The sequence below is a fragment of the Ranitomeya imitator genome, chromosome 1 (genome assembly GCF_032444005.1).
Source record: "Ranitomeya imitator isolate aRanImi1 chromosome 1, aRanImi1.pri, whole genome shotgun sequence".
Classification (NCBI taxonomy): domain Eukaryota; kingdom Metazoa; phylum Chordata; class Amphibia; order Anura; family Dendrobatidae; genus Ranitomeya; species Ranitomeya imitator.
The window spans coordinates 126783705-126844652 of NC_091282.1; the positions used below are offsets into that span (position 1 = coordinate 126783705).

Sequence of the window (60948 nt, forward strand, 5' to 3'; positions counted from 1 at the left end):
GTCAGGCACGGTGGGGCTGAGGAGATGCAGCAGCAGATGGAGGCGGAGATGGAGCCGGCAGCAGCAGCAGGGGGGTGATCACTAGGGCAGGGGGAGGGAGCGGAGGTCGGGAGGCATGGAATGGGATGGCTGAGGAACGGAGGAGGGCAGCAGAGGGAAATACTGGATGGCAGCGGCAGTGGTGATCGCGGTCAGTCGATGATCGTGGTCATTCGGTGGCAGGGCAGCAAGCAGGCATGTCACTTTTCAGCTTCCAGGGAAGGGAAGAAGCTGGAGAGCGAGGCAGGCATAGTTGTCTCTGCCCCTCCTCATCTGATTGGAAAGATAGCATCACATGGACACTAGCTCCAATAAGATCTGGGGGGGTGACAAAGAAGTCACTGGAAGCGATCGTAGCCACGAGGGGGCAAAATTGTATAGAGTGCATCAGGTTGGCATACAGTGGGGCAAAAAAGTATTTAGTCAGTCAGCAATAGTGCAAGTTCCACCACTTAAAAAGATGAGAGGCGTCTGTAATTTACATGATAGGTAGACCTCAACTATGGGATACAAACTGAGAAAAAAAAAATCCAGAAAATCACATTGTCTGTTTTTCTTAACATTTTATTTGCATATTATGGTGGAAAATAAGTATTTGGTCAGAAACAAAATTTCATCTCAATACTTTGTAATATATCCTTTGTTGGCAATGACAGAGGTCAAACGTTTTCTGTAAGTCTTCACAAGGTTGCCACACACTGTTGTTGGTATGTTGGCCCATTCCTCCATGCAGATCTCCTCTAGAGCAGTGATGTTTTTGGCTTTTCGCTTGGCAACACGGACTTTCAACTCCCTCCAAAGGTTTTCTATAGGGTTGAGATCTGGAGACTGGCTAGGCCACTCCAGGACCTTGAAATGCTTCTTACGAAGCCACTCCTTCGTTGCCCTGGCGGTGTGCTTTGGATCATTGTCATGTTGAAAGACCCATCCACGTTTCATCTTCAATGCCCTTGCTGATGGAAGGAGGTTTGCACTCAAAATTTCACGATACATGGCCCCATTCATTCTTTCATGTACCCGGATCAGTCGTCCTGGCCCCTTTGCAGAGAAACAGCCCCAAAGCATGATGTTTCCACCACCATGCTTTACAGTAGGTATGGTGTTTGATGGATGCAACTCAGTATTCTTTTTCCTTCAAACACGACAAGTTGTGTTTCTACCAAACAGTTCCAGTTTGGTTTCATCAGACCATAGGACATTCTCCCAAAACTCCTCTGGATCATCCAAATGCTCTTTAGCAAACTTCAGACGGGTCCGGACATGTACTGGCTTAAGCAGTGGGACACGTCTGGCACTGCAGGATCTGAGTCCATGGTGGCATAGTGTGTTACTTATGGTAGGCCTTGTTACATTGGTCCCAGCTCTCTGCAGTTCATTCACTAGGTCCCCCCGCATGGTTCTGGGATTTTTGCTCACCGTTCTTATGATCATTCTGACCCCACGGGGTGGGATTTTGCGTGGAGCCCCAGATCGAGGGAGATTATCAGTGGTCTTGTATGTCTTCCATTTTCTAATTATTGCTCCCACTGTTGATTTCTTCACTCCAAGCTGGTTGGCTATTGCAGATTCAGTCTTCCCAGCCTGGTGCAGGGCTACAATTTTGTTTCTGGTGTCCTTTGACAGCTCTTTGGTCTTCACCATAGTGGAGTTTGGAGTCAGACTGTTTGAGGGTGTGCACAGGTGTCTTTTTATACTGATAACAAGTTTAAACAGGTGCCATTACTACAGGTAATGAGTGGAGGAAAGAGGAGACTCTTAAAGAAGAAGTTACAGGTCTGTGAGAGCCAGAAATCTTGATTGTTTGTTTCTGACCAAATACTTATTTTCCACCATGATATGCAAAAAAAAATGATAAAAAAAACAGACAATGTGATTTTCTGGATTTTTTTTTCTCAGTTTGTCTCCCATAGTTGAGGTCTACCTATGATGTAAATTACAGACGCCTCTCATCTTTTTAAGTGGTGGAACTTGCACTATTGCTGACTGACTAAATACTTTTTTGCCCCACTGTATGTGAGTTGTGTAGGGTGCATGAAGTTGGCATATGTGAGTTGTGTAGAGCACATCAGGTTCGCATATGTAAGTTATGTAGAGTACATCAGGTTGGTATATGTAAGTTATGTAGAGTACATCCCATCGTGCAATAAATTAGAATAAGTCAAAAATAAATGCAGCAGTCCATGGATGAGTAGTACACTTTGAAACCGTCTTTTATGCAGGTGTTACACTGAAAAATAGTGTCCTCTCTTATCCCCCTTCTGTAACACACTTTGCACCTTTTTTGTTTCCTTCCTTTCTTTCCTGAATGGGGGACCTCACCTGGGAAATGTAAGAAAGGATTTCCAATTTGGCGGTTACAAATATTGTTTATTCATGATTTCTTAATAAGTTGACCAGAAAAAATAAAAAGTCCAGTTGACAATCCTGCCACAAAATCAGGAATCCGAGGCTCATAATTTTCCAGAGGTGAGGTCCATAGAGTGTAACTAACGGTGGGCGCTGGCTCATTTACTGTCCTGGGATATCTGCGTGGGGTTTCATTATCACTGGAAAAAGAAGAGGAGGAGGAGGAAAAATAGAGGACATGGCATCCTCTCCCTCACCAGTGTGGAGGCAAGGATGATGTGTGTCTCGTCGGCTGAATACAGTCTATGGGACGAGTTGTGTTCTGTCTCCGCCATCAAATTTGTTACCTCCGATTATCTGTTTGCATAATTTGCAGGTCTCTCAGTTTTCTAGTATAGTTATTGATATATTCATACCTTTATTTATCTGTATTTCTTTGGCTCCCTCTACCGGTCAGAGTCATGTTGACAGTTTTATTTTTCTGTTTTTGTATTTTCCATGTCTGATTCTCCTCTCCCTTGCAATGCATTATGGTAGCTCAGCCTCCATCTCCCTACATTTTCTCTTCACTTCCTTCAGTCTGCTTTCAAGGAAAGACGCTTGTGCTTCATCCCCCTTGCGATTGCATTGCCGGTATGTCTTTATGTTTTCTCTAGATAATTCCTGTTCTATATTAGCCTAGCCTAGCCAGTTGTACTCCTAGTTCAGTTACTAGCTTTCTAAATGTTATGCATAATGTACATCATGTGTAGTATGTATTTCTTCTAGACCTTGCACTGATTCTATATACAGTATATCATTGTTTACAGTTTCACCGCATCAATATACCACCACGTTTAATAAAGCACAGACTCAACCACAGACTCTTTATTGGACTCCGGTATAGCGGTTTAGCTGCCTGTATAGCTACGTGAGCCTGCCTTATTTAGTGAGGACAGGACAGTGAAACGGCAGCCATCCAACTAGATGGGATTCAAATCACCAGATACACAGAAACTAAATACAGCTACAGCAATCTCTGCACAGCCAAGCACTTTCCCAAGACACCATTTCTCACAAATCACACAGGACAGGATCTGTTACTTCCGTCTCCTCAAAGACAAAATCTATCAGCAGCGCGGTCGCCATTGCCCGCGCAAATGCTGAAGCCGCCAAAATGCGAGCGAGCTTTGCTGACCAGGAGATGCAACTTAAATTAGAGAAGGCACGCGTCGATGCCGCCTTAGAAAGTCTAGCAATAAAAAAGGGAAGCTGCCGCAGCCCTCGCTGAAGCAGAATCGCTAGAAGCCGCGCAAAATCCCAAGCTGCATAGCCAAAGCAGTATGTCGAGTCTCTACTGCAAGACTCACCACAACGCACATCTCAGTATGTTAATGAACTTCCTGATCCAAACTATAACCCTGAACCAGTACTAAAACAAGAATATGATGTCTCCAGCGAAGTGAGCGAGAGTCGTCACGAGGCTCAGCTCCAGGACAGAAACAAACTCGAAAATGTGAGGCAAAACAACTCTGCTAATGACTACCTTGCCCCTCATCAGGTAACCAACGTGGATCACCCTGCTGACACACCATACATCAGGCCGAAGCAATACGACACTGGCTGCCGCCACCCTGAGGACACTAACAGGTACGAACGCACCTCACATCACTATCAGGGCGACCCATCACCAGTATACTCTGCCGACAACTGGTTCACAACAGAATTTGCCAAGTTCTTCACACGACGTGAAATGGTTGCCAAGAGCCTCATGAAATTCACTGACCAAGCTAAAGGTTACAGAGCTTGGAAAGTTTCCTTCCAAAATGTCATTAGAGACTTGGGGCTACAACACAGGGAAGAGATAGACCTGTTAGTCAAATACCTGGGAGAAGAGTCGGTCAAGCACGCAGTAAGGATCAGAGACATTAATATAAACCGCCCTGAGACTGGCCGCAAAGAGATCTGGAAGAGGCCAGATGAGTGTTATGGCTCAGCAGAGGTAATAGAGAGAGCCTTGTTCAAAAGAATCTATGACTTCCCTAAAATTTCTAACAAAGTTCTCCAGAAACTTAGAGAACTTAGCGACCTACTAAAGGAAATCCAAGTTGCCAAATACGAGGACGACCTACAGGGACTTGCATTTCTCGACACAGACAGAGGTGTTAACCCTATAGTCCAGAAGTTGCCCTACAATCTACAGGAGAGGTGGCTTACACATGGTTCCATGTACAAATACAAACACAGTGCTCCATTACCTCCCTTCTCCGTTTTTGTAGACTTTATACACCAGCAAGCGAGAATTAGAAAAGATCCCAGCTTTGACTTTGCAATGCCATATGCCACACCATCACCACCTGCAAATCTACGCAGAACATCTGTAGCAGTACACAAGACTTATGTTTCTTTTCCAGATTCTAATTAAAGGTCTGCTGGCTGCTCCCAATCAGAGACAAAGGTGCAGGACCCTGACAAGCAGTGTCGACTTCATCAGAAGCCTCATCCTCTCCTGAAATGCAGAGCCGTCAGAGGAAAATCTATGCCAGATCGCAGAAGCTTCCTGAAAGAAAACGGTATCTGCTACAAGTGCTGCTCGTCCACAACTCATCTCGCCAAGGATTGCAAGGTCAGTGTAAAATGCACAGAATATGGCATCACAGACCATAACACTGCTCTACACCCTGGCCCAGCTCCATGGAGTACACAAAACACGCCAGCTGACAGTGAGCATGGCGGGGAGGAAAGGAACACTGATAAAGCTATGCCAGAGATCACTTCACAATGTACAGAAGTCTGCAAAGGGACAATAGACAGTAGGTCCTGTTCAAAAATATGCCTCGTCAGAGTATACCCAAAAGGCCATAGAGACCAAGCTGTAAGACTGTATGCTATCTTGGATGATCAAAGTAATCGATCCTTGGCAAGATCAACATTCTTTGACCTATTCAACATCAAAGGGCCAAGCACTCCATACTCCTTAAAGACGTGTGCAGGTACTGTGACAACAGCAGGCAGGAAAGCTACTGACTACCAAATCGAGTTTTTAGACGGACAATTCTGCCTACCGCTACCTACGATCATCAAATGTAACCAGATCCCAGACAACAGATCTGATATCCCTACTCCAGATGTAGCAGTCCATCATGCTCATGCATGCACGCCCCATCTTCTGTGACAAGCATGCTGACAAATACATTGAAGAAAGGACGACCATTTCTGTTTCAACCTTGTAACAATGAGTTCCATGTCAGGGAACTGCCACACAGCATCCAACTGCCCAACCATTGGATCAGTTAGGGTGCACAGTCTTCCAGAGAACTAAGCAGGACAACCAAGTGGCAATGTCGGTAGAGGACAAGTTGTTCTTCAAGATAATGGACAAGGGACTTGCTAAAGATGAGACCAACAGCTGGGTCACACCTCTTCCCTTCAAAACCCACAGACCACATCTACCGAACGACAGAAATCAGGCATTACAACGTTTCTCCTCTCTCAAACATAATCTACAAAAGAAACCAGAGATGAAAGATCAATTTTTCTCCTTCATGTCAAAGATTTTCTAAAACTGTCATGCAGAACTAGTTCCCACTCTCAAAGACTTTGAAGAATTCTGGTTCCTACCCCTGTTTGGAGTATATCACCCTAAGAAACCAGGCCAGATTAGAGTCGTGTTCCATTCCAGTGCTAAGTTTAATGATGTCTCCCTGAATGATGTTCTACTGACAGGACCAGACCTCAATAACAAAGTGCTGGGAGTACTTATGCGCTTCTGTAAGGATTCCATTGCCTTCATTGCTGACATCCAGCAAATGTTCTATTGTTTCCTTGTGAGAGAGACAGGAACTTCCTAAGATTCTTCTGGTACAAAGACAATGATCCTACTAAAGAAGTCACAGAGTATCGCATGAGAGTGCACATCTTTGGCAACAGTCCTTCACCTGCAGTCGCCATTTACAGACTCAAAAGGTCGGCTCAGGAAGGAGAAGCAGAATACGGAGCAGATGTCAGACAATTCATAGAAAAGGACTTTTATGTCGATGACTGTCTAAAAGCCATGCCTTCAAATGAGACTGCCATCAGTCTTCTCAGGAGAGCCCAGGACATGCTTGCCTACTTGAACCTTAGGCTTCATAAAATAGCCTCAAACAGCCAAGAACTCATGGAAGCATTGCCTTCTCAGGACTTATGCAACAGTCTCAGAGACCTGGACCCGGGGTCAGACCCCGCACCAATGCAACGCAGCCTTGGGCTTCTCTGGAATCTACAGTCAGACACTTTCACCTTTCAGGTCAGCCAGGAAGAAAGGCCCTTCACACGTAGAGGTGTCCTGTCTACCATCAACAGTCTGTACGATCCCTTGGGTTTTGCAGCTCCTGTTACTATACAAGGCAAGGTCCTACTAAGAGACTTAACTAGGGAAATATCTGACTGGGATACACCTCTGCCACCTAATAAGATGATCCAGTGGGAAGGGTGGAAGAACTCGTTAGCGGCACTCTCCAACCTGAATGTGCCAAGACCATACATCCCTGTGCCATCTACTGAAATACAAAGCCAAAGACTGTACGTATTTGCAGATGCTTCTGTCAAGGCAATTGTCGCTGTTGCCTATCTCAAAACTGTAGACTCCAAATGTCAGTGCCACATTGGTTTCATTATGGGAAAGGCCAAACTCGCACCACAACCAGAGCACACTATACTCAGGTTAGAGCTTTGTGCCGCAGTCCTAGCTGTTGAGTTAGCGGAGTTCATCACATCCGAAATGGATATCGACTTGACACAGACCAAGTTCTACTCAGACAGCAAAGTAGTCCTGGGATATATCCACAACGAAACCAGGCGATTCTACATTTATGTCAATAACAGAGCGCTACGTATCAGGAGATCAGTTCATCCAAAGCAGTGGCATTACATACCCACGGACCAGAATCCCGCAGATCATGCAACTAGAGCAGTTGACGCAAGTCGACTAGGAAGCACAACATGGCTCTCAGAACCAAAACTATTGTACATTTAGGAATGTTTTCCAGACACCTTTGAACTAGTAGGAGAGGACTCAGATGCCGAAATCCGCCCTCAGGTGTCTACACTTCATACAATGACCTCTGTTATCCAGCTTGGATCTTGTAGGTTCATCAGATTCTCAAGTTGGAAGTCACTTACTCGAGCCATTACCTGCCTGACTCACATAGCTCGCTCATTCAGGGCCACCAGAACTTGTGGCACAGAAAAATGTAAAGGTTGGTATCTTTGCAAGAATACCTATATTACTTCCGACTGAGAATTCTATAGAAATCACATCATCCTCACTGTTCAAAGACAAACCTACTTTGCAGAAATCCAATGTCTTATTAACAAAGCTCCAATACCAGTGAGCAGCGTATTGAGAAAACTCGACCCATTCATCGACAACAATAGCCTGCTGAGAGTAGGAGGCAGACACAAAGAAGCTGAAATGGAGTTTGTTGAGAAATTCCCTCTTATACTTCACAGAAAATGTCATGTTGCCTACCTAATTGTACAACACTACCACAATCTGGTCAAGCACCAAGGAAGACTATTTACAGAAGGAGCCATCGGAACTGCTGGCGTGTGGATTGTCGGTGTAAAGAAACTCATCAGTAGTGTCATCCACAAATGTATTACCTGTCGTAAGCTCCGTGGTTCGACTCAAACCCAAAAGATGGCTGACCTACCAGCAGATAGACTCAGCCCAGACCCTCCTTTTACCAACGTTGGTCTCGATGTGTTTGAGCCTTGGTCAGTTGTTACACGTCGTACTAGAGGCGGCCAAGCCAATAGTAAACGTTGGGCAGTCATGTTCACTTGTATGTCAATCAGAGCCGTCCACATAGAGGTCATCGAGTCCCTTGACACGTCAAGCTTCATCAATGCTTTAAGACGTTTTATTTCCATCCTTGGTCCTATCAAGCACATACGTTCAGACAGAGGTACTAACTTCGTCGGTGCAGCAAAGGACTTAGGAATACCTTCAAATCTAGACTATAAGACTCTCGAGAGGTTCCTCAGTGACCAAAGTTGCACATGGTCATTCAACCCACCTCACTCTTCACATATGGGAGGATCTTGGGAACGAATGATTGGTCTAGTATGGAGAATTCTTGACTCCACTCTTCTTCAAGAAGAAGCAGCGAAGCTTACCCATGAAAGCCTAATCACCTTCATGGCAGAAGCTGCAGCTATAATCAACGCAAGACCCTTGGTTCCAGTTCCTAACGACCCCGAGGAGCCCTTGTTATTGACTCCAGCTACTCTACTTACCCAGAAAAATGGGACTGTCCAGTGCCCCTCCAGGAGGATTCAACGCTAAAGACCTCTACAAGCACCAATGGAGACAGGTACAAAGTCTTGCAAATACTTTCTGGGACAGGTGGCGCAAACAATATTTGTCTACCCTGCAGCCACGGACGAAGTGGCAATCTACTAAGCCTAATCTGAGCATAGGTGACCTTGTTCTTGTGAAAGACTGTCAAATTAATCGGAACCAGTGGCCACTTGATCTAGTTACCGCAACATTCCCGAGCAAGGACGGCAACGTCCGCAAAGTTGAACTAAGGATGACCAAAGGGAATGAACCTAAGACATTTTTCAGACCGGTATCTGGTCCTATTGTTGTCTTCGGAAGAAAGGAGTAGTGACATCCGTTGATGCCAGACGGGGAGTGTTCTGTCTCCACCATCAAATTTGTTACCTCCGATTATCTGTTTGCATAATTTGCAGGTTTCTCAGTTTTATAGTATACAGTTATTGATATATTCATACCTTTATTTATCTGTAGTGCTTTGGCTCCCTCTACCGGTCAGAGTCATGTTGACAGTTCTATTTTTCTGTTTTTGTATTTTCCTTGTCTGATTCTCCTCCCCCTTGCCATGCATTATGGTAGCTCAGCCTCCATCTCCCTCCATTTACTCTTCACTTCCTTCAGTCTGCTTTCAAGGAAAGTCACTTGTACTTCATCCCCCTTGCGATTGCATTGCTGGTATGTCTTTATGTCTTCTCTAGATAATTCCTGCTCTATATTAGCCTAGCCTAGCCAGTTGTACTCCTAGTTCAGTTACTAGCTTTCTAAATGTTATGCATAATGTACATCATGTGTAGTATGTATTTCTTCTATACCATGCACTGATTCTATGTATATCATTGTTTACAGTTTCACCGCATCAATATACCACTACGTTTAATAAAGCACAGACTCAACCACAGTCTCCTTACTGGACTCCAGTATAGCGGTTTAGCTGCCTGTATAGCTACGTGAGCCTGCCTAATTTAGTGAGGACAGAAAAAGTTGGTAATTTTATTTTTCATGTGTGCGGTGTGTTTGCAAAATGACCAAATTCTATTCAGGTGTGTGTGTTTGGTGTAAACTTTTTTATTTATTATTTTTTTAGAACAGAAGAAAGAAGAAAAAATACAACAAAAGAATCTAGAAAGAAAAAGATACAAATAAAAAGAATATAAAAATTTGGTAAAATAAAAAAGAAAATTAACGGACAGAAGTAAAATTAGTTACTGAGCAACCGCAACTAAATTACGCTAACCATTATTCTATGTAGTAGAAAAAACTGTAGTATAAATGGTATAAGATATTTCCACTAAAATTCTGAAACTACATTTACTAAAAGGATGTCAGTAAAAAAAATTACTGAGCTTCCCCAACTACTGTGGGTACGGAAAGTATTCAGACCCATTTAAATTTTTCACTCTTTGTTTCATTGCAGCCATTTGGTAAATTCAAAAAAGTTCATTTTTTCTCATTAATGTACACTCTGCACCTCATCTTGACTGAAAAAATAACAGAAATGTAGAAATTTTTGCATATTTATTTTAAAAAAACTGAAATATCACATGGTCATAAGGTTTCAGACACTTTGCTCAGACACTCATATTTAAGTCACATGTCCATTTCCTTGTCATCCTCTTTGAGATGGTTCTACTCCTTCATTGGAGTCCAGCTGTGTTTAATTAAACTGATAGGACTTGATTTGGAAAGGCACACACCTGTCTATGTAAGAACTCACAGCTCACAGTGCATGTCAGACCAAATGGGAATCATGAGGTCAAAGGAACTGGCCAAGAATTGTGGCAAGGCAGAGATCAGGCCAAGGTTACAAAAGAAATTCTGCAGTACTCAAAGTTCCTAAGAGCACAGTGGCCTCCATAATCCTTAAATGGAAGACGTTTGGGACCACCGGAAGTCTTCCTAGACTTGGCCATCCAGCCAAACAGAAGGATCGTGGGAGAAGAGCCTTGGTGAGAGAGGTAAAGAAGAACCCCAAGATCACTGTGGCTGAACTCCAGAGATGCAGTAGGGAGATGGGAGAAAGATCTACAAAATCAACTATCACTGCAGCCCTCCACCAGTCGGGCATTTATGGCAGAGCGGCCCAACGGAAGCCGCTCCTCAGTGCAAGACATATGAAAGCCCGCATAGAGTTTGCTAAAAAACACAAGAAGGACTTCCAGACTATGAGAAATAAGATTTTCTGGTCTGATGAGGGGAAGATAGACCTTTTCTTTTATATCCACATATAAAGAGGACACTGCCGTCTGTTATGCTTCAACTTTTGGAAGAATAAAGAAATTGTTTTAGGAGCTGGAATGTCTACCTTCGTATTTTTCTGAATACTTATGACCATGTGATATTTCAGTTTTTCCATTTTAATAAATTTGCAAAAAATTCTACATTTGTTTTTTTTCAGTCAAGATGGGGTGTAGCGTGTACATTAATGAGGAAAAAAAATGAACTTTTTTGAATTTATCAAATGGCTGCAATGAAACAAAGAGTGAAAAATTTAAAGGGGTCTGAATACTTTCCGTACCCACTGTATCTGATGCTAGTTTTAACTCTATAAATTAGTAGAAAAAAACTGCAGTATAAGCGCTATAGTAGAAGAATTTTCCATTAAAATCCTGAAACTACAATTGCTAAATGGAGGTCAGTAAAAACAAATTGCTGAGCACCTTCAACTATATGAGGCTAATTGTGATTATATTTTAGAAATAAATATTGTAGTAGAAGCAAATTACTACAGTATATTTTTACTTTAGATTACACTGTCCCTAATCTAGCTCTATCAACTAATCTAAACTATTATTTTTATTTGATTCTTTTTACACTTTACTATCTGATGCTAATCCCGATTATATTTTATGTGTGGACAATTACAAGAAACAGACGACTTTTCGCCAGTGCTTCTATTTTTACTATGAACATCCATGATTTTTCTGAAGCTGGGACATAGCGGTGTAACAATAGTGGGTTCATAGGTTGTAGTCTCAAAATACCTCGAGAGGACAAAAATGTCCCTGTGCTTCATATAGGGTGTGTGAGTTGGTGCAAATTGATTAGTATGACCTGATCTGTCATATTGCCAAATAAATGAAATCCCAATAGGTCTACGGCATTTCATAGATTTAGGGTCAGATAAATTAGCCTTTCTTGAAATCAGGGTTGCCAACCATCCAGAAATTCCAGGACAGTCCGTAGAAAAGGGGCACTTTTTAACTCTGTCCATAAGATAAATTTAAGGTATTTGTGATTTTTTTTTGAGGCTGAAGAAATTTATACAGATTATTTTGACTGTAATTATCATCATTTTACAGGATACAGTGATTGCAATGTTGGGTAGTCTCAATGACAAGAAGTGCAATACTCCCTTATTATTCATTTTATTCTATATAACCCATATTTTTGCCATGTCTACGGAATAATCAAATATTCACTACCTACGGCTACTGTAATATAATTATCTAATAGGAAATGATTGACTCCAAAAGTCTGCACAGTCCACATACTCCATAAAACAATGATATGCTATATATACGGTATATATGCTATGAGAGGGAAAGCTATATACATAGGTCACAGCATTAGCACAAAATTCCAAGTAGGGGGTGTCCTGTATAATAAAAAAAAAATCTTTCATGTTAAAGAGGTCCACAGAGGGACACATTCATCTTGGCCCCAGCCTCATTAAACCCAAGCCGCCATCCTGCTGGTGTAAATAATATGACATCTCTAATTACCATAAAATATTGTAGCATTTAGATGGAGTTTAAACATTTATGAAAAGATAATTTATTATCTCCACTATCGGTCCATACCGCTGCTTGTTTTTCTTGTGTTTTTCATGTTATGGTCAGGATTTTTAATGTTTTCAAGGTTCTAGTTTATCATTTGTTTACTGATTCGGCCCCTATCTATCATCTTTAGTTCATTTTGCCAAATGTCACTTATTTTTAGCCCATTGATCATTTTTGTAAAATAAAATATAAGTTCAATTTGATAAAATAGCAGCATGTAAAATGGTGTAAAGCTCTGCTAATTTATGGGAGTGATGGTGGCCCTAAGGGCTCGTGCAGACGACCTTTTTAATTTGATGAGTGCTGTGTGCAGTTTTGACAGACGGCACTCCTACTCATGTTAAGGTACCATTACACTCAGCGACGCTGCAGCAATATAGACAACGAGCCGACGTAAACTAGATCGCTGGAGCGTCGCTGTTTAGGTCGCTGTAGAGACGTCAAACACAGCGACTCCAGAACGATGCAGGAGCGATCCAGTGACGTAACGGCGACTCACTTATCATTCTCGCTGGTTGTTAGCTCCATGTAAAACGTTGCTGGCGTCGTTGCTTTTGATGTCAAACATGACGATACACGCCGGCCTGGCGACGAAATAAAGTTCTGGACTTCTGGCTCCGACCAGCGATGGGACAGCGGGATCCAGATTGCTGCTGCGTGTCAAACACAACGAAATCGCTATCCAGGACGCTGCAACGTTGCTGAGTGTGACGGTACCTTTATTCTATGCGGACGTGCACATGTCTGATTTTTTTCAGACCAAGTGGTCCAAGGAAGCCAAAAAAAAAAAACATTGCAGCATCAATGATTTGCCTCTGAAAATTGGATGACATTTGCCCATTCATGGCTATGAGTCCATGAAAAAAAATTAAGACTTACATAATAGAGAAAATGGAGAAACTTTTTTCTCTCCATCGCTAAGACAATCAGATCCCACTCCAATCAAAAGCTGATCAGGGTGTAATTAGCATAATCGGACTGATTTTTCTCTGATGACAGAAAATTGTTGTCTGCACAAGCCAAAATATAGATGGAGGTATCAACACGGTTGTGGAAACTGTGAAAGTGAAGACTCCTGGAAAAATGGATACCGTGTTATGACAAGTTCAGGACATGACATGGAGGCACAACCCAATTGTATCTGTTTTTTCCGGGAAGTGTTCCTCTAGGACGTGGTCTGAGGATCTATTCACACACAGTATTTTAATCAGTATTTATATTTCAGAACCAGGAGGGTCTCCAAAACACTTTCAACTATAGTTTTTCGTTGTTCGTTCCACTCCTCGTTTTGGCATATAAACAGGGATACAAAACACTGACCAGATACTGATGAGTGTATGATCCCTGAAACTGTATTTCTCATAAATGTTTTATGTTATTTCTAGAATAGGCACTGTCCCTGAATAAAAACAAATTATACATACATCAGGGACCTCTTTACATGTAAGAAAACGATAAAAGCCCCATTTATTTATAGCAGCAACTTAAAGTGATCTGACGACCTCTAGATCTCCGAACAATTATTGTTTATGAGCGGCCTTCAAGGTTCATTTTCACAAGGTTTACACAGCAAACACTAGGCGGACATTAAAGATCAGAATGGAATTCTTATTTGTTTTATGCTCTATAAAACTTTATTATACAAACTTGTAAAGAGTGTGGAGCTTATTATAAGCCTTACCACAGTTTTTAGAGACATGGATTGGGAACGTTACCAGATGATATAAATATACCTAATTTATGCGTATCTGACTTTTCATTATTCAATATATAGTGAGGAAAAGAAGTATTTGACACACTGCCGATTTTGCAAATTTTCTCACCTATAAAAAATGGTTGTTGGCAGTACATGTTATGTAATCGGGGCTGTGCTGCAGACTATAGGCAAATTATATGGAGACCAAACAATATCGTGAAACTGTATGGGGATACAGTTCGCATCAGCCGTGTGAATGGACAGGCGCTGATCGACTTGCGATCATCATTGTTCATTGTGGCAACAAATATATAGCATTATACACTTTACACGATCAAATACAGCATTTTGTATACATTCATTAAGTCTGCTTTATTTTAATAGTTTTTTACATTATTTTACCATCTATTTGTTCAAGAAATAGCTGCACATTAATAAGAATATAGAATTGTTAAAATAAAATAAAAAAGGCACAAACATATTTCAAAAGGTGCTAAAGACACTTGATGTACTGACATAGCTGATAATGACGCTACATTGAGGAATCTAATATTATGAGCGGATCCTGCAGTGCTTTTCAGAGAACAGAGAAGACATTATTAAAGTTCTGAGTGAAACCAAAGCTTTTAATTAATTTACTTTCCACAAACGCAGCGTCCAGATACTGGACATAAAAATACACAGGAGACAAGGGGGGTTAATGTGGCCGCCTTCATCCAATTGCTCACATATGACACTGGACTTGAACAAGTTTATCTGATTGTTTGTAGAAACCAAAAGCGTATACATTGTGTTGGGGTCTATTCACACCAGGCAGTCTGATTGCTTCAATTCATCTTAATAAAGCAGTTAGGCAGGCAAGCACATGGAGACGAATATGCACAAATTCTGCAGTAAATCCACTATGCAGACATGCAATGTCGACTGGCTCAGGGCCTGAGCAGGCAGAGGATGACAACTTAATTCTCCTTCAGGATGAAGCAAGATGGGCTTTTAGACGATGTTCATGTTTTGTTTTTTTGTGTTTTTACACAGCATGTTTAGTGCTGAAAATACCAGCATAATAAGCAAGATTTCTGAAATCTAATGCACACGCTGTTCTTTTTTTTCTAATGAGTATTTTGAGCGCTGACGCATTTTTCCCAAGATGCAACATGTCAATTATTTTAGCGTTTTTGCAACGCTTTTCACCCAAATGAATGGGTTAAAAATGCAAGTGAAAAGTACAGATTAAAACATGCGTATTGTACACAGTGTCTTTCTTGACACAGCTTTGGTTTATCATGAACCTTCTTCAAAAGGAAAAAAAAACACCCATCCGCAGAAAGATGTGTTGTAATTTTTGCCCCTCATCAGTGCAGTGCAAGGCACTTTTTTCCTAGGCGAGTGGCTTTGATAGGGTCCCAGAGGTACTGTTTTTCCTTGTGGCGGCTGCCACATTGCGTATGTAGATTTTTTAGGCCAGGGAATACTCCGACGAATAAACCAGGCTCTCTAGTACCACCTAGCGAAGGTAGCTATTATATAGACTAAATTTCCAACTGTAAAATGATATTTGTCAAACCAGTATCTCTTCTGTACGGAAAAGGCATTCATCCATTAAATATTTTAAGTAATGTGGTAATGGTCGTTAAACGGTCATCCATATGGCAGTCTTTCCAATAGGTGGCACTAGAGAGGCCGATTTATTCCTCCTGGAGGAGAGCTGATATGAATGTATTTTCCCCAAAATTATTCCCTGGCCTTGAAGACTCCCTCAGCAAACTAGCAGCCTCCACATTCTAGACATACTTCAGTTATTCTATGATCATCAATGATTTGGCACTGGCGCCCAGACCCTATACTAGGCATAGCAAATTTATTTCATTTTTCCTAGCATATCTCTCTAATGCCTCATGAACCTGGAGACTCCATAATGGCACACAGCGTTCCCATTGAGCTTTTTGCACTCTGTGTGACACCATGTAATGCTTTATATAACACCATTTTACAGACTTCTCATTTAGAAGCAAATTTTCCTAATACTCTTCAAAAAGTTTCATGGATCGATAGGAGTTTTCCACTTCATGTAAAGCCAGACTAGCTGAAGCATATAGCCCATGATTTGCCACATTTCAGACTACTGAAGGCTATTAAACGGATGTGACCTCTACAATGGGGTCGTATACTGATGTTATTAACACATCGTGGTACTTATGTTTCTTCTGTTTTATCCTAGATGTCGTCTTGTGCTGGGTTGGATGAAGATTCTGTAGGGTCCGTCGGGGCAATGGGTGATGTGGAGGCTTCAGGTAAAGCAGAATCTTTCTCTTCATATTTTGGTGGAGGCTCAGAAGCAAAATACACATTGGAATAAGATTCATTGGAGTAACTTGGTAATGGAATTGTGTATACTGTACATTCTTGGCCTCCATCATTTGGATATGTCCTGCGGAAAGAAAAATTCAAGACTTTTAGCTCCTCTGCTAAACAAGAAAATGTATCAGTGTCAAATAAATGTATTTTAATCAACTAGGCATTAACGGGGTTGTCTCACACTATCTTCAAGAGCACAACATGCTCCCTCGCCTCTTGGTTTCCTGTTTGCCGAGGATGGTGCACCCCCTACAAATGACAGTTTGCACCTTGATTGTCCTAAACTATGCAGCATTGGAGCAATGCAGGACTTGGAAGTGCTACGGTCCTTATCTAGGAGACAAGCCACTTCTGATAGACTGAAGAGGTGGCCAATAACATAGGCAGCAAGCACTAAAGCATAGAGATAAAAAATATCTTTGTTCTTAAGAAAAAGGAGGATTTTTAATATATATACTGTATGTAAAACTTAAAATCTGTAGTAGCCCGCTCTATGCAAATCTACAGTTCTCGCCCGATTTGGGTGAAATTTGGCACACCCCCTCTCCACCCACAGGAGCAGAATACTGCACACGTTACATCTCGCTAGCATCCCCCCGTCATGAGATTGGGGCCCCTGAAGTTAGGCCCTATACATATAATGGAGAAATGTGAAGGTGAAAGTAAAAGTGCTGAGGGGAAATTAACAGTTGTGACTGACAGGGACAGATTATAGTGACGGCGAAAAGAGTCGCTGCTAAAGGGTCCGCACCACCACACACAAACACCATACAAACATCACACAGACAGCACACATATACCAACCCACAAGCACAACACCACACAAATGCCACAACACACCACACAAACACCAGACCACTCTAGACACACACAACACAAACACCACCCTACAAATACCACAACACCACCCCATAAATACCACATGCACACACACACACGCACGCACGCACACACGCATGCAAATACACTCAGATGGATGCACCCTGCGCACACGGACAAACATTACTGAGCAGCCATATCGGTCAGGTGAAAAATGCCTCATAGTAAGATTGTCATTATTGCTTACTATACAGGGAGCATTCATCACTGAAGCTGCTGAGGTAAAGTGAAAGCTGAGCTCTGATTGGTTGCTGTGGGCAGCTAGGCAAGTCTGTCTGTGAGGCGGTTTTCATTACAGAGATGTCAGCTCCTTCAGGTCATAGTAATACTGTGTGAGGGCTGCTCTGTATTTACTATTCATCCTATTACATCTCTTATCAGTGTCAGGTGAACACTAAAGGGTCATAAGGACTGTTTTTTTAAAATGTCGCCCAAAAAATGACCATCTATTGGGCAAGTTCATCCAAAAGCAAAGAAAGCAAAATTGTGTCAATTTAACATAGCGGAGCCGCGTGTATTCTACTAGTAAGGAATACATTGCAATTTTTCCAATTTTAAAATAGGAGACAACCCCTTTTAGTACAAGAAATGCATCAGGATACCCCTGCTGCTTCTTATTTTGGAACCAATATCATAGTTATCCTAATAACTATTATGCTGTTAAATGGCACATGGCTACCAATTTCTATGTTCTAGATTTTACTACAGCATTTATGTTCCCTAATCCTAAGCCACTGATGTGAGATGAAAAATGGAGACAAGGGACTGGGTGACACCATGTTCCAAAATATTATGCAAATTGGATTTAAGTGTCAAACATGTCATTTTTTGTTGTTCTAATAAACTCGTGGATGGTATTGGGTCTCACTGTTCTTTGGATTACTGAAATCAATCTCAAAGACCTATGACAATTGGTTTGCCAGGTGGGCTCAATTAAATGAAAACGACTTAAGGATGGAAGGATGTTCCACATTATTAACCAGGCCACAGGTTTTAAGCAATATAGGAAAGAAAACGCATCTCTCTGGTGCCAAAAAGCATCACATTGGACAGGCTATGAAAACATTAGATATTTCACAAAAACAAAAGTGATCATTGTACTTTGAAGAGATTTGTGGCTGATACAGAGTACAAACAGATTCATGCAGATAAAGGTATAATGAGAAAGGTTTCTGCCAGACAAATTCATCAAATTAAGACAGCAGCTTCTAAAATACCATTACAAAACAGCAAACAGGTATTTGAAGCTGTTGGTGCCTCTTGAGTCCTGCAAACTTCAAGGTGTAGGATCCTCTAGAGGCTTGAAGCTGTACATAAAACTACTATTCGGCCAACCCTAAACAGTGCCCACAAGCAGAAACAGTTGTAGTGCTCCCAGACATACATGAAGACTTTTTAATTTTAAAACAGTCTTGTTTAATGATGAGTGGTGTGCAACCCTTGATGGTCCAGATGGATGGAGTAGTGGATGTTTGGTGAATGGCCACTATGTCCCATCAAGGCTGCGACATCAGAAAGAAGGTGTTATAGTCATGTTTTGGGCTTATCCTGTATAGAGTGGGAAAAAAGGATTTAGTCAGCCACCAATTGTGTAAGTTCTCCCACTTAAAAACATGAGAGTGGCCTGTATTTAACATCATAGGTAGACCACAACTATGAGAGTCAAAATTGAGAAAATAAATCCAGAAAATCACCTTGTCTGATTTGGCAAGATTTATTTTGAAAATTATGGTGGAAAATAAGTATTTGGTCATTAACAAATGTTCATCTCAATATTTTGTTATATATCCTTTGTTGGCAATGACAGAGGTCAAAAGTTTTCTGTAAGTCTTTACAAGGTTGGCACACACTGTTGGTGGTATGTTGGCCCATTCCTCCATGCAGATCTCCTCTAGAGCAGTGATGTTTTGGGTCTTTTGCTGGGCAACACGAACTTTCAACTCCCTCCATAGGTTTTCTATGGGGTTGAGATCTGTAGACTGGCTAGGCCACTCCAGGACCTTCATATGCTTCTTACGAAGCCACTCCTTCATTGCCCTGGCAGTGTGCTTGGGATCATTATCATGCTGAAAGACCCATCCATGTTTCATCTTCAATGCCCTTGCTGTTGGAAGGAGGTTTGCACTCAAAATCTCACGATACATGACCCCATTCATTCTTTCATGTACACGGATCAGTTGTCCTGGTCCATTTGCACAGAAGCAGTCCCAAGACATGATGTTGCCACCCCCATGCTTTACAGTAGGTAAGGTGTTCTTTGGATGCAACTCAGCATTTTGTCTCCTCCAAACACGACAAGTTTTGTTTCTACCAAACAGTTCTACTTTGGTTTCCTCAGATGATATGACATTCTCCCAATACTCTTATTGATAATCCAAATGCTCTCTAGCAAAGTTCAGACGGGCCCGGACATGTACTGGCTTAAGCACGGGGACATGTCTGGCACTGCAGGATATGAGTCTCTGGCAGCATAGTGTGTTACAGATGGTAGCCTTTGTTACGGTGGTCCCAGCTCTATGCAGGTCATTCACTAGGTCCCCCATGTGGTTCTGGGATTTTTGGTCACTGTTCTTGTGATCAATTTAACACCACGGGGTGAGATATTGCGTGGGGCCCCAGATCGAGGAAGATTATCAGTGGTCTTATATGTCTTCCAATTTCTTATTATTGCTCCCACAGTTGATTTCATCACACCAAGCTGCTTGCCTATTGGAGATTCAGGCTTCCCAGCCTGGTGCAGGGCCACAGTTTTGTTTTTGGTGTCCTTTGACAGCTCTTTGGTATTCACCATTGCGGAGGTTAGAGTTTGGGGTGTTTGGGGTGTTCTCCTGTTGAAAAACAAATGATGGTCCAACTAAACGTAAACCGGATGGAATAGCATCAATTTTGAATAAATCCCAAACAGTGTCACCAGCAATGCACCCCCACACGATCACACCTCCTTCTCCATGCTTCACGGTGGGAACCAGGGATGTAGAGTCCATCCGTTCACCTTTTCTGCATCGCACAAAGACACGGTGGTTGGAACCAAAGATCTCAAATTTGGACTCCTCAGACCAAAGCACAGATTTCCACTGGTCTAATGTCCATTCCTTGTGTTCTTTAGCCCAAACAAGTCTCATCTGATTGTTGCCTGTCCTTAGCAGTGGTTTCCTAGCAGCTATTTTACCATGAAGGCCTGCTGCACAAAGTCTCCTCTTAACAGTTGTTGTAGAGATGTGTCTGCTGCTAGAACTCTGTGTGGCATTGACCTGGTCTCTAATCTGAGCTGCTGTTAACCTGCGATTTCTGAGGCTGGTGACTCGGATAAACTTATCCTCAGAAGCTGAGGTGACTCTTGGTCTTCCTTTCCTGGGACGGTCCTCATGTGAGCCAGTTTCTTTGTAGCGCTTGTTGGTTTTTGCCACTGCACTTGGGGACACCTTCAAAGTTTTCCCAATTTTTCTGACTGACCTTCATTTCTTAAAGTAATGATGGCCACTCGTTTTTCTTTACTTAGCTGCTTTTTTCTTGCCATAATACAAATTCTAACAGTCTATTCAGTAGGACTATCAGCTATGTATCCACCAGACTTCTGCACAACACAACTCAACTGATGGTCCCAACCCCATTTATAAGGCAAGAAATCCCACTAGTTAACCTGACAGGGCACACCTGTTAAGTGAAAACCATTTCCGGTGACTACCTCTTGAAGCTCATCAAGAGAATGCCAAGAGTGTGCAAAGCAGTCATCAAAGCAAAAGTTGGCTACTTTGAAGAACCTAGAATATAAGACATAATTTCAGATGTTTCACACTTTTTTGTTAAGTATATAATTCCACATGTGTTAATTCATAGTTTTGATGCCTTCAGTGTGAATGTTCAATTTTCATAGTCATGAAAATACATGAAAATACAGAAAAATCTTTAAATGAGAAGGTGTGTCCAAACTTTTGGTCTGTACTGTATCTAAGAGTGGTGGACTGTACTGTCACTTTCCTACCCCAAAAGAAAACAATCGTGTTATGTGAATTATGTTATGCGTATATATACAGTGGGGAAAGTAAGTATTTGATACACTGCCGATTTTGCAAGTTTTCCCACCTACAAAGAATGGAGAGGTCTGTAATTTTTATCGTAGGTACACTTCACCTGTGAGAGACAGAATCTAAAAATAAAAAACAGAAAATCACATGGTATGATTTTTACATAATTAAATTGCATTTTGTTGCATGAAATAAGTATGTGATCATCTACCAACCAACAGGAATTCTGGCTCTCACAGACTTGTTAGTTTTTCTTTAAAAAGCCTTCCTACTTTGCATTCATTACCTGTGTTAATTGCACTTTTTTTAACTCGTTTCCTGTATAAAAGACACTGGTCCACACACTCATTCAAACTCCAACCTCTCCACCATGAGCAAGACCAAAGAGCTGTCTATGGACACCAGGGAGAAAATTGTAGGCCTGCACAAGGCTGGGATGTGCCACAGGACAATAGGCAAGCAACTTGGCGAGAAAGCATCAACTGTTGGCATAATACTTAGAAAATGTTAGAAACGCATCCTCGGTGTGTGGCTCCATGCAAGATTTTGCCTTGTGGGGTAAGAAAGATTCTGAGAAAGGTCAGGAATTAACCCAGAACTACATGGCAGGACTTGGTCAATGAGTGTGCTGTGTGTTTTTCTGGATTTTTTTAAAGAATCTGTCTCACACAGTTGAAGAGTACCTACGATAAAAATTACAGACCTCTCCATTCTTTGTAGGTAAGAAAACTTGCAAAATTGGCAGTGTATCAAATACCTATTTTCTCCACTGTATGTTGCCACTATTAAATAAGATCTGTCAATAGATTGCACAATATAAATTTCGTACATGATTAAATAGATCGTATACCTGATGAAACTGGCATATTTACTCAGAAAATCCATCTATAAAATAATATAGCTCACGATTCCATGTGTATTTAAACTTTGCCTATATGGGCTGACTGACAGCTGCAGCTTGTACTAAGCAGAGTGAGATCTCAGCATTTTGGAGCTTGGTCTAACCACAGGTCTGAAATGAGAGCTCTCTCATGCTGCAGAGGCAGATTTGCCTCTGCTAATTGGGAGAACTGCAGGGGTCTGAAGCTGGCAGGATCCATCAAACCAGCCAGTTCTAGAGTGACGTGAGCAGGCTGAAAAGGATAGAGCCCGATTGTGTTGCACACTCCTTGCCTAGATCAGGGGTCCCCAACTCCAGTCCTCAAGGCCCACCAACAGGTCATGTTTTCAGGATTTCCTTTGCACTGCACAGGTGATGCAATTATTACCTGGGCAAGACTAAGGAAATCCTGAAAACATGACATGTTGGTGGGCCTTGAGGACTGGAGTTGGGGACCCCTGGCCTAGATAACTGGTCACTCTGAACCTGCAGGGAGGCTGGTAACCCTGGACACAAACGATAAATTGCAAAGTTGTTTGTAAAATGAAACACTTTGCAATTTTACAATTTTTAAGCTTGAGACAACCTTTTTAATTGATAAGCTGCAATATAATTGATTGATAGCTGCAATATAAATAATTTAGAGATAATCATGTTAGCAAGGACCCGTCACCAGGTCGAAAGTGGTCAGATTTTCCTCCTATGTTATTCCTGCTGCTCCCCTTAATATTACGTTTTATTAAATTAATTTTATTTAATACTATGGCCCATCACATGTGAAGATATTCCGTGAAACACAATTTTTGCTAACTCATGTTCCCGATCGAGGACACATGTAAACACATCACTTTGTTTGGTTAATGTATTTAAATGTAATGTATAATGTTTGTGAAGGCGATCTTCCCAGCCACATCCGGTAGAGACAGACATAGTCAAAGTTCGGGACTAGCCCATTGTGGCAGGGGCAAGCCCCACTGCAAAGGGTCTGCTCGTCTTAGATGGGCAGATAGGGAAGTGCAGTAATCAAGGTCAAAATCAAGTTGCAGTGGGCAAGCATCCATCGTTCAGGATAGTAGAAAGCCTTTTTGGAATCACTTGTGGACATTCCTGCAATATCCGGAGCTAAAGGCTCGGTAGAGGTACTATGAATACGCCGCAAAAATTGACAAAATGCAGATGGTAATCTGCAGAAACTCTGCAAGGAAAAAATATGCAATTTGTGCATGAGACTTAAGGGATCTTATTCACTTTGCTTGTACTGTAAAACCTTGCACATTTTCCGTGTGCACATAGCCTTACAGTTAATTGGGGAGAAACACAGACTGAATAATTTACATTATTGGGAGTCAGAAATTATAGTTAATGGGGGGCACAGTGCTGCTCACAATTTTATTTTTTTAATGGTGGGATACATATACCATGGGGGAGACACATATATGTATACAATGTATGTGACCTTGTTATTTTCAGAACTGTGATGATCATCGTGACAAGATGAGTCGTGGTTGGGAGATGTTGACAAGAGGGTCTGACCAGATGGAGAAGAAACAGCATAAAACTGCTCTAATTAGATGAAATGTCAGCAGTAAGTTCCTGGATGTAAATATTATTCTGTATCTCTTCTGTGCAATAATGTTATCTGTAAAATCCCTAAGGCCACATTCTTGCACTCATGTGATAAGTCCGTGTGATTCCAGATTTTTTTTTTTATTAGACAGCACATGGACTCGTAAAGTTATATAGGTCTATTCACACATCCGTGAAAATCACAGATCTGAGAATGACATGCGTGAGGGTCAGAGAATGTCCTGTTCTGATTTCGTTCTTGAGGATCAGGATAGGACATGCTCAAAGGGTCAGGGAAAAGCTTGCAGCACACCGACACTGCACACAGATACAGAAATGTAGCCTTATTATGTATAGCACAGTCCCTTAGTATATAGTGTACTCACTTATTATGCAGTGCACAGTTCCTTAATATATAGTATACTCTCTTATTATGTATAACATCATCCCTTAGTATATAGTGTACTCACTTATGTATAGCACAGTCCCTTAGTATATAGTGTACTCATTTATTGTGTATAGCGGCATCCTTAGTTACATTTTCCTCTTTTATTATGTATAACACTGTCCCTTATTATGTACCATACTCTCTAGTTCTATATGGTCCCATCCATTATTATATAGCTTCCTCTGCTGTTATGTACAGTACTGTCTCTTACAAAGTGTATTTTTGTTACTTTTGTTATTCACAGCGCCCTCTTTTATTATATAGTCCTCTCTTGTTAGATATAAAATGACTGCTGATGGAGCAGCCGGTGACCAGGCGACCTTTCCTTCAGCTCCTCCATTAAAAAAGAAGCTTTACTATGCTCCCATCAGCCATCATTGCATTATACAGGGTGTGCCATTTATATAAATACGCCTAAATAAAATGGGAATGAATGGTTGCTGATATCAACTTCCTGTTTGTAGCACATTAGTATATGGGAGGGGTAAAACTTTTCAAGATGGGTGGCGGCCATTTTGGATCCAACTTTATTTTTTCCAAAGGGAAGAGGGTCATGTGACACATCAAATTTATTGAGAATTTCACAAGAAAAACAATGGTGTGCTTGGTTTTAACATAACCTTATTCTTTCATTAGTGATTTAAAAGTTTATGACCACTTATAAAATCAGTTCAAAGTGCTGCCCACTGTGTCGGATTGTCAATGCAACCCTCTTCTCCCACTCTTGACACACTGATAGCAACACTGCAAAAGAAATGCTAGCACAGGCTTCCAGTATCCATTGTTTCTGATGTTGGGGTCATCTGAAGGCAATTGTCTATGCTGTGAAAATACGAGATGTGCAGCATCTGAAACAAAGGATACTGGAAACCTGTGCTAGCATTTCTTCTGCGGTGTTGCTATCAGTGAGTCAAGAGTGAGACAAGAGGGTTGCATTGACAATCCAACACAATGGGCAGCACTTTTAACACATTTTAGAAGTGGTGATAAACTTGTAAATAACTCATGAAAGAATAAAGTTACGTTAAAACCAAGCACACCATTGTTTTTCTTGTGAAATTCTCAATAAGTTTGATGTTTCACATGACCCTCTTCCAATTGGAAAAAATAAAGTTGGATCCAAAATGGCTGACTTCAAAATGGCCACCATGGTCACCACCGATTTTGAAAAATTTTCCCCCTCCCATATACTAATGTGCCACAAACAGGAAGTTGATATCACCAACCATTCCCATTTTATTTAGGTGTATCCATATAAATGGCCCACCCTGTATATATAACAAGAGAGGTCGGTATGTAATAAAAAACAGGACTCTATAAATAATCCGATATGTAAGGGACGGTGCTGTACATAGCAAGAGAGGGCACTGTGTAATAATGGACTGCAATATACATAATAAAGGAGTCTTTGCTTTGTAAGAGATATGTAAGATATATACATGTATGTGTGTGTGTGTGGCAATATATATATATATATATATATATATATATATATATATATATATATATTGAAAAAATAGGAACAGCATCTAATACTACCTCAATGGTGTGCAAAGCTCTCCCAACCAGCAGTCCAAATGGCCTCCAGTAATAGTATCAGAAAAAGAAAAGCAGCACAAATAATAATGAAAAAAGTGGACTTTATTGCCTGAGCAGGCGTGGCAACGTTTCGGATATGAGAATCCTTTTTCAAGCCAAATGTCAGTGTCCGCCCCTGGTGATTAATGTAGCAGTAGGAAGCATGTCATATATATATACAGCTCTGGAAAAAATTAAGAGACCACTGCAAAGTGTTCAGTTTGTTTGATTTTTCTATTTATAGGTATATTTTTGAGTAAAATGTAAATTTTTCATCTACTATATAATTGTCTAAGGGTCACTTCCGTCTGTCTGTCTGTCCATCCGTCACGGTTATTCGTTTGCTGATTGGTCTCGGCAGCTGCCTGTCATGGCTGCCGCGACCAATCAGCGACGGCCACAGTCCGATTAGTCCCTCCCCTACTCCCCTGCACTCACTGCCCGGCGCCCGCTCTATAATCCCCTCCACTCACCGCTCACACAGGGTTAATGGCAGCGGTAACGGCCCGCGGTGTAACGCACTCCGTTACCGCTGCTATTAACCCTGTGTGTCCCCAACTATTTACTATTGATGCTGCCTATGCAGCATCAATAGTAAAAATATGTCATGTTAAAAATAATAATAATTAAAAAAATAGGGATTTTTGTGTACTCACCGTAAAATCCTTTTCTCCGAGCCATTCATTGGGGGACACAGACCGTGGGGTGTATGCTGCTGCCAATAGGAGGCTGACACTAAGTGATACAAAAAAAGTTAGCTCCTCCCCTGCAGTATACACCCTCCTGCTGGCTCTCAGCTAACCAGTTCGGTGCAAAAGCAGTAGGAGATCAATAACAATATATGAGCGTATAGCATGTCATATTATATATGAGAGTATAGCATGTCAGATTATAAAAAACAATCATAAGCTAATAACAGGGTGGGAGCTGTGTCCCCCAATGAATGGCTCGGAGAAAAGAATTTTACGGTGAGTACACAAAAATCCCTATTACTCCTTCGCCTCATTGGGGGACACAGACCGTGGGACGTCCCAAAGCAGTCCCTGGGTGGGGACAACAACAGATCAGGCCCTGTGTAACCGCTACTTACAAGTGCGCCACCGCGGCCTCCAGAGTCCGCCTGCCCAGACTCACATCTGTGGAAGTGTGGGAATTATAGTGCTTCAAGAATGCATGCGGACTGGACGAATCCGCAAGCTTGCAGGCGTGCCTTGCTGACGCCTGGTGCCTAGAACCCTTGATAGACAGGGAGATAGGCTGACATCTAGCACGGAAGGACTCCTGGATGGTGAAAAGAATTCACCATGTTATCATGGTCGATGAAACGGCTAAACCCTTCCTGAAAATGTCAGGAAGCCTTCCTCTACCGTCAGGAAGCCCAAATAAAACGTCCAACCTTCAGAAGGACGCCGTCCTCAAGACGTACCTACTCAGAGCACTCACTTCGTCCAGAATATGGGGGATCTTATTCCATTTTGTGGACTGGAGCCAAAAGAGATGAGGGAAGAACTATGCCCTCATAACAGTGGTAATACAGTACCACCTTGGTAACAAGGGATGGAGATGGCCTGAGCCTGAGGACAACCTTGCCTTGAAGGAAATAAGGGAAAAAAGTCTGAAAGAGCAGAGAAGCTAGCTCCGAAGACTCGTCAGAGTGAGAATATCGCAGAGGAGAACGGGACGACTTTCCCTGATAGTAAAGTCTGCCCGGATGAAAAAGGAGCCTACTATAAGGCTCCTAGGAATAATAAGGTCCCAATGATCTAACGGTATGCGATAGGGAAGAACTACGTGTGAAAACTCCCTGTGAGAAAGTCCCTACTTGCGGTTGTGCTGTGATAAGGCGAGAAGATACTAGCTCCGCAAACAAAAAAACGGACGTGGTCAGTGCGGATCTCTGAGGATCACTGGGGCCCCTTTCTGCTTCCGAAAGGCTTTCGGAAGCAGTGGAAGGAGAGTTATGGGAACTGGTACCACGGCAGAACCAGAGCATGGAGAGCGATGGCTCTTGGATCTCGAGGCCGAACCACGAACTCGAGTACATTGGCCTTCAGTCTGGATGTCATCCCACCTACAACTGGAGAGCTCCAGTAAGGACAGATCTGATGGAAGACTTCGGGGTGAAGTTCCCACTGACTTGAGGCGGAACCCTGACGGCTGAATTTGTTTGCCGTTCAGAGTTCTACTTCTGGGATATATACTGCCGAGATCACCGAATAATAGACTTCGGCCCATCAGAGAAAGTGAGGTACCTCGGTCATGGCGCCTGACCGTGGGTACCTGCTAGATGACTGACGTAAGGCACCGCCGTGGCATTATCCAATTGAATTCGGATAGGGAGACCCGCCAGAAGGCAGTGGACCTGCTGTAAGACTACCGTTTGGATCTCCAGAACAATGATGGGGAGAAGAAGACTGGCATTGGAAGTTACTAATAACCATTGAACCGGGAGAAAGGCCCTGGATGAAGAAGGAGCTCAGAGACTATTGTCTGAAAGTCTGTTTGACTTGCTGAAAACGAGCGGAGCGAAGGAAACCGTTTCCATTGTCATCACCATTTTTGCTCAGAACTCTCTTAGCAAATCGAATGAAATGAGGGGGTGAGTAATCAAGTCCTCAGAACTCTCCTTGCGCGAGCTCCCTGTTGAAGGGTCATGACCTTGTCTCGAGGAAGAATTACCATCCTTCTAGAAGTGTGCAGGATCATCCTCAAAAAGGATATCTGCTGGGCTGGAAATGAGGAGAACTTGTCTAAGTGTAGCTGCCAGCCCAGGAGAGAAGGTATCGCAAGAGATATAGACGACTCAGCGTAGTCCTGGAAGGGCGGCTAGACAGACCAAACAGGGCAGGACGAGCACGCCTCTAGAGTGCAAGAGAAACATGACATTCGCCATGACCCGAGCGAACACTCTGGGTGCAGAAGCAAGGCCGAAGGACAAGGTTGTGACTTGAAAATGCTGTTGACGAATGGAAAGGCGAAGGAATTTTTGCAGAGGGCAAGCAACCTGAATGTCGATGGATGCCGGAAACTTCACCTTTTTCTGTTGAAGTAATGGCTGAGCGGAGGGACTCCATCCAAAGAAGGAGGACCATGTCAAAGGTTGTTAGAAGTTTGAGGTCCAGGGTCGATCTTACTTTTCGTTCCCCTGTTTGGAACCAAGATCCCTTAGATCTAGACTGTGCTGGACAATCCTTATACAATCCTTTGTCAGTCTCCCGCTCAAAAGATTTGATTGGCCAGTTGTTGCTGGTGTGAATCAAGGTAGTTAAGGTCTCCAGCCAGGAGACCATTGCTCTAGCAATCCATGCGGCCCGCTAGGGAGGATAGAGCGCTGGACCCGAAGCCGCAAGACGGAACGAACCAGATTTGCTATCTGACAGTCCGTGGTATTTTTAATTGATGACCCATCAGGTAGGGATACTGGTAGGTATACCACAGGAGATTCTACCTGGTTAAACTGCCCCATGGCAGAATGTGCGGCTGCATCCAGCAGGTCATAGTCTCTTGCCATCTCCTCTTTTCACGGTGCAGAGATAAAAATTAGGAACCCTCGATCCATCAACCTCTTAACAGGGAAGTGGAGAGGAATTGTCCGCCCTCTTGCATCATCCACTAAATAGTGGTGATGCAGAGGGGGGAGCTCGTACGCCAAAAAGGGTGCCTCTATATGTCCACAGAGTTCCGTGTGCTCGTCTGTTGATGGTGTGGGGAGATCGGTGCCCTTTAAAGGACCCGTCGCCCTTAAAAAACAGGCCAGGCATGGCATCCCACGTAGAGGCTTCTGTCCAGTGAATCGCTTATCCGAATTGAATGGCAAATGCTCTCGAGGGAGTTTAGTCTCTGAAGCTCTGGCAAGCTCAGGCAATATCCAATCCATATTCAGAGCCTTGTTGTCATCAAATCATTGGTGAGGGAGCAGAAAACGAAAAACTTCCGTTCTCTAGATGCCTGTATGTTTCTAGATGCCTGCACGTTTCTAGAATACTTGCGGCCCCTGCTAGCCGACGGCTCCCATGTAGGATAGGGACCATGTATATTGGTCCTGCGAGCACTCCAAACACAGAGGGTACACAGAGGGATTCAATCTCTTGGTCCGAGAACCATAGATTGGTCAGTGAAGAATTCCACTGAGGGGAACTAGAGGATATAGCTGGGGTCGGCGGCGGAGGGCTCCTCGGACTGATCAAGCGCCTTTAAGACCAGGGAATACTGGTCATGCACCTTTAAGACCAGGAAATACTGGTCATACGCCTTTAAGACCAGGAAATACTGGTCATACACCTTTAAGACCAGGGAATACTGGTCATGCGCCTTTAAGTCCAGAGAATACTGGCCATGCGCCTTTAAGACCAGAGAATACTGGCCATGCGCCTTTAAGACCGGGGAATACTGGTCATGCGCCTTTAAGAACAGAGAATACTGGTCATGCGCCTTTAAGACCAGAGAATACTGGTCATGCGCCTTTAAGACCAGAGAATACTGGTCATGCACCTTTAAGACCAGAGAATACTGGTCATGCACCTTTAAGACCAGGGAATACTGGTCATGCACCTTTAAGACCAGGGAATACTGGTCATGCACCTTTAAGAAAGACCAGAGAATACTGGTCATGCACCTTTAAGACCAGAGAATACTGGTCATGCACCTTTAAGACCAGAGAATACTGGTCAAGCACCTTTAAGACCAGAGAAAACTAGTCATGCACCTTTAAGACCAGAGAATACTGGTCATGCACCTTTAAGACCAGAGAATACTGGTCATGCGCCTTTAAGACCAGAGAATACTGGTCATGCACCTTTAAGACCAGAGAATACTGGTCATGCGCCTTTAAGACCAGAGAATACTGGTCATGCACCTTTAAGACCAGAGAATACTGGTCATGCGCCTTTAAGACCAGGGAATACTGGTCATGCGCCTTTAAGACCAGGAACTTCCTTACACGGGTACTGATGTAGAGTCGATGTGCCCCTTTAATGCAAAAATACTGTCACCCCAGTGTGAGCTGGCCGGGTGGACCACGATGGCCACCGGGAGCTGCAGAGTTGATAAAATCTCGCAGAGCGAGAAGCGCCAATTTGGGGGGCGGAGCCACAGACACGATGTTGAATAGGCCTAAGCCGGGGCCTAAATTTCTGTAGCCGGCGGAAGTCACCAGTGGGTCTTTCCAGGCAAGACCTCCAGGATGCGGCCTACAAATTGGCCGAAGCCGGGGACTAAATTTTTGCAGCCATCCAGAGCGTTACCTCAGAGAGGTGGGCCACAGGGAAGTGGCTGAGGCTGCCTGTCAGCATGTGAATATCCCACTGAAGATGGATCCACTCACCATTGGTGCGCGTCCCGGCATGGAGCCGCCGTGGATGTGGGTTTCAGCGCTGTTCTGTGCAGCGTGGACGGTGCAGGGATAAGCCTCAATCCATCATACCTTTGTTAGGGAGGTGGAGAGGAACCGTCCGCCTCCTTGTGCCATCCGCTTTCACAGTGGTGGGACAGTGGGGGCTGCTCGGACGCCATAGAGAGGGGCCTCTGTACAGCCACGGAGTTCAGTCCGGGTGGACAGGGCCAGTTGTCCGGCATTAGGCCTGGCTCCAGGAGAGGATACATGGAGGCGACACTCCATGTGGTCGCCTGCTGCTGGTGTGGGGAGATCGGGAGCATGAAAGGAACCGTCGCCCCTGAAGTGAGCTCAGGCATGGCTTCCCACATCGCAGGAAAGGGTACGAGGAGGTATACTCGCCGTGCTCGCCTGTTGATGGTTAGGGGGAGATCGGAACCTTGAAAGGAACCGTCGCCCCCTTCACTCCGTTAATTAAAAAATAAAAATTTACAGAAAAGTAAACAATAAAATAAAAACGTTGGGGTCTGAAACAGACCCATGTGCCTCCTACAGACACTAAGCAAGAACTGGTTAGCTGAGAGCCAGCAGGAGGGTGTATACTGCAGGGGAGGAGCTGAGAGCCAGCAGGAGGGTGTATACTGCAGGGGAGGAGCTGAGAGCCAGCAGGAGGGCGTATACTGCAGGGGAGGAGCTGAGAGCCAGCAGGAGGGCGTATACTGCAGGGGAGGAGCTGAGAGCCAGCAGGAGGGTGTATAATGCAGGGGAGGAGCTGAGAGCCAGCAGGAGGGTGTATACTGCAGGGGAGGAGCTGAGAGCCAGCAGGAGGGTGTATACTGCAGGGGAGGAGCTGAGAGCCAGCAGGAGGTGTATACTGCAGGGGAGGAGCTGAGAGCCAGCAGGAGGGTGTATACTGCAGGGGAGGAGCTGAGAGCCAGCAGGAGGGCGTATACTGCAGTGAGGGAGCTGAGAGCCGGCAGGAGGGTGTATACTGCAGGGGAGGAACTGAGAGCCAGCAGGAGGGTGTATACTGCAGGAGAGGAGCTGAGAGCCAGCAGGAGGGTGTATACTGCAGGGGAGGAGCTAACTTTTTTTGTATCACTTAGTGTCAGCCTCCTATTGGCAGCAGCATACACCCCACGGTCTGTGTCCCCCAATGAGGCGAAGGAGAAAAACCTGCTATACTCACCCTCCGCCGCCTTTCCCGCTCCTCGCCACGCTCCCGGGACCGTTCCATTGCAAGCGGCAGCTTCCGCTCCCTGGGCTGGTGTGCGACAAGGACCTGCCGTGACGTCACGGTCATGTGACTGCGACGTCATCATAGGTCCTGCTCACACCAGCCCTGGGACCGGAAGCTGCCGCTTGCAATGGAGCAGTCCCGGGAGCGTGGCGAGGAGCGGGAAAGGCGGCGGATGGTAAGTATAGCAGGACCTCAACGGCCCTTCGGAAGGTGAGTATATGTTTATTTATTTTTTTAAGTCTCTATACTACGTGGCTCTGTGCTGGGCAATATACTACGTAACTGGGCAATATACTACGTGGCTCTGCTATATACTACATGACTGGGCAATATACTACGTGGCTCTGTGCTGGGCAATATACTACGTAACTAGGCAATATACTACGTGGCTCTGCTATATACTACATGACTGGGCAATATACTACGTGGCTCTGCTATATACTACGTGACTGGTCAATATACTATGTGGCTGGACAATATACTACATGGCTGGGCAATATACTACATGGCTCTGCTATATACTATGTGGCTGGGCAATACACTACGTAACTGGGCAATATACCGTACTACGTGGCTCTGCTATATACTATGCGACTGGGCAATACGTGACTGGGCAATATACTACGTGGCTGGGCAATATACTACGTGACTGGGCAATATACTACGTGGCTGGGCAATATACTACGTAGCTGGGCAATATACTACATGACTGGGCAATATACTACGTGGCTGGGCAATATACTACGTGACTGGGCAATATACTGTGTGGCTGGGCAATACACTACGTCGCTGGGCAATACACTACGTAGCTGGGCAATATACTACGTGCCTGGGCAATATACTACGTGGCTGGGCAATATACTACGTGACTGGACAATATACTACGTCGCTGGGCAATATACTACGTCGCTGGGCAATATACTACGTCGCTGGGCAATATACTACGTAGCTGGGCAATATACTACGTGACTGGGCAATATACTACGTGACTGGGCAATATACTACGTGGCTGGGCAATATACTATGTGGCTGGGCGATATACTACGTGGCAGGGCAATATACTACGTGGCTGGGCAATATACTATGTCGCTGGGCAATATACTACGTGGACATGCATAGTGTTTGCGTGGGTTTCCTCCGGGCACTCCGGTTTCCTCCCACATTCCAAAGACATACAGATAGGGAATTTAGATTGTGAGCCCCAACAGGGACAGCGATGATAATGTGTGTAAATTGTAAAGCGCTGCGGAATATGTTAGCGCTATATAAAAATAAAGATTATTAAATAAAGATTATTATTCTAGAATACCAGATGTGTTAGAATCGGGCCACCATCTAGTTTATTCTATAAACTCCTGACAACATGTCTCTGAATTTCCAAGCAATAAATTTTGTATTTTTTTTTTCTGAAATGGAGAAATAGTCAAAATTTGAAAAAACCCAGGGCTTTCAGACTTCAATTAATAATGCAAAGAAAACAAGTTCATAATAATTTAGAAACAACAATACTAATGTTTTAGCTCAGGAAGAGTTCAGAAATCAATATTTTGTGGAATGACCATGATTTTTAATCACAGCTTTCATGTGTCTTGACATGCTTTCCACCAGTCTTTCACACTGCTTCTGGCACAAAAATGTAAGCAGTTCTTTGTTAGATGGCTTGTGACTATCCATCATCCTCTTGATTACATTCCAGAGGTTTTCAATGGGGTTCAGGTCGGGAGATTGGGCTGCCCATGACAGGGTTTTGATGTGGTGGTCTCTTAATTTTTGCCAGAGCTGTACGTATATGCAGAAATATGTCAATATATTCTGTGCTTAAGAACGACATGTGGCAGCCTTGGTGCACTTTTTTTTACTGGCGTTTTTCAAAATCATGGCAAAACCACATATCGTACGTATACTCGTGTATAAGCCGAGATTTTCAGCACATTTCTTTGTGCTGAAAATGCTCCCCTCGGCTTATACACGAGTCAGACATCAATACTCACCCTCCGTCGCTGGATCTCCATCCCTGCATCTCCGTTGTCCGGGCGCCGGCAGCTTCTTCCTGCGCAGAGTGGTCACGTGGTACCGCTCACTAAGGTAATGAATATGTACGTGTCTCAACTCCCACAGGCGTGGAGCGCATATTCATTACCTTAATGAGCGGTACCACGTGACCGCTTTGCGCAGGAAGAAGCTGCCATGCCGGGACAACGGAGAAGCAGTGAAGTGCAGAGACCGCGCCAGGAGGGGTGAGTATGACGGGGGAGGGCAGTGGAGCCAAGCCGAGCCATGCCATGCATACAAGGGAGATTACGGTGGAGCCATGCATACAGGCTCTCGGACTGGCCCACAGGGGAACAGGGGAATTCCACGGAGGGCCCCTGTGCAGATCTGGGCCCCCAACCCCCCTGTATGGGCAGTACTTTACATAATTCACTTGATTCACTTCGTATAGAAAAAGCAGCATCTCATTCATTAACCAAACTACCCTGTTCATGATTATATAAAGATATAGGCACATTTGCGAACAAGGGTCATGTAATACTTGTATGCAGGTGAAAAGTGGGCCCCTCCAAAAATCAATGTTACTGGTGGGCCCTTGGCACCCTAGTCTGACACTGCATGCATACACAGGGGAGTACGGGGGAGCCATACAAACATCGGCGAGTACGGGGGAGCCATGCATACACGGGGGTACGGGGGAGCCATGCATACACAGGGGTGTATGGGGGAGCCAAGCATACAACGGGGAGTATGGGGGAGCCATGCATACATGGGGGAGTACAGGGGAGCCATGCATACACGAGGGAGTACGGGGAGCCATGCATACATGAGGGAGTACAGGGGAACCATGCATACACGGGGGAGTACGAGGGGGCCATGCATACATGAGGGAGTACAGGGGAGCCATGCATGCATGGGAGAGTACAGGGGAGCCATGCATATATGGGGGATTAAGGGGGGCGCCATGCATGCATGGGAGAGTACAGGGGAGCCATGCATATACGGGGGGGTACGAGGGAGCCATGCATACATGAGAGAGTACAGGTGAGCCGTGCATACACCGGGGAGTACAGGGGAGCCATGCATACACCTGGGAGTACGGGGGAGCCATTCATACACAAGGGGAGTAAGGGGGAGCCATGCATACATGGGGGAGTAGGCTCGGGGAGTACGGGGGAGCCATGCATACATGGGGGAGTACGGGGAACCATGCATACATGGGGGAATACGAGGGAGCCATGCATACATGGGGGAATACGAGGGAGCCATGCATACATGAGGGAGTACGGGGGAGCCGTGCATACACCTGGCAGTACGGGGGAGCCATTCATACACGGGGGGAGTACGGAGGAGCCATGCATACATGGGGGAGTAGGCTCGGGGAGTACGGGGGAGCCATGCATACACGGGGGAGTACGGGGAGCCATGCATAAACGGGGAGTACGGGGGAGCCATGCATGCATGGGGGAGGACAGGGGAGCCATGCATACACGAGGGAGTACGGGGGAGCTGTGCATACACTGGGGTGTACAGGGGAGCCATTCATACACGGGGGAGTACGGTGGAGCCATACATACATGGGGGAGTAGGCTCGGCGAGTACGGGGGAGCCATGCATACACGGGGGTACGGGGGAGCCATGCATACACAGGGGTGTATGGGGGAGCCAAGCATACAACGGGGAGTATGGGGGAGCCATGCATACACAGGGGAGTACGGGGGAGCCATGCATACACAGGGGAGTATGGGGGAGCCATGCATACACAGGGGAGTATGGGGGAGCCATGCATACAGGGGGGAGTACAGGGGAGCCATGCATACACGGGGAAGTACGGGTCGCTATGCATACATGGGGGAGTACGGGTCGCAATGCATACACGGGGGAGCTATGTATACACGAGGGAGTACGGGGGAGCTGTGCATACACTGGGGTGTACAGGGGAGCCATTCATACATGGGGAGTACGGTGGAGCCATGCATACATGGGGGGAGTAGGCTCGGCGAGTACGGGGGAGCCATGCATGCACGGGGGAGTACGGGGGAGCCATGCATACACAAGGGAGTACGGGGGAGCCATGCATACACAGGGGAGCACGGGGGAGCCATGCATACACAGGGGAGTACGGGTCGCCATGCATACACAGGGGAGTACGGGTCGCCATGCATTCACGGGGGAGCCATGTATACACAGGGGAGTACAGGGGGAGCCATGCATACATGGGGGAGTACAGGTGAGCCAAGCATACATGGGGGAGTATGGGGGAGCCATGCATACAAGGTGGAGGACGCCGAGCCATGCATACAACAGGGGGACCCACACATACCAGGACAGGGATGAGGGGACAATGCATACCCGGCTTATAATCGAGTCAATAAGTTTACCCAGTTTTCCGTGGCAAAATTAGGTGCCTTGGCTTATACTCGGGTTGGCTTATACTCGAGTATATGCGGTTCTTCTTACAATGACCATACATGTGTTCCTGACTGTACTTGTAACAGGATCCAAACACTCAGTTCCTGCCAGCCTAACTGCTGACCAGTTATTGGGGGACCAGACTGAGTAATGTGCCATACCTGAAGTTAAAAATACTGTTGTAAGCGGGTGGATTATCACTTCTTGATAATGATGCCCCATCTGAACCAGCTGCTGGTGATAAAGGATCCTCAAAATAGGGAGGTGGTGGTGATGGGAATATTATAACCGTATCGCCTGTTAAAAGAAAAATACAATTAAAAAAAATAAATAAAATACACTAATATGATTCAAAATGCATTTTATGCAAGCCAAATACTAAACTTTTTTAGGCTTGGCGTATTTTGTTTTCTGTTTTTTTATTACTTTATTCATTGTCAAACTCCAAGAGCCATTAATTCATCATTATTTCACGAATACAGCCATATAAGTGCTTGTTCATTTTATTCTGATGACTTTCATTTGTCAGTGACACCATTGTGAGGTACTTGTTGATTAACTTTATGTGGAGGAATGAAAAATCTAGAAATGTTGCAATTGTTTTATATTTAAATAGTTTTTGCCTTTTAAAATGCAGCATAAATAACATGTTACCTTTATTCTCAGGGTCAGAACTGGTGATGCCAAATCTATAAGGTGCTGATTATTGCTTTTGCACAATAAAAATACTTTTCAAAATGTTTTTGGCCCCCAAATCAAAGCTTTTAGGGCAAAAAAAAACACTGTAAAAAGCATTAAAAAGTTGCTGAGCTTTTAAGCAATTTGAGGCTGCGCAAAAATTTTGCGTCTTTAAGCATTTTCATTCCATTTTCACACAGCTCACACAAAGTGAATGGAGTTGGGGAGTTACACCCTGCTTTCCGCATTTCCTGATTCCCGACTCCTGATCCATACAGGTCCTCTTTGACATGAAAGAGATCTTAGGATTTACATTATTGCTCTACTAGGTTTTGCTTACCTGCATCCGCAACAGATGTCCTTGACAAAGACCGCTCCCGGAGGAAATGTTGGACCACATCTGTTTTTTTACTCCTTGCCGAATAAAAACAAATTTACACTGTAGCAAGACCTACAGTCTCATTTTCTTTCATGGTGCTGAGATACCTCAGCACGTCTGGACCAGGAGTTCCCTCCTCAAGCACATTATTCTTTTAAAAGGACAGTGTGCCAGTCTTTCTCCTTCTACTATGGAGGTGGGGAGTGAAGGGACATGTCAACCCCTGCTCATCAAATTCATGTTTTTTGACAGGAGAAACATATGGCAAAGCACAAATAGAGGCGTACGCCACTTCACACCTGGCCCGGTTCATTAAAGGGCCTGCACCTCTTAATGAATCAGGAAACTCACACTCTACTCACCTTTGTGTTGCCATATCCTGATAAAAAAAATTATGGATTTTTTAAAATGTATCATTTGTATGAGGGCTTTTTTATGATGAACAAGCTGTAGTTTATATAGGTACCATTTGTAACTAACAGTGAGTACTGGACTATGGGGCCATTCATGGGGGGTGGGGGGCTGTGCTGTATATTATATGGGCTGTTATATACTACGTGGACTGTGCTATATCCTATATGGGCTGTTATATGCTATGTGGGCTGTGCTGTATACTACATGTCTGTGCTATATACTACATGGCTGTTCTGTATACTACATGACTGTGTTATACTACGTGGGCCGTTATATGCTTCGTGGGCTGTGTTATTTACTACATGGCTGTTCTATATACTACGTGGGCCGTGTTATATACTACGTGGGCTGTTATATGCTACGTGGGCTGTGCTATATACTACATGGCTGTTCTATATACTACGTGGGCTGTGTTATATAATATGTGGCTGTGCTATATACTATATGGGCTGTTATATGCTATGTGGGCTGTGCTATATAATACATGGCTGTTATATACTATGTGGGCTGTTATATGCTACGTGGGCTGTGCCATATACTACATGGCTGTTCTATAAACTACGTGGGCCGTGTTATATACTATGTGGCTGTGCTATATACTATATGGGCTGTTATATGCTACGTGGGCTGTGCTATATACTACATGGCTATTCTATATACTACGTGGGCTGTTATATAATATGTGGCTGTGCTATATACTATATGGGCTGTTATATGCTACGTGGGCTGTGGTATATACTACGTGGGCTGTTATATACTACATGGCTGTGTTATATACTACATGGCTGTGTTATATGCTACGTGGCTTTGCTATATACTACGTGGGCTGTGTTATATACTACATGGCTGTGTTTATATGCGATCATGAATCGTGGTATGTGTTAAAGGGGGCCCACTGAGACTCTTTCGCCTGGGGCCCTCAAAAACCTGGAGCCGACCCTGGACATACCTATAGTCAAGTTGCGACACATCGTGCTGGCATTAGAGGGGAATCCTGGCAGTTGCAAATACTGACAGTGTGCATTCAGACATTGTTGCAGAAATATATGTGCAACCTGGAAATCCATTTGAAATAAGCAGTCCACAGGTGGAGCCATAATATACTCATGTACATGAATCGGAATTCCAGTGATAAATCCCTTTCTACCTACTTTGCTTTCCAAATCTCATAGAATGCAAACCTCTTACATTGTATATTAAACCATTTTATAGATGAACCCATTATGTGCACCACAGCAGTCCACATTGTGAGAGGTTTTCTAACACCCCATGTTCTTCACTGTGACATGTATAAACCCAACCCAAAGTCGTTACCTTTGCGCTTATCTGTGTATAGTCTCCACGATATGATTCAGGGGTATCACATGTTTACACTAAACATTAAGACTAGGGAAACATTGTGTACAACATAGCGTAGAACGTCAGCGACACAGAGATGCTGCGCAGATATGTGGAATGGATATCCGGAATAAGAACCTGCTACAAAACAGGCAATACAAATCAGGGAAAACACTTTCCAGTGGATCCAGAGCAGACAGGTAAGAACTGGCTGCCAGAAGCCGCCCCTGATAACACAGAGGAGCCGTGTTATCGATTCCTGACATCTGCTACTTTAGTATCACATCATGTAACAGTGGGCGATGGAGCGACAACACCTACAGAGATATTCAGCAGTGACAAACAATGGGGGCGGATGTGTAGTCAGAGAGTAAAGGGGGGACGGTTAGATAATAATAATAATAATCTTTATTTTTATATAGCGCTAACATATTCTGCAGCGCTTTAAAGTTTGCACACATTATCATCCCTGTCCCCGTTGGGGCTCACAATCTAAATTCCCTATCAGTATGTCTTTGGAATGTGGGAGGAAACCGGAGTACCCGGAGGAAACCCACGCAAACACGGAGAGAACATACAAACTCTTTGCAGATGTTGTCCTTAGTGGGGCTTGAACCCAGGACTCCAGCGCTGCAAGGCTGCTGTGCTAACCACTGAGCCACCGTGCTGATTAGAAGACCCCAACAATCTGTTCACATGTGCAAGAGAACACCTTCTAAACTTATGTTCACATGTAGCAGATTTATTGCTAATTTTTCACTGTCACTTTTGATAGAAGGTTTGTAAAAATCTCTGCACATGACGCAGAAACCATCCTAGACTGCAGATATATGGAATGGATTGTCAGCCACTGAAATTTCTGCAACCTGTAAATATACCCTAATTGTTGTAAGTGGGCTCTGATAGAGGCTCCCGAGCCAGACATGTCCCAATACATCACATGTGCATGAAGTGGAAAATGATTTCCTATAGGTGAAGATGTCCTAAATGAGTGAAACATGGACTAAAATAGATCAATGTCTGTCTAGATAAAGGAGTTGTCTCAGGATCCTATGTTGATGAGCTCACTGCTCCCCTACTTGGGCGCCATGTGCTCCTGATGATTGACCGGGCCAGGGACATGGCTGACAACTCTCTGCTGCTTGAAGCTTTGTCTCTGCAGCACCAGAGGTCTGCTATCCGCTGTTTTAATCGGCTAGCACTCGGACAAATGTTATTCTAGGGGGCAGTCATTTTTTTTCTCATACCAACTTGGCATAGGAAAAACAATTGCAGCATGCTACAGTTTGCAGAGCAAATCGGATGTCACTCACCATTCAGGTCTATGGGGGGGATCAGTTGACTGCACTTGGATGACATCTGAGTGCAGTCTGATTTCCACAGACTGAAACAATGGAGAAGATGGAGAAATTTTGTTCTGCTCACCTGTGCTATGGTTCTCTCATCCGAGAGAATCGGATCACACTAGGCTGACACGGTGATCAAACTCAGATCAGAATGCCATTGCCATACCAGATTTTCTTGGATGAGAGAATTTACGACACTTATGCTGGATTCCAGTGATTCTTCCAGCTTCACGAGCTGTAACCTATAAGATTAAAAATAAGTCAATTTTTGAAAACAGAGGATTTTTAATGAGAGCTAAATTGCCTAGTTGCTTTCTTATACAAGCAATTTGCAATTTTAAATCCCCCCAATGACCACCAATACGTCTTTTTACTGACCTGAGATATAAGAGAATAGCCTCCCCATACAGGTAACAATCCAGCAGCTGTCAGCTGTGCACTATAGCTGACAACCTGCTGCATCAGCCACGATCAGTGTTACATAGTTATTAAGGTTGAAGGAAGACTATAAGTCCATATAGTTCAACCCATAGCCTAACCTAACTTGCCCTAACATGTTGATCCAGAGGAAGGCAAAAAAAACCCATGTGGCAAAGAGTAAGCTCCACATTGGGGAAAAAAATTCCTTCCCGACTCCACATACGGCAATCAGACTAGTTCCCTGGATCAACGCCCTATCAAGGAATCTAGTGTATATACCCTGTAACATTATACTTTTCCAGAAATGTATCCAGTCCCCTCTTAAATTTAAGTAATGAATCACTCATTACAACATCATACGGCAGAGAGTTCCATAGTCTCACTGCTCTTACAGTAAAGAATCCACGTCTGTTATTATGCTTAAACCTTTTTTCCTCCAAACGTAGAGGATGCCCCCTTGTCCCTGTTTCAGGTCTATGATTAAAAAGATCATCAGAAAGGTCTTTGTACTGTCCCCTCATATATTTATACATTAAAATAAGATCACCCCTTAGTCTTTGTTTTTCCAAACTAAATAGCCCCAAGTGTAATAACCTATCTTGGTATTGCAGACCCCCCAGTCCTCTAATAACCTTGGTCGCTCTTCTCTGCACCCGCTCTAGTTCAGCTATGTCTTTCTTATACACCGGAGACCAGAACTGTGCACAGTATTCTAAGTGTGGTCGAACTAGTGACTTGTATAGAGGTAAAATTATGTTCTCCTCATGAGCATCTATGCCTCTTTTAATGCATCCCATTATTTTATTTGCCTTTGTAGCAGCTGCCTGACACTGGCCACTGAATATGAGTTTGTCATCCACCCATACTCCCAGGTCTTTTTCATTGACGGTTTTGCCCAGAGTTTTAGAATTAAGCACATAATTATACATCTTATTACTTCTACCCAAGTGCATGACCTTACATTTATCCCCATTAAAGCTCATTTGCCATTTATCAGCCCAAGCTTCTAGTTTACATAAATCATCCTGTAATATAAAATTGTCCTCCTCTGTATTGATTACCCTGCAGAGTTTAGTGTCATCTGCAAATATTGAAATTCTACTCTGAATGCCCCCTACAAGGTCATTAATAAATATGTTAAAAAGAAGAGGGCCCAATACTGACCCCTGTGGTACCCCACTGCTAACCGCTACCCAGTCCGAGTGTGTTCCATTAATAACCACCCTTTGTTTCCTATCCCTGAGCCAGCTCTCAACCCACTTACACATATTTTCCCCTATCCCCATTATTCTCATTTTATGTATCAAACTTTTGTGTTGTCACCGTCGATATCTGTTTAACCCCTTAGATGCAGTCATAGTGACTACAGCATCTAAATGGCTGAGAGAGTGTGGGGGCTTCCTCTTCAACCCCATTGGCACCCAGAGATCATGATTGTGTGGTCCTGATGTTTGCCATGGCAGTTGATGACCAAATAGCGGCCTAAAGGTACCTTCACACATAACGATTTCTTTAACGATATCGTTGCTTTTTGTGACGTAGCAACGATATCGTTAACAAAATCGTTATGCGTGACAGCGACCAACGATCAGGCCCCTGCTGGGAGATCGTTGGTCGCTGGGAATGATCAGGACCTTTGGTCGCTGATCTCCCGCTGTCATCGCTGGATCGGCGTGTGTGATGCTGATCCAGCGATGTGTTCACTGGTAACCAGGGTAAATATTGGGTTACTAAGCGCAGGGCCGCGCTTAGTAACCCGATGTTTACCCTGGTTACCATTGTAAAAGTAAAAAAAAAAAAAAACAGTACATACTCACATTCCGGTGTCTGTCACGTCCCCCGGCCTCAGCTTCCCGCACTGACTGTCAGCGCTGGCCGGCCGTAAAGCAGAGCACAGCGGTGATGTCACCGCTGTGCTCTGCTTTACGGCCAGCCGGCGCTGACACAGTGCAGGGAAGCTGACGACGGGGGACGTGACAGACACCGGAATGTAAGTATGTACTGTTTGGTTTTTTTAACTTTTACAATGGTAACCAGGTTAAACATCGGGTTACTAAGCGCGGCCCTGCGCTTAGTAACCCGATGTTTACCTTGGTTACCCGGGGACTTCGGCATTATTGGTCGCTGGAGAGCTGTCTGTGTGACAGCTCTCCAGCGACCACACAACGACTTAAACAACGACGCTGCAGCGATCGGCATCGTTGTCTATATCGCTGCAGCGTCGCTAAATGTGACGGTACCTTTAGAGTCTGCCGGCTATAGTGACCTGTTCAGAAGTTATCAACATTTAGGTGGTAAAAATACAACTTTTCATTCCTTTTATGCCAATTTGCAATAATTCCTGAAAAAGCACCTGAAGGGTTAATAAACTACCTGAAAGCAATTTTGAATACATTGAAGGGTGCGGTTTTTAAACTGGTATCACTTTTGGGGGTTTCCAATATATAGGACCCACAAAGTCACTTCCAAAGTGAACAGGTCCCTAAAAAAAATAAGTTTTGTAAATTTCCTTGCAAAAATGAAAAATGACTGCTACATTATTAATCCTTCTAAAATGCTAACAAAATAAAACAAGATTTCAAAAATGGTGCCAATGTAAAGCAAGTATGAGGGAAATGTTATTTATTATTGTGTTTGTACGGTTTGACTGTTTGGATTAAAGCGATAATCATTCAAAGTTTGAAAATTGCTAATTTTTTAAGAATGTGGTCAAATTTCTGATATTTTTTATAACAAAATATAAAACAGATCAGCTTAAATTTACCATTATCATAAAGTATAATGTGTCACGAAAAAAAACACTCAAAATCACTGGGATATGTTGAAGCATTCCACAGTTATTACTACATAAAGTGACAGATGTCAGATTTTTTAAAAAAATTGGCCCGGTTACTAAGGAGTTAAAAAGAGACAACCCTGTAAGATAAACCTCTGCCACCACTGTGTCCAAACAAGCCTGTTATGTAACTGATTAGATGCGTAATGATCCGGTTATGTCGCCCAACAACAATTAGAAGTAATTATAGGTGTTGGGTGTAATTACAGCATGTATCCATAACAAGATAATTATTTTTTTTTTTTTTAATCAGTTTTCTGTACCAGGTACTTGTAAAGTCTAAGGGTCAAATTAATTAGTTTTCTGATTGTTACATGGAGATCTGAGTCAACAAAGAGGCAAGAGTCAGACAAATAAGTCTAAAAGAAAACTGCATTATTATTACTTTCAGCAAAAAATTGACAAAGTATCAGGCAAATACTGTATACACACCTAAACATTTATCCAACAGAGAAAAGCTATAAAGCATAGCAAAGTGTATACTCCAAGAAGAAAACACTTTAAGCAAGGGCTATATATATATATATATATATATATATATATATATATATATACACTAGCTATTGAACCCGTTCTACGCCTGGGTGGCGAGCATTTATATTGGTATATGGTCTCCATCCTGGTATGTGCTGCTCCATCCTGCGTCCCCCCATCCTGTCATGTGCTGCTCAATCCTGCGCCCCCATTCTGTCGTGTGCTGCTCCATCCTGCATCCCCATCCTGTCATGTGCTGCTCCCATCCTGCGCCCCCGTTCTGTCATGTGCTGCTCCCATCCTGCGCCCCCGTTCTGTCATGTGCTGCTCCCATCCTGCGCCTCCATTCTGTCATTTGCAGCTCCCATCCTGTCATGTGCTGCTCCCATCCTGCGCCCCCGTTCTGTCATGTGCTGCTCCCATCCTGCGCCCCCGTTCTGTCATGTGCTGCTCCCATCCTGCGCCCCCGTTCTGTCATGTGCTGCTGCCATCCTGCTCCCCTGTTCTGTCATGTGCTGCTCCCATCCGGCGCCCGTTCTGTCATGTGCTGCTCCCATCCTGCACCCGTTCTGTCATGTGCTGCTGCCATCCTGCACCCGTTCTGTCATGTGCTGCTGCCATCCTGCGCCCGTTCTGTCATGTGCTGCTCCCATCCTGCTCCCCTGTTCTGTCATGTGCTGCTCTCATCCTGCGCCCGTTCTGTCATGTGCTGCTGCCATTCTGCGCCCGTTCTGTCATGTGCTGCTGCCATCCTGCGCCCGTTCTGTCATGTGCTGCTGCCATCCTGCGCCCGTTCTGTCATGTGCTGCTGCCATCCTGCGCCCGTTCTGTCATGTACTGCTGCCATCCTGCGCCCGTTCTGTCATGTGCTGCTGCCATCCTGACCCCGTTCTGTCATGTGCTGCTCCCATCCTGCGCCACCATTGTATTATATGCCCCCCATAAGACGCTCCAGTGTGTATGCCCCCGTATGCTGCTGCCATATAAAAAAAAATATATACCATACTCACCTATCGTCCGGCTCCACTGCAGGTGTGTCTTCAAGAAAATGGCGCCGGAAAGCGCGGACTGCGCAGGCGCTGATTCCGGCAGCAGGAATCGGCGCCTGCGCAGTCTGCGCTTTCCGGCGCCATTTTCTTGAAGACACACCTGCAGTGAAGCTGGAGTGTGTCTTCAAGAAAATGGCACCGGAAAGCGCGGACTGCGCAGGCGCCGATTCCGGCAGCAGGAATCGGCGCCTGCGCAGTCCGCGCTTTCCGGCGCCATTTTCTTGAAGACACACTCCGGCTCCTCTGCCTGTGACTGGTAAGTCAGAGGGCGGCGCCGGCGCGCATTAAGCGCGTCATCACGCCCTCTGAACTGTCACAGCAGAGGAGCCGGGAGACGGAGCCGCACGCAGCGCTGGAACGGGGAAAGGTGAATATACTTACCCTCCTGGCGGTCCCTGACTCTCCGGTGGAGATCACAGTATGCGTTCAGTGCTTACGCATACCGCGATCTCTTGGGAGCGTCACTCTGTGGGGGCCAGACTGCGCCGGCGCTTGCGCCTGCGCAGTCTATAAATGCTTCGGACAGAGTGACGCTCCCAGCGTTATATTATAGATATACACACTAGATGGTGGCCCGATTCTAACGCATCGGGTATTCTAGAATATGTATGTAGTTTATTTATGAAGTTTTCAGAATGCAAATTACACACAGGATTCGGCCAGCCGGCTGTGACCAATTAGCGAAGGGTGGTTCAAATTCCGCGCCAATTCGCGGGCGGACTGCGCCTGTCGCTGATTGTTCACGACCGAGCGTGAGCAATCAGTGAAGCCAGGGCGAGCAGCAGGTTTTTGAGGACCCCGAGCGAAAAAAGACTCAGTGGGCCCCCCTCTTTAACACATACCATGATGATTCATGATGCACAGATACAGCAGAGAAATATAGCACAGCCAAGTAGCGTATAACACAGCCTACGTAGTATATAACACAGCCCACGTAGTATATAACACAGCCCACATAGTATATAACACAGCCACGTAGTATATAGCACAGCCATGTAGTATATAACACAGCCATGTAGTATATAGCACAGCTACATAGTATATAACACAGCAACGTAGTATATAGCACAGCCACGTAGTATATAGCACAGCCCACATAGTATATTGCCCAGCCACGTAGTATATTGCCCAGCCACGTAGTATATAGCACAGACGCGTAGTATATAGCACAGACACGTAGTATATAGCACAGACACGTAGTATATAGCACAGACACGTAGTATATAGCACAGACACATAGTATATAGCACAGACACATAGTATATTGCCAAGCCACGTAGTATATTGCACAGCCATGTAGTATATAGCACAGAGATGTAGTATATAACACTGCCCATGCAGAATATATCACAGGCCACGTAGTATAGAGCACAGCGATGTAGTATATTGCCCAGCCACGTAATATATACCACAGTCACGTAGTATATAGCACAGCCCATATAGTATATAGCACAGAGATGTAGTATATAACACAGCCTACACAGTATCTAACACAGCCCATGTAGTATATAGCAATGTGTGCACCATATCCCTGTAAAAAAAAGAATTAAAATAAAAAATAGTTATATACTCACCCTCCATTGGCCTCCGGATCCAGCCGAGGCATTTACTGATGCTCCTCGCAACGCTCCGGTCCCAAGAGTGCATTGCAATCTCGCGAGATGATGACATAGCGGTCTCGCGAGACTGCTACGTCATCATCTCGCAAGACCGCAATGATTGAACCGGTCACCGGAGCATCGCGACGAGTGGGAAAGGCCTCGGCTGGATCCGGGGGCCCAAAGAAGGTGGGTATGTAATGATTTTTTTTTTTTAATTATTTTTAACATTAGATCTTTTTACTATTGATGCCACATAGGCAGCATCAATAGTAAAAAGTTGGCCACACAGGGTTGATAGCAGCTTTAATGGACTGCGTTATAACGTGGTCCGTTAACGCTTCCATTAACCCTGTGCCGCCGGACTGTGCCCATTGCTGATTGGTCGTGGTCATTTTGCCTCGACCAATCAGCGACTTGGGATTTCCGTGACAGACAGAAAGACAGACAGAAGGACAGACAGAAAGACGGAAGTGGACCTTAGACGATTATATAGTAGTCCTCTTTCACACTTCCGTCTTTTTCCTCCCGTCAAAATCTGCCCCACTTTTCGTTTTTTTAATTTCTACAAAAATTTAAAATAATCAATAAATTTTGTTCAACTTCACAATTGTGTTCCACTTGTTGTCGATTCGTCACCAAAAATTTACATTTGCTATCTTTATGTTTGAAGCATGATATGTGGGAAAAGGATGAAAAGTTCCCGGGGCCCGAATACTTTTGCAAGGCACTATATATGCTACAAAAAATAAAGGGAACACTAAAATCTCATATCCTAGATATCATTGAATCAAATATTCCAGTTGTAAATCATTATTCATTATATAGTGGAATGTATTGAGAACAATAAAACCTAAAAATGATCAACGTAAATCACAACTAATATCCAATGGAGGTCTGGAGTTGGAATGATGCTCAAAATCAAAGTGGAAAATGAATTTACATGCTAATCCAACTTTAGTGGAAATGCTTCAAGACAAGGAAATGATGCTCAGTAGTGTGTGTGGCCTTTCTAACCATTTGTGCAGACACATGCACATTTGAGGCCTGCTGGAGGTCATTTTGCAGGGCTCTGGCAGTGCTCCTCCTTGCACAAAGGCGGAGGTAGCGGTCCTGCTGCTGGGTTGTTGCCCTCCTACGGCCCCCTCCACATCTCCTGGTGTACTGGCCTGTCTCCTGGTAGCGCTTCCAGCCTCTGGACACTACGCTGACAGACACAGCAAACCTTCTTGCCACAGCTCGCATTGATGTGCCATCCTGGATGAGCTGCACTACCTGAGCCACTTGTGTTGGTTGTAGAGTCCGCCTCCTGCTACTACGAGTGTGAAAGCACAACCAACATTCAAAAGTGATCAAAACATCAGCCAGAAAGCATTGGTACTGAGATGTGGTCTGTGGTCCCCACCTGCAGAACCAATCCTTTATTGAGTGTGTCTTGATAATTGGCAATAATTTCCATCTGTTGTATTCCATTTGCACAACAGCATGTGAAACTGATTGTCAGTGTTGCTTCCTAAGTGGACAGTTTGATTTCACAGAAGTTTGATTTACTTGGAGTTATATTCTGTTGCTTAAGTGGTCGCTTTATTTTTTTGAGCAGTGTATATATATATATATATATATATATGTATATATATATGTATATATATATATACACACAATATTTTATTAAACATACAAAGTATAAAACATATTAGTAAATAGATTAAAATGTGAGAAACCACAGAAAGGACAAATGGTGGGAAAATCCGGATACTAATATATATATAGTAATACGATTGTTAATATGGTAATCACTCCAATGACCTAGTCAGAAAGTTCTAATTGTGTATAAGTAAATATACATTTGATACATAAATATATTCAAGTGTGTCTGAGTAAGGTACACAAAGAAAAAATTATACCTTTTAAAAATTAGCTTTTATTTCTATTACAACAAAAATATCCACAAACTAGAGAACACCTGGCCATGCCAGAAAAATTGGTCAGACACTGTTACAAGCAATATGAGAACTATTTCACCCTATCACACCTCTTCCTAACAGCGGAGGTTGGCACCCTATCTTGGTCACAAAATATGGCACCTCCGCTGAATGACGGCTGTCCCTGGAAAACTCTATTGGCCCCTAGCTAGTCAGAATCAATGTCTGTTTAAGCCAGCCAAACAAATATATAACAAGACCCAACCAAATACCAGAGGGTGTGATAAAGAGAAATGACAGAAAAGATATGACACTAAAAATATATTTTCTGTCATTTCACTTTATCACACCCTCTGGTATTTGGTTGGATCTTGTAATATATTTGTCAATAGGGTTTTTCAGGGACAGCCATCGTTGAGCGGGGGCGCCATATTGTGACCAAGATAGGGTGCCAACCTCCGTTGTTAGGAAGGGGTGTGATAGGGAATAATAGGGTGAAATAGTTCTCATATTCGTTGTAACAGTGTCTGACCAATTTTTATTGTAATAGAAATAAAAGCTAATTTTTAAAAGGTATAATTTTTTATTTGTGAGCCAATTGTCCTATATACCTATCTACCATGTATTGATGTCTGAGTAAGGTACATGCGATTCAACATATGATGGCAATTTATTCAGCAACATGGAATCACATACATTCCGAGGTACTTCCCTGATGAGTTGTGACGAAACGCGTCGGGAGAAGGGAGGCTTAAAAAAAGAAAAGAGTCCACCATCGATTACTAGGAGGGAATACAGTAGTCGGGGATATACACCGCCACCAAAATCGGGTGATACCTTTCCTTGTATTCTGAAAATGTCGCATTGATTTATACATGCATTATTAAGAAAGTTTAAAGAGAGTTACAGAGTTGGACATAAGTATGGAGAAAACTGATATATGAGTAAACACTGCCCTACTAATGTCCAAAGACTCCCCTCTCTAGGTTTGCCATACTATGAATACCTGTTTATAAGTGCTGCACAGCGACCTATGAAGGTATAGGTTGCAGCCTTAACCCAGGGTCCACTAGAGGCATACAGTTCTGATTGCGGTGGTCAAGTCACTTTTTATGCAATTTCTGTATTATGCTGATAGAGGTATGAATGTATGATCTAATTGCGGAAAGCGTGATATGAATGGCAGTCATATCCAGTAGCCAGGTATGCAATATTATAGCCCTTATTTTCGTCCCTAGGTGGATTTCACACACAACTGTGCTTTATAGATCCTTATCCATCCTGATATTTACATAATCAGAGTGTACTGGCATAATAAGATAGTCACTGTGCTGCTGGGACATTAGCACAGTTACCCAACTACGATAGAAGGAACTGAATTCATTCTTGTGTATGAGTACCACTGAGTATTTGGTTTGAACTTTAGTCAGTTTTGTATTTTAGAGTTTTATAATCTACTATATAATTGTCTAAGGGTTACTTCTGTCTTTCTGTCTGTCCTTCTGTCTGTTGGCAACTTCCATCACGGAAATCCCGCGTCGCTGATTGGTCTTGCCAACTGCCTGTCATGGCTGCCGCGACCAATCAGCGACGGGCACAGTCCAGCCGAGAATTAGTCCCTCCCTACTCCTCTGCAGTCAGTGCCCGGCACCCGCATACTCCCCTCCAGTCAGAGCTGACACATGGTTAATGCCACCGTTAATGGACCGCGTTATGCCGCGGGTAACGCACTCCATTAGAGCTGCTATTAACCCTGTGTGTCCCCAACTTTTTACTATTGATGCTGCCTATGCAGCATCTATTGTAAAAAGATGTCATGTTAAAAATAATAAAAAAACAAAAAACCTGCTATTCTCACCTTCCGTAGTCCGCCCAGGCGCGAGAGACCACTAAGTCATCTGGGTAATTTCGCAATGCATCCTGGGAACGGAAGATGGCGGCAGCCGTGCACGCATCAGCACAGCTTCGCTGGATCCCGGCGGGTGAGTATATAACTATTTTTTATTTTAATTATTTTTTTTTTAACAGGGATATGCTGCCCACACTGCTAAATACTACGTGGGCTGTGTTATATACCGTGTGGCTGCTATATACTACCTGTCCAGTGTTAGATACTATGTGGGCAGTGTTATATACTGCGTGGACTGTGTTATATATTACGTGGCCAGTGTTATATACTATGTGGGCAGTGTTATATACTGTTTGGGCTGTGTTATATACTGCGTGGCCACTGTTATATACTGCATGGCCTGTATTAACGCATCGGGTATTCTACAATATGTATTTATGTATATAGCAGCCACATAGTATATAGCACAGGCCACATAGTATTTGTCTGCTATATACTACATGGCTGCTATACACATACATACATACATATTCTAGAATACCCGATGCGTTAGAATCGGGCCACCATCTAGTCTACTATATAATTGTCTAATGTTCACTTCTGTCTGTCTGTCTTTCTGTCTGTAACAGAAATCCCAAGTCGCCGTGAACAATCAGCGAGGGGCACAGTTCGGCGGCAAAATGGCCGCTCCTTACTCCCAGCAGTCAGCACTCACACAGGGTTAATGGCAGCGTTAGCGGACCGTGTTATACCGCGGTGTAACGCACTCCGTTAACGCTATTAACCATGTGTGACCAACTTTTTACTATTGATGCTGCCTATGCAGCATCAATAGTAAAAAGATCTAATGTTAAAAATAATAAAAAAAATAAAAAATAGTTATATACTCACCGTCCCTCGGCCCCTCGGATCCAGAACAGGCCTTTCCAGCTCCTCGCGACGCTCCGGTGAGCGGCGAGACCGCTACGTCATCATCTTGCGAGACCGCAATGCACTCTTGGGACCGGAGCGCGCGGTAAACGTTTCCCCTGGATCTGGGGGCCAACGGAAGGTGAGTATATAACTATTTTTTATTTTAATTCTTTTTTTTAACAGAGATATGATGCCCACATTGCTATATACTACGTGGGCTGTGCAATATCCTACGTGGCTGTGCTATATACTACGTGGACTGTGCTATATACTACGTGGCTGTGTTATACAATACATGGGCTGTTATATACTACTTGGGCTGTATTATACACTATGTGGGCTGTGATATACACTACGTGGGCTGTGCTATATACTACATGGGCTGTGCTCTATACTACTTGGGCTGTGTTATACTACGTGGGCTGTATTATACACTGCGTGGGCTGTGTTATATACTGCGTGCATGGGCTGTTATATACTACGTGAGCTGTGTTATATGCTACGTGGGCTGTTATAAACTACGTGGCTGTGTTATATGCTATGAGGGCTGTTATACACTCCGTGGGCTGTGTTATATACTACGTGGCTGTGCAATGTACTACGTGGGCTGTTATATACTACGTGGCTGTGTTATATACTACGCGGCCAGCCACGAACAATCAGCGACAGGCGCAGTCTGGCCGCGAATTGGCGCAGGATTTGAACCACGCTTCGCTAATTGGTCGCAGTTGGCCGAATCCTGTGTATGCAATGTATTATTCTAAAATCTTCATAAATAAATTACATACATATTCTAGAATACCCGATGCGTTAGAATCGGGCTACCATCTAGTAAAGTGTATTAATTTTATTCCAATACGCTAATAGTTGACAAACGTAATTGGAATTACCATCTGCTAATTTCAAAGTGTCAGACAAAGCCGAACAAATTAATGGAAACCAAACCTTATATTTTCAGTATGCAATAGGCGGATGGCTGAAATTCAAAATGTGGAACGAAAACATACAAAAGAATGCAAATTAGCGCTTTAACCCCTTCCTTTCCAAGATCTGTGACCGTGCAAGCTGTTACCCCACCAATCATACAGTGGTGGCTTATCATTGCGATATACCATCATTTTTTCAGATACCCCTGCAGCTAAAATTTTTAACCGATAATATTCAAAGTGACCACAGTGCTCAGTTACTAGTTGTATACAAGCTCAGCAGAGTATAATCTCACCGCAGATGATACAGGACAATATACTATTAAAGGGACTGTCAGCACAGAATGGCGGTTCAAACCAAGTGCAGGCACCCGATGCTTCACTGCGGAGCCAATTATTTAAGTGCACCTTCCTACCTGATTGTTTTCCTTGCATCTCCAGTTTGTGAAGCCAGAACTGACAATCAAATAAGGGAAGGTGGAGACTGAAGGAAAACAAGCAGGTGGGAAGGTGAATTTAAATAATTGCCCCCCATGAAGCACTGAGGGGCAGGACTTAGTATGAATAGTCATTCTGTGCTGACAGAGTTGTTTTAAATGAGGGGACTCAAAGCTGAATGATTTGAATTACTTTTCCTTTCTTCTCCATCCAACCCGGACCTCTTAGCAACTGCAGAGTTTGCTATCTAGACATCTATGGCCCCTTATTTCTGCAGCAACACACAAACCTTTAACACGGAGATCCAGATTCTTCTACAATAGAAGTGCCCCCATTGCTGCACCTAATCAGATACCAAGTAATTCTGGACTATGGGAAGACAAAATCCGTCCGTAACCTGAAAATGTTGCACTGCTTGGCAAACTTTTGAGCAGATCAGATGCCAGACCACTCAGTTTTTTTGTTTTTTTTTAGAGAGACCACAGAACAAGTTATGTGAGAGACCACCTCAAATCCCAAAGTGAATCAGATCCCAGAAAGAATCTGATGCATTAATTGCAATAACTTACAGTTCCTTGCTCTTCAGGACTCTTCTGCTCCATGGGCTGCCTCCCACAAGAAAATAGTAAATTATTGAAGCCAGCTGTTTCTACCTCTCTCATTCTTCTGTCAATGTTGCCTTGTGAGGACTTAATGACATGTAAACTTTAGAGTCCTGATAGATTTGTTTTCATGTTCTGTTCGCATTTATGAGCACTCCCATCTTGCTTAAGTTTTTGCTGCCAATAGTCAGAGACATACCCTACAGCAGCCTCAAGGACCACACAGTCCTTGAGGCTGCTGTAGGGTATGTCTTAGAGGACTCTACCGTGTATTCAAGATTTTTTTTTCATTAAATCTTAGAAATTACTCACCAACAGTAACGTGAAATTGGCCGTTTGATTGTGTCGGAGGTTCTTCTTCATTAACCAGATCATCATGGTTTTGACGACGAGTTTTCTTTTTTATATGACCCATCACAAAAGAACCCAATCCAATCAGAATAATCACAGGTCCCAAAATCTGAAGAGACAGGAGTCCACATGTTCTAGTTTGTGAGATTGGGCCGGTAATATTTTGATCTGGAAAAGATTCTTTACAACCAGGTATCCAGGCACCCAAAATACTGACAAGTATTCCACAAGTCACCAACAAAAAGCCAAATATTAAACACTGAAAAAATTGGCGACTTTCTCCAAAGAGAAAAAAACGGTCCGGATCTGTTTCTCCTTCCGGTAATGGCCTTCTAGAGGCCTCAAATCTTGCTCTAGATTTTGCCAACACCACAGAAGCCAGTCCCAACACAGAAAGTGAAGGTCCCACTATTTTAAAAGTCGTGGAGCAGTAATTTAGGACACCAACTTTACACGCCTGGAACACATAGAGCGATAAAAGGAATCCAGCACAAAAGAGGGTCCCTCCAAATATATACATAAAGAATATAAGTCTGCTGATTGCGGCAGAACTGCTTGTCCCATGCCTGAAGCAGTGTGAGGTCTCCATTTCAGGTTTCGTCACCTTCCTCCAAAGAGAAGGGATCTGTTGGAAAAATGATTAGAAAGAAATTAAAAATGGAAGGTCCTAGAATTACAATTATAGGATAGGTTATAGGTTTTTGATGTCTGGGTGTCCCACCGATTGGCTGCCCACCAATCAAGAGAATAGGGTCCTTTATGCCCCATTTGAATAGTAGTTGCTCATGCTCACTGCAGCTCCAATTATTGTCTATGGATCTGATGGAGATCTACAGGTGCATCTCACAAAATTAGAATATCATCAAAAAGTTAATTTATTTAAGTTCTTCAATACAAAAAGTCATATATTACATAGAATGATTGCAAACAGAGTGATCTATTTCAAGTGTTTATTTCTGTTAATGTTGATGATTATGGCTTACAGCCAATGAAAACCCAAAAGTCATTAACTCAGTAAATTAGAATCCTTTATTAAATCCAGCTTAAAAAATGATTTTAACATCTGAAATGTTGGCCTAATGAAATGCATGTTCAGTAAATGCACTCAATACTTGGTCGGGGCTCCTGTTGCATCAATTACAGCATCAATGCGGTGTGGCATGGAGGCGATCAGCCTGTGGCGCTGCTGAGGTGTTATGGAAGCCCAGGTTGCTTTGATAGCAGCCTTCAGCTCATCTGCATTGTTGGGTCTGGTGTCTCTCATCTTCCTCTTGACAATTAACATTAACAGAAATAAACACTTGAAACAGATCACTCTGTTTGTAATGACTCTATATAATATATCAAACTGCACCTCTAACCCAATCCCACCTCTTCCCTCCCTTATCCTCCCCTCTTTTGAAGTCCATTCTGTCCGCATCTACTCTCCCTCCAACCTCCAAGTGGCCGTCATATACCGACCTCCGGGCCCGGCCACTGCCTTTATTGACCAATTCTCCACCTGGCTTCTTCACTTTCTCTCTGCTGACACTCCCACCATCATCATGGGTGACTTCAACATCCCCATTGATACCCTTCAGTCAACAGCCTCCAAACTTCTGTCCCTTACCTCATCCTTTGGACTTACTCAGTGGTCCTCCGCAGCCACCCACACGGATGGGCATACACTAGACCTGGTATTCACCCGTCTCTGCTCTCTATCTAACTTCACCACCTCCCCTCTCCCTCTATCCGACCACCATCTGCTCACCTTCTCATCCCTGTCCTCCTCACCAATCATCCATATCCAGCAACATGCGCACCCACGCAGAAACCTTGCACACCTAGACACCCACACACTCTCTGACTCCATCCTACCACTGGCATCCATATCCTCACTCCACGACACAGACAGTGCTGCTGCTTTCTACAATGCCACTCTCGCATCAGCTATTGACACGGTTGCCCCTCTCGTCCATGGCAGAGCGCGACGTATCAATAGACAACCTTGGCATAATAACACCACCAAAAAGCTAAGGCAAGTGTCCAGGGTTGCGGAGCGGCGTTGGAAGAGAACACACTCGCAAGACGACTTCACTGTATTCAAACAAGCAACACTCGCTTTTAAATCTGCACTCACCTCTGCTAAACAGGCCTACTTCACAACCCTCGTATCTTCCCTATCCCACAACCCCAAACAGTTATTCAAAACATTTAACTCCCTCCTCCGCCCCCCACTGCCCCCTCCAACCTCCCTCATCTCTGCTGAGGACTTTGCCACACACTTTAAAAATAAGATCGACCAGACAAGGCAAGACTTTATTGTTCAACCACCACAACCCCTTTGTATACCAGACCAATGCCCAAACCCCATAACCTCCCTATCCAACATCACTGAAGGGGGACTTAATTGTCTCCTCTCCAAATCCCACCTCACCACCTGTGCGCTCGACCCCATCCCATCCCACCTCCTCCCCAACCTCACCACCACACTTATCCCATCCCTAACCCACCTCTTCAACCTATCACTAACTTCTGGCACCTTCCCCTCTGCGTTCAAACATGCCACAATCACGCCTATCCTTAAAAAGCCAACCCTCGATCCAACTGCTATGTCCAGCTATCGCCCAATATCGCTGCTCCCATTTGCTTCCAAACTCCTGGAGCAGCACGTCCATGCTGAACTCTCCTCCCACCTCTCATCTAACTTGTTGTATGACAATCTACAATCTGGTTTCCGCCCCCATCACTCAACTGAGACTGCCCTGACCAAAATCACTAACGACCTACTTACCGCCAAAGCTACTGGACAATACTCTGTACTCCTCCTTCTAGACCTGTCCTCTGCTTTCGACACAGTTGACCACTGCCTCCTACTACAGATCCTCTCCTCCTTTGACATCAAAGACCTCGCCCTATCCTGGATCGCCTCGTACCTTTCCAACCGCACATTCAGCGTTTCCCACTCCCATACTACCTCCTCATCCCACCCTCTCTCTGTTGGAGTCCCCCAAGGCTCTGTTCTAGGACCCCTACTCTTCTCAATCTATACACTTGGCTTGGGACAACTCATAAAGTCCCATGGATTCCAGTACCACCTCTATGCTGACGACACTCAGATCTACCTCTCTGGCCCAGACGTCACCGCTCTGCTGTCCAGAATCCCAGAGTGCCTATCAGCCATATCCTCCTTCTTCTCCTCTCGCTTCCTCAAACTCAATGTGGACAAATCTGAACTCATCATCTTTCCTCCATCCCACAAATCTTCCTTACTTGACCTATCTATCGCAGTCAATGACATCATGCTTTCCCCTGTACCCGAAGTCCGCTGCCTCGGAGTAACCTTCGACTCTGCCCTGTCCTTCAAACCACACATCCAAGCTCTTTCCACCTCCTGTCGCCTCCAGCTCAAAAATATCTCCAGGATCCGTCCTTTCCTCAACCCCCAATCTACTAAAATGCTTGTGCACGCCCTCATCATTTCCCGCCTTGACTACTGCAACATCCTTTTCTGTGGCCTCCCTGCTAACACCCTTGCACCTCTCCAGTCCATCCTTAACTCTGCTGCCCGACTAATCCATCTCTCTCCTCGCTACTCCTCCGCTTCCCCCCTCTGCAAATCTCTTCACTGGCTCCCATTCCCTCAGCGTATCCAGTTCAAATTGCTAATACTGACCTACAAAGCCATCCACAACCTGTCTCCTCCATATATCTCTGAACTAATCTCTCGATATCTTCCCTCACGTGACCTCCGGTCCTCCCAAGACCTCCTTCTCTCCTCCACACTTATTCGCTCCTCATCCAATCGCCTCCAAGACTTCTCCCGAATATCCCCCATCCTCTGGAACTCTCTGCCCCAACACGTCCGACTATCAACCACAGTCGGATCCTTCAGACGGAACCTGAAAACTCATCTCTTCAGGAAAGCCTACAGCCTGCACTGACACCGCTGCTGCCTCATCACCAACAAAGCTACCGCCTCACCAACACCGGAGCTACCGCCTCACCAACACCGGAGCTACCACCTCACCAACACCGGAGCTCCTGCAACCCTCAACCTACTGTCTCCTTCCCCATAATCCTGTAGAATGTAAGCCCGCAAGGGCAGGGTCCTCGCCCCTCTGTATCAGTCCGTCATTGTTAGTTTGTTTACTGTATGTGATATTTGTAACTTGTATGTAACCCCTTCTCATGTACAGCACCATGGAATCAATGGTGCTATATAAATAAATAATAATAATAATAATAATATATGAGTTTCACTTTTTGTATTGAAGAACGGAAATAAAATTTAACTTTTTGATGATATTCTAATTTTGTAAGATGCACCTGTACAAGTACAGCTCTTACTACCAGTGATGGATTTCCCAGCGATCCTGTGAATACGTGAAAAGCTGAAATTGAACAACACACCTGTAATAGTTGTTTCATACAATTAAAGGGTTAGACTTTTAGGACCCCAGTGACTCAGAGATCAGGGTCTAGAATCCCCAAGAATGGAGCTCTACAGCCTCATCTTGAATGGAACGGTGACATGCATACTCAATCTCTGGTCTATTCATTGCTTATGGGATGTCAGAGAAAGCAGAGCGCAATACCACTGAAAATGAATGGTGCGGATGCTGAGCATGTGCACCCCCACGCTACTCAAGACAAGGTTCCAGAGATCCCATCACCGTGTTTAACAGCATGCTAAAATCCAAACTCCAGAGTTGTTCATGAACTGGATTTCCAGGACAAAAAGGTATAGCATTTGTGGACTTTAGTTAATGAGCTGCTCGATGCCATGAATCTAGGCGGCAGCTACATCAGGAGCTTATGTTAACTCTAATGTAAGGGTATGTATTGTCATATGAAACAAGTCACTGACATTTCCACTTGGATTCCTGGATTATGTACACAATGAAGCAAAAGCTTAATCTACAAATCTGTTTCCTGCAGGAATGTAACACCAACCACAGAGGTGATACAAGACTGAGGTACAGTAATACCGCTACATACTGACAAGGGCCTCCATAGATCTAGCCCTCCACAGCAATGTCACTGCCATGTCCTACATATCACATATTAGTATATGGTCAGTATTCTGCATCAATGTTTGTATGCCAAAACCAGCAGTGCAACTTGCAGAGAAAAATGTTTAATAAGATTGTCTCTAGTGATGAGCGAATATACGTGGGAACCCCCACATGTACTTATGCTGGCTAACAGATGTAAATCATTCAGCTGCGGCAAGAAAAACGAAATCTCCGAGCACTAAAAAATAGTCGGAGGACCCCCGAGCGTGCTCGGGAAATCTCGAGTAACGAGTATATTCGCTCATCACTAATTGTCTTCTGTTCTGTGTTTTGTAGACTCTCCTGGTTTTGGCATAGAAATACTGATCAAAAATACTCGTGTGAGAATAAAGTCTTTGCGACAGAGATGTAATAGTATTTCTAAAGGGTTGACTTGGGTCACATTGTTAAGAAACCAAAAGTCTCCTAATTCCTTTGATTTATTAAAACATATTTCTGTCTATTGAATAGACCACAAAAGGGATTGGGGTCCGCTACACTTCTACATACTGCTCAGCGCCAGAGTTGGACTATGCTCCCGTTTTATAGTTCGTTTCCAGAATATGGCTGTTTCAGGCATTTACTATAAGGTTACAAAATCCAAATTCTTGCGGTTGTACCTGATCACCAAAGTACCTGAAGGTAAGGTGGAACCGCAGGTAATCAGTGCATCATGGTGGTAAATACTAACCCTAAAATGAGGCTTTATTAACGCCCCTGTGAAACTTTATGTACTGTATCTGCAATTTTTCAGAAAGACACTAATGTTCTGAAAAAAACTTTAAACCGTAATAATAATAATACATCCAGGACACCAAATACTGCAGCGTCCTATGTAATTTATTCTCCATACATCATGAGATTCCTAATACTTGGCACAAAGTTATAAGAGGAGCCACCTTACCCGCTAGAAAATGCACAGTTCTAGTACAATCACATGTAACATTTGGCTGCAGAATTCAATATTCCATAAGATATCGGAGAGACAGCACAGTATATGTGTCGCAGCATGGCTCAGGGTAAAGGGCACATATCAAGCGAAGTTTTGCCAAACGACTGGCTTTTGTTTTTCCTCTGCAAACAGTAAATGGTTCCTGGTTCAGGACAGACCTTATATCCCAGGACTTGTGCTGAAATGAACCAGGTGTTGATCATTAAACAGGAACCAAGTAGAAAATGTGTGCTCCCCTCTTACCTGAGGTGAACGCTCCGCACCCTGCAGTAGAGGTGGGCAGTGACGCCTGATCCCAGCAGAACTGCTGCACAGGGTGTGTGACGGGCGCTCCCCACCCACAGACCAATAGCACAGCCAGGTGCACCTGAATCACCTGTCACCTGGGTGGTGCAAGCAGTACAATAAAACCAGTGTAAGCTGTCATAATGCATCCATCAGCCATAAAGGAGACAAGTGACATGCAAGAGCCTGAATGCAAGGCTTATGGGCTGTAGCTAGTCGTGGCCAAGCCTGTGTCTTATCCAGGAGAGAAGGAAAAATGGTCTATCTTTTCA

At 44.0% G+C, this 60948-nt stretch overlaps 1 protein-coding gene across 2 annotated transcripts; it reads right to left on the bottom strand.

Moving 5' to 3' along the window:
* Positions 1 to 14065: 14065 nt before the first annotated feature.
* On the bottom strand, positions 14066 to 60736 carry TMEM171 (transmembrane protein 171). Of its 2 annotated transcripts, none has more exons than XM_069750573.1 (4): positions 60635 to 60736; positions 54365 to 55028; positions 37033 to 37168; positions 14066 to 16592 (listed from the first exon to the last, which is right to left on the bottom strand). In XM_069750573.1, the coding sequence occupies exons 2-4, from the start codon at positions 54990 to 54992 to the stop codon at positions 16379 to 16381; spliced, it is 978 nt and encodes a 325-aa protein (XP_069606674.1). In that variant the 5' UTR covers positions 54993 to 55028; positions 60635 to 60736; the 3' UTR covers positions 14066 to 16378. The 2 variants fall into 2 exon arrangements, with proteins under 2 accessions (XP_069606674.1, XP_069606682.1); XM_069750581.1 differs by lacking the exon at positions 60635 to 60736 and adding an exon at positions 60344 to 60518.
* Between the last annotated feature and the right edge of the window lie 212 nt (positions 60737 to 60948).

Coding starts and splice junctions, on each gene's coding strand:
- TMEM171 (XM_069750573.1), bottom strand. CDS start 54,992: ATGGAGACCTCACACTGCTTCAGGCATGGGACAAGCAGTTCTGCCGCA. Junction 37,169..54,364: donor CCAATTTCACGTTACTGTTG/GTGAGTAATTTC, acceptor TTCTTTTAACAG/GCGATACGGTTATAATATTC. Junction 16,593..37,032: donor AACAGTATTTTTAACTTCAG/GTATGGCACATT, acceptor TTCTTTCCGCAG/GACATATCCAAATGATGGAG.